At 32.9% G+C, this 72,089-nt stretch overlaps 3 protein-coding genes and 2 non-coding genes across 9 annotated transcripts in view; 3 read left to right on the top strand and 2 right to left on the bottom strand.

Moving 5' to 3' along the window:
- Positions 1-871: 871 nt before the first annotated feature.
- TRNAT-AGU (transfer RNA threonine (anticodon AGU)) lies at positions 872-945 on the top strand. Its single transcript has one exon. It is a non-coding gene; the product is annotated as a tRNA-Thr (tRNA).
- Positions 946-13,993: 13,048 nt separating this feature from the next.
- On the top strand, positions 13,994-14,945 carry LOC143226638 (kunitz-type serine protease inhibitor C3-like). Its single transcript, XM_076457854.1, has 3 exons — positions 13,994-14,150; positions 14,324-14,489; positions 14,742-14,945. The coding sequence occupies exons 1-3, from the start codon at positions 14,087-14,089 to the stop codon at positions 14,836-14,838; spliced, it is 327 nt and encodes a 108-aa protein (XP_076313969.1). The 5' UTR covers positions 13,994-14,086; the 3' UTR covers positions 14,839-14,945.
- A 12,288-nt stretch (positions 14,946-27,233) lies between these two features.
- On the bottom strand, positions 27,234-59,747 carry LOC143226938 (uncharacterized). Its single transcript, XM_076458494.1, has 5 exons — positions 59,720-59,747; positions 58,326-58,517; positions 40,037-40,210; positions 33,022-33,192; positions 27,234-27,490 (listed from the first exon to the last, which is right to left on the bottom strand). The coding sequence occupies exons 1-5, from the start codon at positions 59,745-59,747 to the stop codon at positions 27,234-27,236; spliced, it is 822 nt and encodes a 273-aa protein (XP_076314609.1).
- Positions 43,848-43,921, top strand: TRNAT-AGU (transfer RNA threonine (anticodon AGU)). Its single transcript has one exon. It is a non-coding gene; the product is annotated as a tRNA-Thr (tRNA).
- Positions 59,748-63,598: 3,851 nt separating the features above from the next.
- Positions 63,599-72,089, bottom strand: part of LOC143226644 (carboxypeptidase inhibitor SmCI-like) — a 78,415-nt gene continuing 69,924 nt past the window's right edge. For all 5 annotated transcript variants that reach the window (XM_076457867.1, XM_076457871.1, XM_076457868.1 and 2 more), the window contains 2 exons: positions 63,998-64,168; positions 63,599-63,803 (listed from right to left, as the gene is read on the bottom strand). In XM_076457867.1, the coding sequence (XP_076313982.1) occupies positions 63,796-63,803; positions 63,998-64,168 (179 nt within the window). In that variant the 3' untranslated portion in view covers positions 63,599-63,795. The remainder of the gene's footprint in view (positions 63,804-63,997; positions 64,169-72,089) is intronic.

Genomic DNA, 72,089 nt, shown 5'->3' with positions numbered 1-72,089 from the left:
AAACTATATATTTATTATTATTATTATTTGAAGTTTATATTATTTCTTTTTATTTATTTTTATATTTAAAATATAAGTTAACTGGGGAGAGATATTTAGGACTAGCTTCATCGTGTATGAGGTACCTGTCTAGTTTGCATAGTAATTCGTTTTTCATCCAATTCTTATTAAAGTACATTATTGTAATATGTAGAAGTCTATCTGGTATGGTTGGCAGGTGGTATAGTTCTTGGAACTCTGTATGCAGTTATGAGGAGTGTGTTTTGGATTGTTTCTAGTTTAGTTTTAATTATTTTATCACTTACAGTTATCCATGCTGGAGCTGCATAATCTATTACAGGTCTAATATATGTTTTATTGATTTTTAGTAACGTTATCTGTAGATGCTCCACTGTTTTTACCAGTTGGACTCCTAGCATAGTTAGTTCTTCGCCAGACTTTATTTTTAATTTCGTTCACATGATTGATCCAAGTTAGTTTAGAATAATAGGTTAAACCTAAAAATTTTGCCGATGGGCCAATTTGGAGTAGAATGCCATTCATATATAATTGTGGCTGTTGTTTTTTTGTGTTTTGTAAATTTCCTAAGCAATACGAGTTGTGTTTTTGTTTTGTTTATTTTTATTCTATATTTTTGACAGTATTAACTTATTCTATTTAGTTGTTGTTATATGTTAGTGGCTGGTATTGTGGGTGTTGCGGCACTTTTCCAGACTGCCACATCATCTGGGAACTGTGAAGAGAATCCATGATTTGGATCCCTCAGTGGCATATTGTTTACATACATGATGAAGAGTATAGCGCTAACCACCCCTTCCTGAGGGACACCAGCTTCGGGAGTAAAGTACTCAGAAAATGTTCATCACTTAATGGCGTCGTGGCTTAGTTGGTTAAAGCACCTGTCTAGTAAACAGGAGATCGCGAGTTCGATTCTCGCCGGTGCCTATAAAAAGTTTATCAAATTTACTTTATTGTTTCGAACATTGTTTGTTTTTGAATTTCGCGCGAAAGTACTCTACGACTATCTGGGCTCGCCGTCCGTTAATTTAACACCGTAACATTAGAGGGAAGGCAATTTGTCATCTCTACCCAGCGCAAACTCTTTAGGTGTTCTTTAAACAACGAATAGTGGGATTGGGCGTACATTATAACGCTCCTATGGCTGAAAGAGCGACCATATTTGATGCGACAGGGATTCGAACTCGCGACCCTCAGATTACGAGTCGAAAGTCTAAACCACCTGGCCGTGCAGAGTCTGTTCCAAAGAATTCGGCGCTATGTTCATAAAATGTACGTCTTATTAAAAAGAAACGGTTCTATTTCAATAAACAATGTGAACCACATTTTCAGTTGAACACAAGAAACAAACATTTTCAAAACTGAAAATATAAAAGAACATACTTATAAAAAGAAACAAGTTTGGCTGAAGACAAAACAAATGACGATATTTTCATGTAAAGAAAATTTACAACAATGTAAAACTTCTTGACTATTTATTTTTAAAAATGTATAAATTTTTGTGGTCGATTTTATTTCATTACCTCATTCTAGTCTTATAGCTAAATATTTTTAAAAAAGTATGTTTCTCATGGTTTATCAAAGTAACGCCACATTTTAACAACAAATTACCTGCCGTAATAAGTTGAGTGCCTACCCGATACCATCAGGCTTTATGGAATGTCACGCCGTCTGGTGAAGACCACACACAACATGTACGAAACTTGTAATAATTGTTCCAAAACCAGTTTTGCGCGAAATTCAAAAACAAACAAAACTACACCGATAGCTACCTAAAGAATTCTCAAATAATAGAGCGGAAAAAAATACGTGATGCCACGCGAGAAAATTCTCGAAGTTGTTCAAGCCTCCGAAATAAGACGAAAAAAGCACAAGTCTAGTTTTGTTGTTGGCCAAATATTTAACAGAGATACAAACTCCACCCTGCTCGCTCTATGTACTGTAACAACGAAGGAACTAAACACAGTAGATAAAGCAAAATAAAATAACGTTAGAAAAAGACGAAAAGCCCAAAGAAAAATAATAAAACTTACTAATTCGTCTGAAAATGCAAAAAACGAGAAAGAAGTAGAAGAAACATCTAATACTGTGGTTGAGGGAGCTTCTCTCACAACTAACAACAGAAACACTTTGGACAACTGTAAACATTCAGAACAATACTATTGTAAACTACACAGACAGTGAGACAGACACAAATGTACAAGAAGGTTTTACAACTGTTACATCAAAAGGAAAAACAAAATTCACCACAAAAACTTTATTTTTGAATTTCGCGCAAAGCTACACGAGGGCTATCTGCGCTAGCTGTCACTATTCAGCAGTGTAAGATGTAAAACTAGAGGGAAGGCAGCTAGTCAACCGACAACTCTTGGGCTACTCTTTTATCAACGTCCCCACGGCTGAAAGGGCGAACATGATTGATGCGACCAGGATTCGAACCTGCGGCCCTCAGATTACGAGTGGAACACCTTAACACACTTGTTCAAAACAAACCACACCATTCTGGTGTTTTCTGTGGTTTTAAGAATAATTTGAAATATATCAATAAGCTAATATCTTGTTAGACACTGGCACGTGATGCCCGTGCCCCGATTCTAGTTACCAGTGCCCCAAATCCTTAATAGCTCTCCAGAAAAATCATAATCGATATTTTATTAAATCGCCGAATATCTCTGTGTCTGGCAACTAGCGACACCTGTGGTCTTTGTTTTCTTTTCATGTTATTATACAAGTTTTGTTCTTCCAAGGTGGATAGATATTAGTTCGTATCAGTGTTACCATATAAAATAACTTATGCACAAATGTTAAAAAGAAACGAAAGACAAAACAGCAGGAACAAAGTAATGTTACACAAGAAAACAAAACTTTAATACAAACACAAAATTCACAAGAAAACAAAACTTCAATACAAAACACAAAATCACAAGAAAAGAACACCTCAATATAAACACAAAATCACAAGAAAGAACACTTCAATATAAACACAAAATCACAAGAAAACAAAACTTCAATTCAAACATAAAAATCACAAGAAAAACAACACCTCAATACAAACACAAAAAAAAATCACAAGAAAAGAAAAACTTCAATACAAACACAAAAAATCACAAGAAACAAACTTCAATACAAAACACAAAAAATCACAAGAAAACAAAACATCAATATAAACACAAAAAATCACAAGAAAACAAAACTTAAATACAAACACAAAAATCACAAGAAAACAAAACATCAATATAAACACAAAAATCACAAGAAAACAAAACTTCAATACAAATACAAAAATCACAAGAAAAACAACACCTCAATATAAACACAAAATCACAAGAAACAAAACTTCAATTCAAACATAAAAATCACAAGAAAACAACACCTCAATACAAACACAAAAATCACAAGAAAACAAAACTTCATATAAACACAAAAATCAGAAAAAAACAAAACTTCAATACAAACACAAAAATCACAAGAAAACAAAACATCGAAAAAAACACAAAAATCACAAGAAAACAAAACTTCAATACAAACACAAAAATCACAAGAAGAACAAACCCTCAATACAATCAAACACATAAATCACAAGAAAACAAACCCTCAATACAAACACAAAATCACAAGAAAACAACACCTCAGTACAAACACAAAAATCACAAGAGAAAACAAAACTTCAATACAAACACAAAATCACAAGGAAAACAACACCTCAATACAAACACATAAATCACAAGAAAACAAACCCTCAATACAAACACAAAAGATCACAAGAAAACAACACCTCAATACAAACACAAAAATCACAAGAAAAGAAAACTTCAATACAAACACAAAATCACAAGAAAACAAAACTTCAATACAAACACAAAAATCACAAGAAAACAAAACATCAGTATAAACACAAAATCACAAGAAAACAAAACTTAAATACAAACACAAAAATCACAAAAAAACAAAACACCAATATAAACACAAGATCACAGAAAACAAAACTTCAATACAAATACAAAATCACAAGAAAACAACACCTCAATATAAACACAAAATCACAAGAAAACAAAGCTTCTAGTTCAAACATAAAAAATCACAAGAAAACAACACCTCAATACAAACACAAAATCACAAGAAAACAAAACTTCATATACAAACACAAAATCAGAGAAAAACAAAACTTCAATACAAACACAAAATCACAAGAAAACAAAACATCAGAAAACACAAAAATCACAAGAAAACAAAACTTCAATACAAACACAAAAATCACAAGAAAACAAACCCTCAATACAAACACATAAATCACAAGAAAACAAACCTCAATACAAACACAAAAAATCACAAGAAAACAACACCTCAATACAAACCAAAAATCACAAGAAACACAAAACTTCAATACAAACACAAAAATCACAAGAAAACAACACCTCAATACAAAACACAAAATCACAAGAAAACAAACCCTCAATACAAACACATAAATCACAAGAAAACAAAACCTCAATATAAACACAAAATCACAAGAAAACAAAACTTCAATACAAATACAAAATCACAAGAAAACAACACCTCAATATAAACACAAAAGATCACAGAAAACAACACCTCAATATAAACACACAAAGATCACAGAAAACAACACCTCAATATAAACACAAAAATCACAAGAAAACAACACCTCAATATAAACACAAAAATCACAAGAGAAAACAACACCTCAATACAAACACAAAAATCACAAGAAACAAAACTTCAATACAAACACAAAAAAATCACAAGAAAACAAAACTTCAATATAAACACAAAAATCACAAGAAAGGAAAACTTCAATACAAATACAAAAATCACAAGAAAACAACACCTCAATATAAACACAAAAAATCACAAGAAAACAACACCTCAATATAAAACATAAAAATCACAAGAAAACAACACCTCAATACAAACACAAAATCACAAGAAAACAAACCCTCAATACAAACACAAAAAATCACAAGAAAACAACACCTCAATACAAACACAAAAAATCACAAGAAAACAAACCCTCAATATAAACACAAAATCACAAGAAAACAAAACTTCAATACAAATACAAAAAATCACAAGAAAACAACACCTCAATATAAACACAAAATCACAAGAAAACAACACCTCAATATAAACACAAAAATCACAAGAAAACAAACTTCAATACAAATACAAAATCAAAGAAACAAAACCTCAATACAAACACAAAAATCACAAGAAACAAACCCTCAATACAAACACAAAAATCACAAGAAAACAAAACTTCAATACAAACACAAAAATCACAAGAAAACAAAACTTCAATATAAACACAAAAATCACAAGAAAACAAAACTTCAATACAAATACAAAAATCACAAGAAAACAACACCTCAATATAAACACAAAAATCACAAGAAAACAACACCTCAATATAAACACAAAAATCACAAGAAAACAAAACTTCAATACAAACACAAAAATCACAAGAAAACAAAACTTCAATACAAACACAAAAATCACAAGAAAACAACACCTCAATATAAACACAAAAATCACAAGAAAACAAAACTTTAATACAAACACAAAAATCAAAAGAAAACAAAACTTCAATATAAACACAAAAATCACAAGAAAACAAAACTTCAATACAAATACAAAAATCACAAGAAAACAACACCTCAATATAAACACAAAAATCACAAGAAAACAACACCTCAATATAAACACAAAAATCACAAGAAAACAACACCTCAATACAAACACAAAAATCAAAAGAAAACAAACCCTCAATACAAACACAAAAATCACAAGAAAACAACACCTCAATATAAACACAAAAATCACAAGAAAACAAAACTTCAATACAAACCCAAAAATCACAAGAAAACAATACCACACTCCCAGAAACAAACGCTAACACACTTGACAAAACAAGCCTGTTGACTAACATAATCAAAAACATAATCTCAGAATTTATGACAGAATACACAAAACCAAACCAAACAATCAACTGTATTGATAGGATAGCCGACATCCTGTAAAAACAGATTATATCTCATATACCACACATAACAACAACACTTACAGGATACCTACTGACAACATAAAGTTCACAGTAGTGTATATCAACATCCAAGGTGTGCAATAGGTTCCATGAAATATGAGACCTTACACAAGAGACTAACCCTCATATTATAATATTAAGCAAATCTTTAATATATAACAACAATAGATTTAAAATACCATATTACACAACAATAAGGAAAGACAGAATAAACAGAAACGATGAAAACAGAGGTATAATGATGCTGTATAAAACAGATCTCTCAGTCACAGTATGAGCAGTAATAACGAACATGTTACTAAGGGTATTCTATAAATAAAAACAACAAAAGTGACAATATCAGGAATATACTGTTCACCACTTAAGTAACTAGACATAACATTACTCAATTTTCCCACAACCATAACTCTATAGTCATTGGAGATCTCAACAGAACAATATTAACTTTGGATGCAACTGTACAAACAATAATGGAAGAAGTGTCTTAAGTTGATATATGATAATAACAAAAGACAGAGAAACCAAAACACAAATTAACAACATAAAAGGAATCACATAAGAGCACAAATAAAGTTACGAAAAATCATAAATGTGATAAGTGTTGCTCAAAATTAAACAATAAAACTGACTCGAAAAATTCTGGACACACCTTAGACGACTGACCAACGACAATCCAGCCACAATGAAATATCCTACTCTTGAATACAATAATACATTAGTATACAAATATAAAGAAAAAACCGAAGCTTTCAAACACCAAATACGTAATACTTTTAAAATACATACTGATCCAAGTATAAATACTTATATTTATAACAAAGTCACAAACTATAGACTAAACAATAAAGAACAATTTGAACCAGTTTTCCCAAGAAACATAACAAACTAGGAAAGCACGATCCTAACGAAAGAAATATCTACACGTGAACTTCATGAAGCAATAAAAACAAATCTCCAGGTGAAGATGAAATACAAGCCTTCTTCCTAGAAAAAGGCACTCCGAAATAGTTTGACCACCTGAAAGCACTTTTCAACTTATCTCTATCCTCTGGATACATACCAGTTTTTTTTGGAAGCATGCGAATATATTAAAGTTTTATATGGTAGAAAAGCCAGTCAATAAAACTAATAGCTACTGACCAATCAGCCTGACCAGCTGTGTAGTTAGAATTCTTAAGATAATAATAAGTAATAGACTCTCCACATTCTTTGAGATAACATCAAAATTACCAAAAGAACAAAATGGATTCAGAAAATTTAAACAAACAACAAACTACTTAGTTAGATTAACTGTAGAGATATTAGTCAGCGTTAACAATAAACAATGTACTGTTGCCTTCTTTATTGACATTAAAAAAGTATTTGACACTGTATGGCACAACGGTCTACGGTTCCGAATGAATGAACTGTGACTACCGCGTGGAGTTATTTGCTAGCTGTCCAACTTTCTAGAAATCACAGTAAATGAAGAGAGAACCATTCTTGAATACTTTACTCCAGAAGCTGGTGTCCCTCATGAAGGGGTGGTTAGCCCTGTACTCTTCATCATGTATGGAGAAGCTGGTGTCCCTCATGGAATGGTGGATAGCCGTCTACTCTTTATCATGTATGGAGAAGCTGGTGTCCCTCAAGGAGAGGTGGTTAGCCTTGTACTCTTCATCATGTATGGAGAAGCTGGTGTCCCTCAAAGGGGTGGTTAGCCCTGTACTCTTCATCATGTATGGAGAAGCTGGTGTCCCTCATGGAGGGGTGGTTAGCCCTGTACTCTTCATCATGTATGGAGAAGCTGGTGTCCCTCAAGGAGGGGTGGTTAGCCTTGTACTCTTCATCATGTATGGAGAAGCTGGAGTCCCTCATGAAGGAGTGGTTAGCCGTCTACTCTTCATCATGTATGGAGAAGCTGGTGTCCGTCAAGAAGGGGTGGTTAGCCCTGTACTCTTCATCATGTATGGAGAAGCTGGTATCCCTCATGGAGGGGTGGTTAGCCGTCTACTCTTCATCATGTATGGAGAAGCTGGTGTCCCTCAAGGAGGGGTGGTTAGACCTGTACTCTTCATCATGTATGAAGAAGCTGGTGTCCCTCATGGAGGGGTGATTAGCCCTGTTTTCTTCATCATGTATGGAGAAGCCGGTGTCCCTCATGGAGCGGTGGTTAGCCCTGTACTCTTCATCATGTATGGAGAAGCTGGTGTCCCTCAAGGAGGGCGGATAACCCTGTACTCTTCATCATGTATGGAGAAGCTGATGTCCCTCAAGGAGGGGTGGTTAGCTTTGTACTCTTCATCAGGTATGGAGAAGCTGGTGTCCCTCATGGAGGTGTGGTTAGCCGTCTAAGTGAAATTAAAAGTAAAATCTGGCGAAGAACCAACTATGCTAGGAGTCTAACTGGTAAGAACAGTGGAGCATCAATAGACAATATATTAACAATTTACAAAACATACATTAGACCAATAATAAACTATACAGTTTCAGCTTGGATAACTGTAAGTACCAAAATAATCCAAACCAAGCTGCAGACAATACAAAACACATTCCTCACAACAGTATACAGAGTTCCCAGAACCACATTCTCTAAATTTATACACAAACATACCAACCAAACCAGACAGACACAGTACAATAACATACATGATGAAGATAGCCTTAATCACCTCTCTCCAATCAAGATATATTTTAAACTCAAAAATAAATAAGGGAGAAAAATATTCATATAATATGAGAAAGGAAAGAAAAAACCCACATACTTCCCACTAGTAGAGCAAGAGAATGTCTGTAAATGTAAACCAGTACATGGACAAAGGGTCGGAGAATGTCAGCTCACTCTGACCAACACTGCATGACCATATAAGTAAAGAAAGAGGTCAAAGAGCACTTGACACTCCAGGGTGCATATGGTACTTGTACAATGCTTTACGAAACCTGTTTTACTAGAATTTTATAAATAAATAAATTAGCTGTCAACAAATTTTAAAGCTAAATCTGAAAGTACATTTTGAAAAAAATTAAATTATTATTCACTAAAGTGTTTTTTGAAGTAAACTATAACTTACGAATTAAACAAATATAATAGTTTTTTTAATCATCATGGCTTCATTAATGTATGTTAAAACAATGTTTGGCCGTCACCTAGAAACCAAGTTAACGTCCATTAGTTCGAAACACTAATTTTTTATTCTGGGCATGAGAATTTAAAGAAATACTCTGAGCTTTTAAAAGTATAGACGTATAACTCATAGCTCCGTCATCTCTTGAGAGATTTGAGATCTTGTTCAACTTTAGACTCACGATACAAACTTATATTTTTAGTAAGAAACGAGAAAGATTATTATATAAAAAGTATTGGTTGTTTTCTTACTTTTTAGTAGCCACAGATTTGGTTGTATTTTTGTTGCGAGTTCTACAAGAGGTGTCTGCAACTGACATGAGAAAAATCCCTTGTTGTTATTTACGCTATTTTATTTTTTTCTTGTTAATTTATTCATAAGTGTGTGTTTTTCTTGTATTAAGGTTAATAAAACCGGTTTAGGACATTGGCACGAAAGTTAAAGATAATAGTTTTCCCGGAGCTTCATAATTCCAGAAAATCACGTGAAGGTTAGATTACTTGTCAATGTCACTTGGTGACAGAAGTTTTATACAAAAGTGTTCATGGTTAGTTATGACTTAGTCTATGTTAGTTAGTTTTCGAAAGTGAAAAGAAATATGGATATAGAGATAACAATAGTTGTTCACTGTGTAACTTGTCAGAAACAACAGGTAGGAGTTGTTTGTAACGATCATGAAAAATATATCACATGGTGATAATTATTTATTTCATTTTATTACTTCAAATTAATTGCTAGGGTTTTAATAGAACTTTAGAATTTTAGTGTCAAGCTATGTGGCACAAAATGTCTGATATAATAGAACTACTTGTGAAAATAATCGTCTAAAATCATCCTACCTGTGAACGTTAAGTGGTGTTTAAAACTCTTGCTGTAAATATAGTGTATTAAACAGTTATTATGCGAAGTGTTTAGTATCCTAAGATATACTATATTAAACGTGCTTACTTCAAGAGGGAATGATCATATTATACTTTCACAGGTCTGGATAAAGACTGCCAGTCTCCACCTGTTACAGAACCTTGTGAAGCTATTATACCAAGATATTATTACGATCCAAAAAGCCACCAGTGTAAGAAATTTATTTACGGGGGTTGTGTCGGGAACGGAAAGCAATATTAAACAATAGCAAACTGTGTGTCTGCTTTTTCAGGTTTGTAGAAAATGTTTATTGTCTTACTGTTATTCGGTAAACTTTGATATAGGATCTAATATTGAATTTAAGTTTCTGACAAGAATTTTTCAAACGAAGGAGAATATTAATAGCCTTAGGTTTTAAAGATAATGATAAATTAGAAGAATTTAAAACAGAAGTTGATTTAAAGTAATGGAAATTATTCTTTAACATTAAAATGTAGGTCGGTACAAATATAATGGAACAACATCCATAAAAGATTTCATGTCAACACTTTTAGAGGTTGTGATGGAAACAAATAGAAAATAATAACATTTAAACCCGTCATGGTCAAGTGACTATTTAATTTCTCTACAGATTATTGTAACAAATCTATGTGCTGCCACTTCGGTTCCTTTTCATATTTTACCAATGAGACTTTCATAACATCATATCTGTTATCTTCAAGAGTAATTGTGTTCTTGTTTTCAAACACAAGAGTAATTCTGTTAGATAACTTTGTGTTATTATGTTGTTTAAAGGCGATTTATATCTCTCTGAAAGTTGGTATATCTAACATTCTGTCATTAATGTCTGTCTTTATCACACTCTGTGTTTTTGTAAATGTTTTCGTTAGTACACGAATTTTTCATTTACCTGACTAGTAACATCAAATATTGGTTTTCTTTAGTGGTAATACCGTAAGTTTCGTGATTGTTAACGTGTATTTGTTCATTCTTTATCACGATAACGTTACAGGTCTTTGTCACTTCTCTTGAAATCTTATGTTGTAAGAACAGGTTTTATATATTCATCGTAGTCACTGCATAGACAGACCAGTGTTTAGCTTTCCACTTAACTACAAAAAGGAAAACAAAACACCATAGAAGTTCTGATCACGTGGTGGACTGACTTTGTGTCTCGTTTTCTACGGTTTCTTTACATGACGTAAGGTAACCTTGATTCGGACGTGTAACAGAGCAGGCTCAAGTCAACAAATACTGTTCAAGCATTTCTTTTTGTACTTGTAAGAGAAAAAGTGGCAATCAGTCTACAGTTAGCTAAACCTAACAAGCAGAGAAAGTTCTTGTCGTATTATGTGAATAATTTGATAAATTTCTTAAAGTTTAACATTCCGTTAATTGTATAGTATGAACAGTCGATTAATCGTACAGTATAAACAGCTAAGTTAATTTTACAATTTAAACCAGTCATAAAAATCTATCGTATAAACTAGTTGATTCAAAGTATATTATCGACAAGTAGATTTGTTTGTTTACAGAAAAACTCAATGAGCTCTCTTGGCTGTTTCCAGTTTAGGTGTTGATATCATGCTTTAAAGCTTCAAGTTCATGGAGTAGTCCTTTAGGTAAAATTATAGTACAGGTATTTACATGGTCACAATAGAAGACAGTTTGTGAAGGCAGTTAATTGTACAGTGCCAAAACACAGGTGAACATACGTTAGTTGGTCAAAGCTATTGATTGGTTAAGATTAGCTGTAGTCCTGTTGGTCAAAACTATAATACAGGTAAGATAACCCTAACTATAGCGGTATGGTCCTTGATCACGAGAAACCCACTTGAAATTAAAATGTATCTCAGAACGCCTGTTTGGGTGTTAACACTTTTGCTGATAAAAAAGAACAACGTTTCGGTCAACCTGAAGATGACCTTGGTAGGTCGCAACATTGTTTTCTCCTTACCAATAAAGTGTTAATACCCATACCAGCAGTTCTGAGATTCCTAGTGGTATGGTATTCTCAAATTTATCTTTGAGTAGCATGCAGGATTTGTAAGATGAAACAAATATTCAGTAGAAACTATCTCATGAAGCATTGAACAAATTATCTCTGCCTTTACTGACCTTGAGTTACAGTAAAGACACTCCTACATGTATAGTAAATAATCTTATATTTAATACAATAGTATTGTGTTGTTGTGGTGATGACAAAGTTAAAATGATAAGTTATCCCTATATTAGAAGTGAATAAAGGAGGTCACATACTCAACACAATTTACAACCAACTCTTGAACTACTCTAACTGAATAGTAAAATAGAACATTACTTTAAGAGATTGCAATAGGATCACTGTGACCACCAGGCCATTACAGGTCCTAACACGTAAGTGATACAAGTAGTATTGGTATCACTTTCATCCGTTTGTTATTACATACAAACTACCCATAAAAATGTTGTACCTGACAACAACCAACAGTTTTAAAACTTATTTTATGAAAGTATTTGTGAAGAAATTACTTTTAAGTGCACCCTCCGCAGTATGTGGGCAGACTCACACCGCGAAAACTAGGTTTCGATACCCGAGGTTGGAAGAACATAAATAATCTACTGTGTAGCTTTGTGCATAATTTCAACAAACAAACAAACTTTAGAGTATCCGACATAGTTATTTAAAGGATCTATACTGATACATTTGTTATACTTAAAGCTATAAACAGAACTATTGTTAACTATGCTATCAATACCTGCTGGATTTCAGACACTACTTTATAGTCACGTGCTATACATTGAAACTTTCCTTATTATCAGCGTTCAGACATTCGAAATTATCACATATTTTAAATTATCCCGAGTTTCTCAAGAGATATTTAAATATCTTTCTGTCTGTATAGATATTTCTTATCTCCTCAGTAATATCGGTCAGAAGCTACTGGTGAAACACCTTCGTCTGGTTAGAGGAAAATCATCTCATGTTTTTTAAAGTAGGCTTAAAGTTGTTGTCTTTTAATATAATGTACACTTTTCCAAGTCACATATGTATAATATTAAACTGAACATAACACACAGAAACATTAACAGTAAGTGTTTGTAATATGTGTGTTGACTGTATAGACAGAACGTTTTTAGTCTGATGTAACACAACATGGTAAAAGTATATAACCAGTTCAGTGTGATAAACACATTAATAAAAGTCTTGTGATGATTGGTACTTTCGTTTTTCAACATTTCTTTTAAAGATTTTTGAAAGACAATTACAAAGACCTGTTAAACATCTTTGTCACACGTGTTTTTGATTCGTTACTATAAAGCTGATAGAGACATCTAACTGCTTCTTCAACTTTCAACGAGACTCATTTTAGTTGAGTTTTATGAACAAATCAAACAATTAGTTCAGCAATTAATGATTGTTAAAACAAAACGTGAAAGCACAATCTAGTAAAACTAAGTTATCTGTGTTACGTTAAATATCATCTGTCCTAAACTTGTCAATTAAAGAAACGTTATAACATTTTAGTTGTCATGACAACATTAATGTAATTTTAAACACGTACTGGCCGTGACCTAGAAACCAAGTTAACGTCCAGTTATGAAATTATGTTCACTTGACATGGTGTAATACCTCTTTCTTGTAATTGTAACAATGCGATTAAGACACAGTTAAACAGTTATTTATATTTTCAAAATATCGATTAACTACATTTTCAGAAATCGAAACGTATATTGTTAGTAATTTCAATTGTCTAAATTATACTATTTTACTAACAACTTCCGTGACGTCAGTTATACTGTTACATGTATAGTGTAACACCGTACAACAAACTGTAGATAAGAAAAATATATAATTTTTCTTTTACCAAGTAAAACCGGTTCAGTACATTATTACAACAATAAAATGTACTAGGTTTTTCCGAAATTAAGCAAGTCTGGAAAGTCACGTGAAGACTGGATCACATGTCAATGTCTTTTTCTGGGATGTTTTGTATATAAGTGTTCATGGTTGTTAAGAATTATTCTGTATCCATCAATTCTGCAGTAACGAACAACAAAAATGTATCAGAAACTGATGTTGTTGCTTCTGGTGACGTCACTTTGTAGCTTCTCAGTAATAGCAGGTAAGGTTGGATTTCGTTACATGTTCAGTGAGGGTTGATTCAGCATAACATAGGAAAACCTGCTTGTTTTTGTGTTACGTTGTGTTTTCTGTAAATGGAGGTATCTTTTAATATATAATTACATTTAACATATTCACTTTTCAACTGTCAGTGACTGTTTTATATTTTCACAGGTTTCGACTGTTGGTCTAAACCTGACCCAGGTCCTTGCTATGCTTATTTCACCAGGTATTACTATGATCCAGCCAGCCACCGCTGTAAATCGTTTATTTACGGGGGGTTGTGCGGGAAATGGAAACCGTTACAAAACAAGATCACACTGTTTCGCTGTTTGTGCTGGTTTGTAAATAATGTTTATTTTGTTGTTGGTCTGTACAAACTTTGTGAATTATATATTGTAAGAAAGAACGTAAAGCTATATATGATATTTAGTAAAACGTAACTTGTTATAAATGTTTAAAAGAGACGAACAAAATGTAGATATATTTACAGTAAATATTATATATTTATAATATTTACATCAGATAAAACAATTCTAAATACAGTTAAAAGTTAGAATTTCAATAATTTATTTATCCTGATTTTCTTTAGGAACGTAACAGAGTTGAATATTTTGGGAAAAGCTGATGATAATGAACGAGAAGACGATACTTTATGTTGTCACACGTTATTGTCAGATGTGTCTTAATATGTGTGTGTTCAGTAGATTTCAAACACAGCGTGATGTCTTGTTTATGTATTATTCGAAATTTCTTATACTGGAAAATAAAAACTGATTTCAAGTCTGGAATAAAATATTATTAATTATTTCATTGGTCGTAATAATAAACACAGGAAACTTGTGTTGCAAACATTAACCTGACATAGTTATCCAATAAACCATAGTTTATAAATAGTACTTTAAAACTATGATTATAGTTACAGATTAAGTACTCAAAATAAAACTAATCTCAGAATGTTGTATTGTAATTATGGGCGTGGATAATTAACAGCAGGAAATGAAAATTGATAATATATTATAGATTGTGTTGCTTTGAACTTAACTTTAAACAAATCAACGAAGCAGCTCACGGTTTTTTAAGTTTATACATTCCAGAAAAAAATCTTCTTTTAACTTGAACTTTATATTCTGTGTTATTGACATGAATTATCAGCGAAACTTGGCCAGTTTTATAAATGCCAGTTGTGTTAATAGAGGCAACTCTCCTGTTAACCTTTCAATAATACCATTTTTGACACAAGTGACAAGAATCTGAACTTGTTCTTCCATTGTCGTGTTTGTGAGATAACGAATTTTATTATTGGACTGTAAACGCTGTCTGCAGAAGAAGCTAATGTTTTAGAGTAGTTTTAGACATGATACACAGTCTGAACGTGCAATGTTTGAAGATGTGTCTTCTGTTTGTGTCATTCAATTCCGAAAAAGTTCTAATGAGATGAAACTGAACATTCACAACTTCTTCCAGTCTCCTCTATAATTTATTTAACTGTCTTTTGATACTTGAATCAATAGAACTGCGAGACAAATAATGTTACAAATAAGACTTACTTTTCACATATTCTAGAATCTAAGCCAATAAATAATGTCTTTGTTTGCTTTTGAATTTTGCGTCAAACTACACGAGGAAAATCTGCGCTAGTCGTCCCTAATTTAGGAATGTAAGGCTACAAAGAAGGCAGCTTGTGATTACCCCTCATGAACAACTTATGGGCTACTCTTTTACCAACGAATAGTGGGATTCATCGTTACATTATAACGCCCCCACAGATGAAAGAACGAGCATGTTTGGTGTGACGGGGATTCGAACTCGCGACCCTCAGATTACGAGTCGAACACACTAACCTCTTATACCTATGAATGATTTTACCTGTAATTACAAGGTATTCTATGGTTATTGTACTGTCTTACGTGAGTTGTGTTGTATTCTTACAAGCGTGAGTAAAGCCGTGAAATTCTAGTAATTTTCTAAATTTAAGATTTTTAAAAAAGTGTTTTCTATCTGTTTATAAACGCTTTTCTTTTTTACTCAATGTAAATAACATGTTTAATAAATTATGTTTTGTTTCCATATAATAATAAAATAAAGAAACATTCCTGTAGGTCCAGGTTAAACAGTTTTAAGTTATCTAGTAATGGTGATTACGATACTGAAACTGAAAGAAAACATTAAATAACATATTGAAAGAACTGATGAAAAAGATGTAATTATTTTATTGTTAATTATAGGTAATTAAAATAAGGTCTCTATGACAACTAAAGTATTATGTCTTTAACTAATTAAACGGCCCGGTATGGCGAAGTGGTAAGACAATCGACTCGTAAATTGAAGGTCGCGGGTTCGAATCCCCGTCACACCAAACATGCTCGATCTTTCAGTAGTGGGGGGGTTATACTGTGGCGGTCAATCTCACTATTCGTTTGAAAAATATTAGCCCAAGAGTTGGCGGTTAGTGGTGATGACAAGCTGCCTTCCCTCTTACACTGCAAAATTAGGGACGGCTAGCGCAGATAGTCCGCGTGTAGGTTTGCGAAGAATTCAAAAACCAATTAACCGATACATTCTAAATTTTCTGAAAGACGACATTTATTCACATTGACTATCAGATTTAGGTTTAGGTGATTAACTTGTGAATCCGTTGTTTCATTTAAACCTATTTAAACCTAGATGTTAAACCTAGTTTATAACAGAATATATTTCAACAGCAGAAAGTGATAGATCAGTTATCATCGACCGACAATGTAAAGTCTGACAGACATATCTAAACAAACAAAAGTTCCCAAGTCTTTCTAGGATCTTAGAGAAAATAATAAAATTGACTTTTTCCGTATTAAAATGGTTATAAAAAAGTTCTACAGGATAACGTTTCACAAACAACATGGAACCGAGTTTTAATATAACTGTCGAATTTCACCACGAGAAAGCTTAAATATATACGTATAGTCTACATAAATAAAAATGCTTCTACGAATATTACATTTTAATTTGGAGAAATAGGAAATTACTTAAATATAAATAATAAAACTATTTGAAACAAATTAGTTATTTGAAAAACACAGAAAATAGAATAACCTATAGCACTGATTTTATTTGCATGTAAGTGATATGATTTTATTGTAGAGTTTCTGAGAAAAAATAACACTATGTTTGTAGGTAAGTATTTTTATTTATTACAAATGTTTAATATCTACGGAATACACTTTGGGTTTTATTGTAAATATATGTTAATTAAAGCATCTGTCTTGTTAGATAATTAATACTTTACTGTTGTTAGTAAATTCTGGTTATACACAGAGGTAATGAAATATATACTTCAGTTCATTATAGATGATCCAATCATTCTATTGTAACTTACTGGATATAACGTTCACGAATGTTCCACAATATGAAACCAGATTCGCTTCTTTTTTGTTTTGGGTTTGGTCATTTCCTCGGCTCCATTTTCTTCTCTGTACCCGAGACACAGAAGAATCATTGGTTCGTTTCCTCAGTCGTCGGAGTCTTCTTCGAACCACAGAGACCTGCCCAGTTGACCCAGGGCAGAATCCATGAAGGTCAACATACCTTCAGATAAAGAAAAAAGACACAGTTGAAAACTGTAGGTTTCTTCTCCAACTCGCCTATACATAAGTAAAATGGCCACTTTGATACAGTGAAACTGTTGAGATTTACCTTCTAACCTGTGTGTCTCTCATTTCAGGAAATATTTCTGAAACCTGCTGATTCGGTCACTTTTCGTAATTTTCCTTAGAATCGAAATTAGAGGTTGCGTGAGGGACGATGGGTGGTATTGCTGGTCGATCATCATGTGCCCACCCTGTATTTGTCACTCCACACATCTTTGGAGGCCCTAGCTATGTGTGTTTCTTCGTATTGTAACATCAGCATTTGTTTTATCCAATTGTCTCCCAGAGAGACCTATGATCAATCAGATCTTGCTGTTCTCCTATTGTAATCCTAGGGTACCTTAATGAACATAATCTCCTTAGGGAAGGTACTGATATTGAATGGAGGTGTCGATCCCTGGAGTGTACGTTTTTGGAACACATCCCTTCTCTCTTCAACACTGGTTATTATTCTTATTTTAATACATCTAATCATAACTACTATTCATCTCTCGGTCTGCTCCATTTCACTGTTCTCCCACTTTATATGGATGGTTGACGGTAGCCCACGAAGCAGTAATAATTTCCCTATTTTCTTAAGAGAAAATGGTGGTGAATGCTACTTGACCCGTGTGACCCGGTGGAAGCTGGACCAAGCCAACTGGCCCTCTTTCACTGCTCTCACGGAACTTGTTTGTAAGTCTTTGATGAACGACTATGTGGCAGCAGTGTCTTACTTTATTATCCAGGCAGCTGCTCATTGTATTACTGAAACCTCAATAGGTTTTACAAGTTAGCCTCTTTCGTGGTTGAATCAGCACATGGCACGGAAACCTCAAAAACGAATCTGACAAACACTTTGTAGCTATCGCACACTTTCGAAACGCATCGCTTTTCAGCAGGCCAGTTCACATGCGCGGGAGGTAAGACATCAAATTCAGAAGGAATCTGGGATTAAATTCACAACCAGTTTGTCTTCTACGACCATTTCCAAGTCGTGCGGTACAAGGTTCGGAAGTCCAGTGGACAGTGTAATTTGTTTCCCCCTTTCCATTTTGCTCACCTAAGTGCAGGAAGTTCCTGGTGCCCGGAAAATCACCGATACTCTCGGTGAAAACTTTTACCTGATATCTAGCTCTTCTGCTTCATCCTCCATCTTCTTAGCCATCAAGACTCCGGAGAACGATCACCTCTTTTCTTTCCAGCTGATCGTCTCTATGACTAAACTCGCTCTTTTACACTGGTGGAGTTGAAGCTGGTTCTTTTACATTGTTCAGATCTGATGATTTACACTACGAGATGCTGTATCATCTATTGCTTGCCTATCCTCCTATTCTTTCGGTTGTTTTTAACTGGATCTGGCAGGAGAATGTTGGATTGCGTGGCAATTTATCTATTTTTATTAAAATTGTTTTTATGGGAAGGCGATTTCAACTTCCTGTGGGTTCGACAATTTCCTGTTCTTTTCTAAAGTAACTTCGAGTCCCTCAAAGCTGTGTCTTGAGTGTCATACTTTTCAGTGTAAAGATTAATGACATAACTGAACAACTCTCTCTAACAGTTGGAAACGGGCTCTGTGTTTCCACTTCATGTAAACACACCTTTAGTATTGTCAGAAATTAACTGATATATATCTTGTAGTACAGTCAGACTTCATGTAAACACACCTTTAATATTGTCAGAAATTAATGGATATATATCTTTTAGTACAGTGAGAACTTCATGTAAACACACCTTTAATATTGTCAGAAATTAATGGATATATATCTTGTAGTACAGTGAGAACTTTATGTAAACACACCTTGAAGAATAGTCAGAACTTAAAAGATACACACCTTGTAGTGTATTCAAAGCGTTATGTAAACACACCTTTTATATTGTCAGAAATTAATTGATATATGTCTTGTAGTACAGTGAGAACTTCATGTAAACACACCTTTAATATTGTCAGAAATTAATGGATATATATCTTGTAGTACAGTGAGAACTTCATGTAAACACACCTTTAATATTGTCAGAAATTAATGGATGTAAATTTTATAGAATAATAATATTTGAGCTAATGTATCTCAGTCACTCTTAGAAGCGATGAAAACTTTTAATCACTGCTTTTATGTGTTCGAACTTGGAATTATTCCGACTTCTGATATTTTCTTACGAAATATTACTGTAATGTGTATCACTGGATAACAACTGTTCGGTACGTGTGACAAACACCATGTTTTGTACATTTGATAAACATTTGTTAAACAGTTTTTTTCCATATCCCCAACTGTATTGTTCAGATAATTTGTTCTTGAAAGACCATGAAGTTTTTCTTGCTCAAAAATATTTACCTTCTTCTTTTCCCAGTGGAAATAAAAGTTGTTGTTTTTAATATATATATATATTTTATACTTCTAATAATTGTAACGCTGAACAAGTGAACTGCACGAAATTTGGCAATACTACATGCTGGATATTTCAGTTCTGCAGGTAGCAGCACTGCAGCAGAAACCCAGAGATAACACAACTTTTGTAACAACATCACTGGGGTATAAAGGTGTGGTCTCAAGATGACTCACATGGGTATGGAAACGTTAATTAAAAAAAAACAAATAGTGTTTGAATACCCATTCCAGTCTTCTTGAAAATACATTTTTACTTCAACTTAACAAAGGAACATTCTATGTATTTATATCTAATGAGCTCTAAATCAATGTGTATAACCTGTATGTTATTGTATAGCGATATATAACCTGTAGTTTGATAGATAACGATACATAACTCTTAGATTATAACATAATGATATATAATCTGTTGTTCATTGAATAACAATATGTAAATTGTAGATTATTGTATAATGATATGTAGCCTGTAGTTAGTAAATATAACCCGTAGTTTATTAAATAACGAGATATAACCCGTAATTTATTAGACAACGATATATAACCTGTAAGTTATTAAACAACGATACATAACCCGTAAGTTATTAGAAAACGATAATAACCCGTAAGTTATTAAACAACGATACATAATCCGTAACTTATTACACAACCATATGTAACCTGTAAGTTATGAGACAACGATATATAACCTGTAAGTTATTAGACAATGATATATAACCTGTAAGTTATTAGACAATGATATATATTACCACTGAAAATAGAAGCTTGTTTCTTTGTTTGTTTTTGAATTTCGCACAAAGCTACTCGAGGGCTATCTGTGCTAGCCGTCCCTAAATTAGCAGTTTAAGACTAGAGGGAAGGTAGCTAGTTATCACCACCCACCACTAACTGTTATATTCACGTTCAATATACTACAGTAGATGTTCCTAGAAGAGCAAAATGTTTCTACAGAACACAACAAAGGAAACATTGTTTGCAAATGTGAAACAAGGAGCCATGAACCCTGCTTTTGTTTCTTATCGATTTTCATTCCCACCACGACCCCTATTAATGAAACTCGTATCCTGGCGGCTATTTCTAGCCTAGTCCTCCATAAGAAGCATATGGTTCGGGTGTTGACCTGCAAGAATTTCCTGTGAAAATATGAAGCAATCACTAACAGTTTAAAAGTGAAATAAACCTTAGAGACCCCTACAATCGTAATGAAAGTTTCTGCATATCTTGTAGTTATAGCTGAAAATTATAAACCTATCATTAGCTAATGCTTACACTGAGAATATAACAGTGGTTTATCAGAGTAATTCTGATATGAAAATATACAGTTTAGATATGTTCACATCAACACTCGAAACACTCACGTAGAAACTCAGCAAATAATCTTCAAACATGTATCGTAACGTAACGGACAATTGACTATTTAATATTCACCGAAATCAACACCCACAGAAAAACTAAAACACACCAATCACATCTGTGGATATTGAGAAGATACAAAGTGACGTCACAAGATCATATTTCTTGTTCATTACGCCAGAAACTGACTAGAAACAGTACGTCGTAAAAAACCGTGGGCACGTGTGTATAAAACGCTTCAGCAAGTGACATTAATTAGTGATCCAATCTTACCCTGATTTGTATTTGTTGATAGGTGTCCTTCAAGGTCACAACGACGACGCATAATTTTGCGCTAGCCCTCCCTAATTTAGCAATGTTAGACTAGACCAGGCTGGTTTTACTATAAATCGAGCTGACCGTCGCTAGGCCGAGTAGCGGCAGGTAGCGGTGCCATACTGACCATCCACTAGTTTTCTGCTTAAGTAAAATATAACATAAATAACACAGCTAGTAGAAAACGGTACACTTGAAAATATATTATATTAACAACTCACCATTTCGTAACTTCGGGAAAACTAGTACCTGAGTCTTTAAAAATAATGTACAGAACCGGTTTTATTTTAGTGATAAAACACAAAACGTATTAATAAATTAACGGAAAAATAAAATAACCTGACTCACAACATGTGATTTTCTCATGTTCCATACTGGCAACCGTCAACGAACACGTAACAAAAATACCACCATACTTGTGATTACAGAAAAGTGACGTCACTATGAAAACAACCAATTTTTTTATTTATAAATCTCTCTCGTTCGTTACTCAAAAATCTAAGTTTATATCGTGAGTCTAAAACCATAATTAGTTCTCATTTCGTTCAAAAGACGGAGCTATGAGAAAAAAAATGTCTTTAATTCATAAGCTTACACTTCAAATTCTCAGAGCCAATCTATGATCCCTCATGTCGATGTTGAACTTTTAGTGTTTTGAACTACTGGACGTTAACTTAGATTCTAGGTTAGAGAAAATTTTGTTTACCATCGCGTTATTGACACCGTAAAGATTAAAATGTCATAACATTTGTTTATTTTTATAAGTTTTACATTTTCTACAAAGAAACACTTTTATGAGATATAATTTAAACTGTTTTGTCAAAATGTAATTTCAGGTTTTTCGTTAACACTAATTTATTTATTTTATTTAATTATAAAATTCAGGTAAAACCGGTTTCGTAAAACATTGTAAAAGTAACTTTCTTCTGTAGTTAGTTAAGTATGTTAAGTCAGGTGAACGTTTGTTTTATTGGGAGAATGAATGAACGTCCAATTAACAGCTGGTATTTGATTGTTCTTTACTGATAAATTTCACGTAAGTTGTATATTGAGGCCTGAGAATTAACTTTATTAACAACTGTAGCTCTGTAACGTAAGTTTATTTCACTTTATTAATAACTTCAGTTGAACTATACTCACATGTAAATTATGTTAATGAACTACAATTCTTTTTTAAATTCAAATCAAACCAGTTCAGTCCATCATCATATAAATGAAAGTTCTAGATTTTTAGAGGTCACTGAAGGCTGGAATGTCACATGAAGGTTGAATGACTGGACAATGTCACTTGTAGAGAAGTTTAATACACATGTTCCCGTAGTAACTTGATACCTATTTTGTCTCCGTCAGTTCTAGAGTAACAGACGATAAAGATATATCAAAAATGTTGTTCTGTTATAATGTTACTATTTTTATATAAATCCATTGACGAAGTTTTCTATAGAGTTTTCGAGTCCCTATATCAAGATATTTGAGGTGGAAATGATTCATATCACAAAACTACCAAGGCAAATAACATCTTTAGAATACCCTAACTATAGATATTAACTAAATCTAGGCTTTAACTTTTAAACTATAAATAAGAAATATGGAAAAATATGTTAGGTTTTATGTGTGGACTGGATTCTTTGCTGTAAGTGTCTGTGACTTGTTGGTGATAAATTTCAACCATAAATAATCAGCATACACTCCACTTGTTGTAAAATATATTATTAAAACGTGTCAAACATATATACATATGTTCGTTACACTGTTGGTAATCACGGTTGAATCCAGATATTTAAATAATTGTATTATTTTTCCGTGATAATTCACACAGGCTCGTTTATTTACTTTACAACGGGATAGAGACCATGTCTCACCAGGTTTTGGTCAAAGAGATCTTGAAAGTTTCTTGTTTCAAATTGAGAACTTAGATACGTTAGGAAACTTTAATATTAAACTGAGAAGGTAATTTGGTAATTATAACAATTATTTTTCAAGATGAAAAATCATATATTGTTCCAAAGATTGTTTGTATGTTTGTTTTTTGAATTTCGCGCGAAAGTACTCGAGGACTATCTTCGCTAGCCGTCCGTTAATTTAGCAGCGTCACAATAGAGGGAAGGCAGTTTGTTATCACTACTCACCGCAAAGTTTTTAGGTATTCTTTCAACAACGAATAGTGGAATTGACCGTCACATAATAACGCTCCTATGGCTGAAAGAGCGAGCATATTTGATGCGACGGCTATTCGAACTCGCGACCCTCAGATTACGAGTCGAAAGTCTTAACCACCTGGCCGTGCAGAGTCTGTTCCAAACAATTCGGCACTATGTTCATAAAATGTACGTCTTATTAAAAAGAAACGGTTCTATTTCAATAAAACAATGTGAACCACATTTTTCAGTTGAACACAAGAAACAAACATTTTTCACAAACTGAAGTCCCCAGTGGCACAGTGGTATGTCTTCAAACTTACACACTAAAAACCGGGTTTCGATACCCGTGGTGGGCAGAGCACAGATAGCTCTTGTGTAGCTTTGTGCTTAATTCAAAACAAACAAACAAACAATTCTGACTCATGGTTATAATTTTGCCCGGCATGGCCAAGCGTGTTCGCCCTTTCAGCCGTGGGGGCGTTATAATGCTATGGTCAATCACACTATTCGTTGGTAAAAGAGTAGCCCAAGAGTTGGCGGTGGGTGGTGATGACTAGCTGCCTTCCCTTTTGTCTTACACTGCTAAATTAGGAACGGCTAACACAGATAGTCCTCGAGTAGGTTTGCGCGAAATTCAAAAATAAAACAAAGAGTGATTAATTATATTGTTGGGGGAAGAGGTCTCGTGCACCTGACCCTCCTGGGTATTTAAAATTAACATACCCAAATACCCACACAGAAGAAACGAAATTACTTTGAAAAGTTTTCTGTTTGTTAAGCCTTTCTTGTCATTTCGATAATAACATAGATTACAGTTCATAGATTTTCATTGTATTACTTACTATCTGTTTAACAATAATATTTAATTAATAATAATTACTGAAAAATGTATTATTAATTCTTTCTTTTTTTCCTTTTATCTTCAATATAAATTCTCGAAAGTTAATATTTAATCTCAATAGATGGCAGGACCAAGTACATTAAATTATTTGGATTGGTTAATTCATATATCAAGGTACACAGTGGAATATCTTCAGTGTTTCCATCACCGATATCGAATCTAGAGTTTTAACTTGAAATTCTTTCAAACCTACTTCTGACCCAAGGTTGTTTGTTAACGCTGACTCTATTCTACACTGAAAATCATTCATCTTGTGCTTGTCTTCTCTGATGAACATTTACCCCACCAGTGGGTTATTTACTTTCAGAATAATTTCTTATGGAACGTAATTCTGATTAATTTGGTATTTCATTGGCTTTCTGTTAATTCTCCATATCTTTGATTAATATCTATTTTACTCGGAGATTAGTTTTATTTTAAACACTAAATGTCTGATTATAATTACAGTTTTCAAGCACTACTTATAAACTATGGTTTATTGGATAATTATATCAGGTTAATGTTTGAAATGTAGGCTTCCTGTGTGTATTATAACGAATGACGAGTCGATTAATAAGAATTCATGTCAGACTTGAAATTCGTTTTATTTGCCTGTATTAGGAATACAAAAGAATACATAATACATCATTCTCTGTTACTAATCAATCGAACACAAACATGTTTAGATATATTTGACGATAACATAAAGTATCGTCTTCTTGTCCACGATCTTCAGTTTTTCCCCAAATATTCATCTCTGTCACATTTCTGAAAAAAGAAAATTTATATATTACTGAGGTCTCAGTTTTAGTTATAGTTACCATTTTAGTTACAGATAGATAAATCTGGTCTCATTATTACTTGTGTGAGTTACTTCTTAGAGCCACGTAATTACTCATGGTCAAGTATACCAACCTGGTGGTACCTCACTTGGCATGTTCGACTTTTCACCCTTGAAACAGTTAACGTGACGGTCAACCCAACTATTTGGTTGCAGATGTACCAGGGCTGTGTTCACAATGACTCATTTCTATCCCTTCTAAACAGGTCACAGCTGGCACAGATTTGAACGAAACTATAAAAACAAACAACACTTGTCTGACAAACGTGGTCAAACTAAATTTTGTTTTTTTCAATATTTCTATGGAAAGACTTTCTTAAGTGGTTAAAATTTTTTTCATGTTAAAATACAATAAGTATATGAATACTTTATTTATTTATAACAATACTTTAAGAATATTCTTAATACCAATGTTCTTAACATCAGTTTAAGAATATTAAATTTTTCCCGGTAATTTAAGGACTAATCGAAAACTATAGATTTTTATTACTTTTACATTCTAGTTTATTATACGAAGAGTACTATCTGCGAGTCGAATGCCTTAACCCATCACTGTGCGAATATAGTGAATGTACTGAACATGTGTGACAAGTAACTCACATAACAGCAACATTTGAAAATCTAAAACTATAGAGACGTAAGGCCTAACATGATCCTGAAATATGAAATTATATATTGGTTAGGGTCGTTTCAATAATGGATGTTAGTATCTGTAAGCTCCAGAAATTGATAAAATACACTTTAAAATGTTCAAATGTAATAAATATATGTTAAAAAGAAATCCATGTCGTATTCTCCAGGCACTAGATACTAATCGGTTTATGATTTATAAATGAATTCGATAAAAACTACAGTATCACAAAAACAATGTGTGGATTCCAACAAAACCTATGCTTTCTTTAATTGTTGATATACGTAAGTGGTTATAACAGTAACTCAGTACGTGGTTCTAACAATACTGTATTATAAATACCATTTTACTACTTGGTAATAAATGCAATGTAATATATAGAGTAACGATAATGCGGTATTTTGTGTTAACAACATATGCTACTTAGTGTTAATAATAATACATTACTTGATATTAACAGTAAGGCACTACTTGACGTCGATAATAACACTTTATAACACAAATAACACTATGTAACACAAATTTTGTTCCTGGATAGTGTGTGTTATTTCTCAATTGCTTATGTTGTAAAAATACAGAAAATGGCCATTATTCCCTTCAAACTTTGCCTTTGTGACCTGGATAACGAAGTTTAGAAATTAACCTATTTTCTATGTAAAACTGGATAAATTTGCACATTTTCATTTACATAAAATCTGAATGAAACAACATATGAATCGAGGTGTACTTGTACTAAAGTTATACAAAAATGAACAAAATGTTTATAAATGAGTAGTTTTCCAGATTTGTAAAACATTTTCAAATATAATATCAGTATTCGACTTTGTTAAACCAAGATCTCTGATCAAGTCATTGAGGCCTCTTTGGTTGGGGTAGTGTGGGTTTCTCTCACCAGCTGCATCTCTGAAATTGTAATGTGGATCTTCAACGTCTACCTCCTCTTCTGATTTGCTGCTTTCCTCTGAGGATGGCTGTTTTCTCTCTGACAGAGTGGATACAGGGAGCTCAGAGCAGTGTGGCACTGGGGTGATGGAAGGTCCGGATACATGATAACAGACGCATTCTTGCCAGCCCGACATTTGAAAGGGTCCCCCATGCAGAAGTAGCAATTGCGTGAGTGGTCAGTGAGTTCACATGAAATTCTTGAAATAGCGAACTTTATGGCTTTCTTTTCCCCTCTGTACCATCCTGCAATAGAGCGAAACAAAATTGTTATTATGAAGAATAAATGTATTTCATCTAGAACTAATGTATAAGAGGTTCATGGAAGTTATTTTATATGTGATATTTTTCTCTACTATTGGAAATTAAAAATAAATTAAAATATGTTTAAATTTTAAAAGGTCTAAAATTTGTATTAGCTTAGTTATCACCATTAGATTCCATCTAGAAACACAGAACCGCAATCGCTTGCGGATTCTTCAACAACTATTTGAGTGAGTAGGTTGTTAGCCCAATGCACCGAGCCGTCCCTAATTTAGCACTGTAAGACTAGAGGGAAGGCAGATAGTCATCACAACCCATTGCCAACTCTTGGGCTACTCTTTTACCAACGAATCGTGGGTTTGACCGTCACTTTATAACGCCCCCACGGCTAGGAGGGCGAGCATGTTTGGCGCAACGCGGGCGCGAACCCGCGACCCTTGGATTAGAGTCGCACGCCTAACGCTGGGCCATGCCAGGCGTAAAATTTGTATAATATAAAATATTACTATTCAAGTAATCAAAACTTGTCCGTCTTACCTTCTACATGTTTTTTTGTTTTTGTTTTGCAGTGCCCGCGGGTAAAATGAAGTCTCCAGGGGTTGTATTGATCCCCGATAAGCATGCTGAAATATGCCTTGTAGGCTTCACACATTTTAGCAGATGCTGTCACAGAGTACTTTTTACGCTCTTGTCTTGATATATTGGCCACATACATAGCTGAATATGTCTGGAGAATGTTGGAAGCTTCTTGATGCTATCTCTGACCAAATCAGATAGGTCTATGTGTTCACTTAGGCAGCTAGAACTAAACTAAAGTGGTGAACCCTGTATGTATATTACTATAGAAAGTTCTAAAAAATTCTAAAAAGTTCGAAAAAATTCTCTATCAGCTCCTCAGCACTGAATCTACTTGAAATGTTCTGGAAAATGGGTAAATTTGAAAATTTCATTACCAAGGTTACAAAGGCAAACTTTGAACAGAAAAATAGTTTTTTTTTCTATTTATTTTAGGCATAAGCAATTGGGAAATAACACTTTCTGCCCAGGAACAACAAAAAGTAAAAATTTTGTTTAATAGTGTAATGTATCTCGTCATGTAACAGGAAGAAGTGTAAAATAGTGATTTTACCTGCAAAAGGATTTCAGAACTTCAACAAAACTTAAGTTTGTCATTCATGGAAAAGATATTTTTAACATGTGTGACAAACATGCGCACTTGGTATACAATAAGCACTAGAGGATATATGTAGCTATTTCTTGTGTAATTTTTAATCAAATTTTGAAAAAAACAACAAAAGGCCAACAAATAACTTGTGTTTTTTTAGTTATAGGTATTTCATACCTTTGTGAATTAAATTTTATATTTACAATCACCATCTTTTTATCATCGTAAGCTGCGATTATAAACTAGTTTGTTTTTTACATGTTCTGTTCAATGCGATAAAGTATATTTGAAATACGTGAGATTCTAAATGTTATTGAAGAAACTAAGTTAAGCCTACTTTTTAAGATCCGAGATGATTCTCATTTCATCAGGTGAAAATATTTAACCACTAGTTACTTATCAAAAATATAAAGTCTGTTAGAAATAATTAAATAAATATAAATTCTTAGATATCTTAACTGGTAAATGATATGGTGTTTCGAACGATATGTTCACAAACTTCAAGCTTACAGTACGAGCTCCGATACCTGCAAGAGTGTATCGTCTAATAATGACGGTAGTTTCATGTATTCGGTCGTTGTTATAACTTAAGGGAAATTTCGTTTATCTCAGTGTTTTACTGTATCCTAGTGGTCTGTGCGAGAAACCTCTAGGCTGTTGTTTTCCTTTCCTTTTAGTGACAGAAATAACTGTAGTGATAACAAGTTCATGGCTGTAAACCTGTTTACCAACAAAACTCTGTGTTTTATCAATGATCATAAAACTACTTGAAAACTGGATAGCAAAGTTCCAGCTCTTCTAAACAGCATTTACTTATTTAATATAAGAACATGGCTAACTGTAACTTAAGGATATTATTTGTTTGTTTAGAATAAAACACGAAGCTTGTTTTGGAATTTCGCACAAAGCTACTCGAGGGCTATCTGTGCTAGCCGTCCCTAATTTAGCAGTTAAGACAAGAGGGAAGGCAGCTAGTCATCACACCCAAAGCCAACTCTTGGGCTACTCTTTTACCAACGAATAGTGGGTTGACCGTCACAATATAACGCCCCCATGGCTGAAAGAGCGAGCATGTTTGGCGCGACAGAGATACGAATCCGCGACCCTCAGATTACGAGTCGCACACCTTCACACGCCTGGCCATGCCAGGCCAAGAAAACTTGGTAGGTCTGCGATAAATTCAACGACTTACAATGTCAAAAATGTTCGTGACCCGATTTCACCTTTGGACAGGGCTCCTATACCCACTATATAACACTGCGATAAAAACAAAACAACAACAAATACGAAATACTTTGTGTTGAAATATTGTTATTTTGTTCGGTGAGTCCTTTTACATTATTTGGTAACAATAAGGTGAAATACAGACCAAGAAAAGATAAAAAAGAAATTTCTATTTTAACAATTCTACACATATAATGTATTCTGATATAATATGTTTGTTTGTTTTTTGAATTTTGCGCATAGCTACACAAGGGCTATCTGCGCTAGTCGTCCCTAATTTAGCAGTGTAAGACTAGAGGGAAGGCCCTCAGTCATCACCATCCATCGTTATCTCTCGGGCTACTCTATAACTAACAAATAGTTGGATTCACCGTCACATTATAATGCCTCCACCGCTAAAAGGGCGACCATATTTGGTGGGACGTGGATTCGAACCTGGCTGTCTGTGATCTGTCCACTACGGTTTTCGAAACCCGCAGATATACCGATAAGCCACTGTGTGATTCTCTTAACATGTCTAATAAAGTTAACTTGATTATATTCGTTTATACATTGTTTTATAATTATTCACCATTATTTTATTTTTTTTATCATGTAGTTTCGCCTACAAGGCCTAATGCAAATAAAATCTCGAACAGCCATCTAAACCAAACTTGATAGGACGAGTACAAGAATAACAAAGTCAACTTCATCTTATTCTACGAAAACATATTTCATATTACAATCATAACGCAATGTAGTTGAAACGAATTATAAGATGATAAAACAAGCTTTTTTGAGATATGTAAATACTGGAAGAACAAACAAAATCAGGACTATATTTCTGGCTAAGCCTTTGTAACTTCGTTTCAATCTGTACAAGAATCTCGTTGGAATTTTAAACCGTATTGAGTTAAACTTTTGAAAAAAACAACAACAGCATAAGAGAAAAAAAGCCGACTTTCACCACATGTTTGATCAGAAATCTGGGACTTCTCGAAGCTCAAATATTAGAAATTAGAAAGACCAGCATTCTAGGACGAAAAAAAATGCCTCCGCCATGCAGTCACAACATGGTTAATTTTGATACCTTAACAATAGTGAAAAACATAAAAAATCGAAAACTGTCTATATCACTGATTTCGACCTGTAACAAATTATCTTGGTACCAAATCTCATGTAAGTCGGTTAACATACACACAAATACCTTCTTGATTATGCTTTCTTAGCTCAAAAGCTAAACCTAAAACAAGAATTGTCTCTTTCACTGTTTGGAATCTGTACAAAAGTATCATTGCACATAATTCCATGAATATTGGTCCTAATATGACCGAGTAACTGACCAACCCCTTCATATTATGATTTCGAGTTCTGATCCTCTTAAAAGTACTCAAAATGAACAAATCTAAGTTTTTTATACGTCAGGTGTTGGGAGAATGAAAATGTTTTATCTTGATTGGTTTAAATATGACTGTACTCGAGTCCATGATAAATATTTTCGATTGTTTGACTTCTGACTTCATAAAATTGTTTAAAATGGTTAAATCAAAACTATGTCAGAGAGTATTGACCATGTTGTAAGTTATGATTTACGTTAATAAAAAACAGAAGAATTAAAAATAAATATATAAACAGTTCGTCTCTTTTCTCTACAGATACATAGTTACTTAAAACCATAACAAACGACATTGAGATGAAGTGATGCTAAATGTGATATTATTACATTTGTAATTTAAACTACAATTGTCTAAAGATTTGTGATAATTATATTATCTGGAGATGTTTCTCTCTGTTCACTTAATATGTCCGTTTTCAGTTCAAAGTCAGATGAGTAAAATTTCGCACCTATCTTTAGTGTCTAACAAATCACTGCTGAAGAGGCCTTTCGTAAAATACCATAAGTCGTCAACTGGTTATTGAAAAGTCTCCTCAACATACGGAGTTTATACCGTAATTTCTAAACCATTGTACTGTGTATACCTGCATAATGTTTCAGCTAGGGGCCAGGCGTAGTTAGGTGAATTAAACATTTATTTGATCTTCGTACATATCTCCTTTCTAATATTCATGATTATGAGACCCCCTTTTACCCGGATTCTAATATAAAAAAAATATATAATAATAAAAACTGCCTCTTTTCTAACCCTCGAAGCTAACCAGTGTCGGGTTCAGTTAGTATTTTTGAGGATGACCACGTGGGATTAAAAGGTGATAATGACACTAAGTTTTGTTTTTCTCCTTGAATGTTTTTTTTTTACTAGCTTCCTTCCCTCTGGTACTACACTGATAAATTAAGAACGTCTAGCGCAGATAACCGTCGTATAGCTTTACGCGAAATTCAAGACAAACCAAAAAATCAAATAGTACATTTATTGCCCTCTAGTGGGTTTTCCGATAACTACTGAAGATTATTTAGCTTCAGTACGGTACACAAGAGGAATTATCTTTTTGTAGGTCTGTGAGAATGATATACAAACATGCTTTGGTTTATTATTAGACATCTAGTAGGTATACAGCTACTGTAAAATTTATCTGAGTTATTAATAATTTGTCAACTACATTTATTTAATTTTATACTTAAATTGGTGTTAATTTAATGGGAGAATTGATGGTGTTGTCATAACTAAAGAATTCTGAAGTGTTGTGAGTAACCGTTGGTTATTGAATAGTGATGCTGTGTTAGGAAGATTTTTCAAATGCACGTTTCTTGTTGAGATTATAATAAAAAAGATAAATTGATAAGGTTCCATTCTACTATACAAATAATTATTTTATTTTCATGTATTACAATAACAATTTAAAATAACCCATAAGACATCATGTTCTGTTATTAATATTAATGTGCTCAAGACAAACATGTTTAATTGTATCTGAGAATGAAATGTAATAAAAAATCAAATCAGTCACGTCAACGAACGTCAGCTTTTCCCAAAATATTCAAGTAGTTCACGTTCCTGAAAAAAAAAAAAACATATATATAAGAGATACCTACTTTATTAAAAACATTTCTAAAGTTTGGTTCTCGAGTAACTATTATAGATATATAAATAATACGTGCGGTGTATATTTAACGTTATTAAAGAAGATACATTTTGATATTTCTTGTAAGTACTGTTTGTAAATATAATACATATCTTCACACTACCTAAACAAGCAGCCAAACAGTCAGCTTCACTTCTATATCGGTTTTCATTCCCGTCACAGCCTCCAAAAATAAATTTCTTACACTTGTGGCTGTCTGGGTCGTAATAATAACTGGGAATATTAGCTGTACAAGGTCCTGAAACAGGTGGCGACTTGCAGTCTTTAGCTCGGCCTGTGGAGGTATGACAAAATCACTGTCAGTCGTAAATTTATGTTAAGTGTAATAGTTAAAGCTAACTTTTTCATACACTGTAGTTATATTTGAAAATTATAAACCTATCAACATATTATGCCTGTAGTAAAAGTATTATAAAATAGTTGTCTTTCAAGGCAATTCTAAGATATGAAACATTTCTGTGCTATACACCCGGACATGAAGATTTTAAAATTGTGAGTTGAAACTTAAGAACTAATTTATGAGAAGTTGTTGTTGTTTTGAATTAAGCACAAAGGTACACAATAAGCTATATGTGCTTTTCCCACCTCGGGTATCGAAACTCCGATTTTAGCGTTGTAAGTCTCCAGACATACCGCTGAGACACTGGGGGGCAATTTATGAGAAAAGTTGTAAAATACGAAACGCACGAGACGTTTCTAACATTTCTTTGAATAAACATCAACAGAATACAAAACAAAAACAAACATTCACGTGATTACTATAAACTATGTGCCGATATAATACAACACAATAATGTCTCCATGACGACTAAAACACTATTTCTTCAATTAATAAGTTCTTCATTTTATCAAAACATATTTACTGGGTCAAAGATATCTGTTAAACTAGAATCTACAATCAGGCTTAGTTAAGTCATTATGGGTTTGTTATTTTATTTATAAAATTCAAATAAACCACGTATAGCAGAACACTATAGAAGTTTTTTCACATTAAGATTTACTTCGTCTGGATCAGGTTTATGACACCAAACAAGAAAAATCTCTAATATCAACAAAGATGTCATTATAAAAAGTTTTACTATACCAACATAGTCATAAAACTAATAAGTTAATCTAAGTTTATAGCCATATTTTATAGTTTCACTTATGTAAATCGTTTGTTATTACTCCGAAACACGGACAGTTCTGTACGACTGTATAACACATCTCAACACCTGAGTTCACTTATAAGTATTTTAATTACATGTTTTAACAAATACAAACAATATTATTAAGGACAGTGTTTATCTACATGGACGACAGGGAAATCATTGTCTCAATTAGTAACGAACATTCATATTTAATTACATGCAAGTCTGTTGTTAGTTTAATATAATTATATTCTCAACAATATGTATTTTTAACACTATTATTATCAAAATAAGGATGTTGTAACCCGATCTCCACAAAGATGTATTTATTTTTATATCATTATGTTCATGTTATGTGTTAGGTCAGATATATGTAATGGATTCAGTAGCAATATGTTATCCATTCCTGTAATATAATATTTTTTATTTATTCCGTTTTTTCATTGTTGGTATTGTTTGTATTATTATCATCATTTATAGGTGATTTTAAAACTGTTTAAAGTTTTATCTAAATCTCAGATACGGACAATACTTATATATTTCTACTATATAGTTCATGTTAATTGCATCAGCTTCTAAGATTGGAAACTCGGCATGGTTAGGTGGGTTAAGGCGTTGGATTGGTAATCCTAAATTGGTTCGAATCATTGTAATACGAAAAATGCTTAACCCTTTCTTCCATGGAAGCGTTATAACGTAACGGCGAATCTCAGTTTTCGTTGGTAAAAGAATATTCCAAGTGCATTAAGACATAGTTCTCTAAGTGTTGCATTGTTTTCTTTTTATAAATTAGTTTTCAAATGTTATATTTTACACACACACTATTACACTGAAGTGTATTAAATTCACACTACAATATACATTTTTAATGTTTTATTACATTCTTCCAATGTTTTCTCATCATTTTCTTTTGCATACATTTGTTGGCTGCATTAAAACCTTCTTATTGTTTCGTTACATTTCTAACACTTCTAATTACAGCATTATAACTATTATTAATTAATAACAATCGTATAGAACATAACCAATTTTCGTTTCTTTTAAGAAATTCTGTAATTCAATATCCATTTGATTTTACCAAGTGTTAGCGATAAAATAAACTCACTGTTATCCCTTGTGTATTTGACATTTTTGACCAACTGTCACCAGTATCATAACAGCTATAATCAGTTAATTCAAAATTATTTTTAGGTGAACGTATAGAACCAACATGATTCCTTATATAGATTATCATGTGAAAATAAATAACTCAATAATAAAATAATTTTAGACTTTTGAACGTTTCATCATGAACAGACATTCATTGTCACTTTTCCCTTCAATTACAAATAAAGATCCTTTAGAGCTTTGCTGAACATTATCCTAGTTGTCAGGATAACTTAATATTCAAATTAAACATTATTATCGAAAACGTGACTTAAAAAGCTAAGCTATTATTTGATATAATTTTCTGTACTTGTCATACGTCATAAAGTTTCTGTATTAGTATTATCTACATCAGTTGTTAATAATTCCAAGTAATGCTTAAAATATTTTTTCAAATTTAAACAAAATACTACAGTCTTCAGTATGATTAATTATTATTATTAACCCACGTTGTTAATGTATCAAAAAATAATAAACATCTGGTTTTCTTTTTGTTTATTTTCATTATCTTCAAATTAATGAACAATGTGTCAAACTACATTGTATGTAGTTGATGACAGATGTGATAGAAGTTCCATTCTAAACACTGCGTTTAACAACTCTTACACAACTCCAGTTTATTTTAATATCACTTTTAGGTTATGGAGTAAAAAATATTAAGGTCTTGATCTGGAGAGAAGTTAAAACATAAATAAGTTACCTATTTATAACGTCACCCGCTGATACAGAACTAAGTGTTGGAATTTACAACACTAAAATAAGGGGTTCGATTACCCTCGGTGTACTCAACAGATAGCTCGATGTGACTTTGCTATAAGAAAACACACACACCGTATCGATGTTTGTTCATCTTCTATTTTAACCATTCTTGGATCCATCAACTTGTATAACGACCCGAAGTTTGAAAAATATGAACTAATTACAAACGTTTCTGATGTCAATCGATAACTAATGAGTAATGTGGTAAATAACAAGTGTGGTAATGAGTAATGTGGTAAATAACAAGTGTGGTAATGAGTAATGTGGTAAATAACAAATGTGGTAATGAGTAATGTGTTAAATAACAAGTGTGGTAATGAGTAATGTGGTAAATAACAAGTGTGGTAATGAGTAATGTGGTAAATAACAAGTGTGGTGATGAGTAATGTGTTGAATAACAAGTGTGGTAATTAGTAATGCGGTAAATAACAAGTGTGGTAATGAGTAATGTGGTAAATAACAAGTGTGGTAAGGAGTAATGCGGTCAATAACAAGTTTGGTAATGAGTAATGTGTTAAATAACAAGTGTGGTAATGAGTAATGTGGTAAATAACAAGTGTGGTAATGAGTAATGTGGTAAACAACAAGTGTGGTAATGAGTAATGTGGTAAATAACAAGTGTGGTGATGAGTAATGTGTTGAATAACAAGTGTGGTAATGAGTAATGTGGTAAATAACAAGTGTGGTAATGAGTAATGTGGTAAATAACAAGTGTGGTAATGAGTAATGTGTTAAATAACAAGTGTGGTCATGAGTAATGTGGTAAATAACAAGTGTGGTAATGAGTAATGTGTTAAATAACAAGTGTGGTAATGAGTAATGTGGTAAATAACAAGTGTGGTAATGAGTAATGTGGTAAATAACAAATGTGGTATAAATTTATGTTTCGTTTTCTCCTTTTCAGAAACGAGCAAACGATTTTACCTTTCGTTTCAGGAGCCAAGTGTATTTGGACGTTCGACTCGTAATCCGAAGGTCGTGGGTTCGAATCACGGTCACACCAAACATGCTCGCCCTTTCAGCCGTGGGGTCGTTATAACGTTACAGTCAATCCCACTGTCTGTTGGTAAAAAGTAGCCCAAGAGTTGGCGATGGGTGGTGATGACTAGCTGCCTTCCCTCTCGTCTTACACTGCTAAATTAAGGACGGCTAGCGCAGATAGCCCTCGTGTAGCATTGTGCGAAATTCCAAAACAAACAACCAAACAAAACAAATGAAAACAATTTTTCGTTTCAGTTATACAATCATGAAAAACAAGACTTTTATTCACTGGATTTAAATCTTTGACATCATATAATTCATTAGAGGACAGTTTTTTTTTTACTAATCCTCTCCATATTTATGACTCACAGACTGTAAGACATCTTCACCTACATCCAAGATGGTACAGTTTTAAGTTCTCTCATAATTGTACTTATTAACCTCACCTATATCTGTTTCACATAGATGATTTAACAATTTTCACTTTCTCTAACTTTTTTAACTGAAACTATCATATATTTTCAGTGATTTTCTTCTGCTGCACTTTAACTACAAACAATTTTTGAATGCAATTCATTAATGAATAGAACAGATATATAATATACAGTTTTTGTATTCGCATTAAAAATACGGAGAAACATGATTTAAAGGATTTTATTTAGATTTCGTACACTGTTGCATCCTTACAGTTTGCACTTAGACGAAAAGTGTTGTCTAAATTAAACGTAAAAGGTATTGAGCAAAAACAGCTTGGTTTTGAGCAATCATTTTTGCGCATCCCTACATTAAAACTCACATGATCTGTCGGTCTAAAATATTTACCACAGGTAAAGGTGAGTTGTTTTTAGTTTTGTAATTCGGATTAACGGTGGTTGATATTGAGAAACTAAACTATATGGGTAAACACGTGCAGATACATTTGTATTTGTTAGATCAAGCAACTTAGATTAGCAGTTTCGAGAGGACTTTTTTAAAAGAAACATACAGGTAGAAAAGTATTGTTCATTTCTCACCTTTAAGCTCAAATTAGTTAAATTTTAAAGAAATTTTCCTGATTATTAATAGCATTTAACGTTACGTGCTATTTACTTCAGTGATTAGTGTAAATAATAGTGTTTGTAACATCCGTCCCTCTTGCATACGGGAAATGACAAAAAAACTGTATATCTAAATTCCTTGGCGTAACTACAAATGAAGTTATAATAGGCGTTTTAGAGATAAAAACTACCATCATATAGTTTAAAGAACCAGGATTGGTTAATGATAAAAACCTATTTCGTATTATAGAATTGCGATCTCTTGGCTAATGTTAATAATTTTCGAGTGTAACTTTCTTATTGAAATTGTTTAGTATATTGATTGATGTATTGTTTTACCCCACTATCATGCCATTAAATCAGTAAAAACCGCAGCCTAGCAAACTAATGAATAAATATTTACTATAAACGTCTTACCAACTAAGTGTAGCTAGCATATTTGTAGCTAATATTGAGTTTATTTCTTTAAGTATGATAATTAATCCATTCTCTTTTCACATCCAAGGTGTTTTATTTATTAAATTAACAGTTTAATTCAACACTTAGAGTGTAAATAATTTTCAATAATGTCTGGTGTTGTGCAATCTTTAATATTTACCGTTTATTTAATAACAAGTATCATAACTAAGCTGAAGTATTTAATTATAAATACATACTCAGTGAAAAAGTCAAACAATATATCAATATACTACAACAATTACTGATACGAAACAAAGAAATAACAATGAATCGGAAGCGTTTAATGAAGTAAGATACACAGAAACAGTGACTGAGTTTTATCAACCAATAATTTAAATTAGCAACTTACTTTATTTGTTTTCGTATTTTGCGCAAAGCAACTCGAGGGCTATGTGCGCTAACTATCCATAATTTAATAGGGTAAGACTAGAGGGAAGACAGCTAGTGATCACCGCCTACTGCCAACTCTTGGGCTACTCTTTTACCAACGAATAGTGGGATTGCCATTTAATTTCTAACGCCCCTACGGCTGAAAGGACGAGCATCTTTGGTGTAACGGTGACTTCCACCCGTGACCCTAAGATTACGTGTCGAACGCCTTAACCCACATTATCATACCTGGCCATATTAGATACTTGATAAACCAACGAAAACAATATAAATGTTTGAATGAAATGTAATATTAGATGTTTACAATTCTAGAGCAGCAAGAACTTTTATCACCAGTTTAATAAATAAACAAGATTTAATTGAATAAATAATTGAAACAACAGGAATATTATATACATAGAAAAGTTTATTATAGGAAGAGTTTATATAGAATAATGTTAGGTTTACCACTAGTTGATATAATAATAATGTTAGGTTTACAACTAGTTGATATAATAATAATGTTAGGTTTACCACTAGTTGATATAATAATAATGTTAGGTTTGCCACCAGTTGATATAATAATAATGTTAGGTTTACCACTAGTTGATATAATAATAATGTTAGGTTTACCACTAGTTGATATAATAATAATGTTAGGTTTACCACCAGTTGATATAATAATAACGTCAGGTTTACAACTAGTTGATATAATAATAATGTTAGGTTTACCACTAGTTGATATAATAATAACGTCAGGTTTACAACTAGTTGATATAATAATAATGTTAGATTTACCACTAGTTGATATAATAATAATGTTAGGTTTACCGCCAGTTGATATGATAATAATGTTAGGTTTACCACCAGTTGATATGATAATAATGTTAGGTTTACCACTAGTTGATATAATAATAATGTTAGGTTTACCACTAGTTGATATAATAATAATGTTAGGTTTACCACTAGTTGATATAATAATAATGTTAGGTTTACAACCAGTTGTATAATAATAATGTTAGGTTTACCACTAGTTGATATAATAATAATGTTAGGTTTACCACCAGTTGATATAATAATAATGTTAGGTTTACAACTAGTTGATATGATGATATTAGGTTTACCACCAGTTAATATAAAGTTATTCCAGCCGTAAGTATAGCTTACATCTTTACTGTATTCCAGTTAAATCAAAGTTTAATGAACAACAATAAGACATTAAACATTATTAACAAACCTGAACAAGCAGACAAACAGTCTGCTATTGTTTCATATCGGTTTCCGTTCCCGCCACAACCACCGAAATTAAATTTCTTACACTGGTGGCTTTCGGGATCGTAGTAATATCTTGGTATAATAGCTTCACAAGGTCCTGTAACAGGTGGCGACTGGCAGTCTTTATCCAGACATGTGAAAGTATAAAGAGATCATTCCCTCTTGAAGTTTGTTTGGTTTTTTTTTTACTTTCACGCAAAGCTACACAAGGGCTATCTGCACTAGTCGTCCCAAATGTAACAGTGAAATACTAGAGGGAAGGCAGCTAGTCATCTCCACCCACCACCGCCAACTCTTGAGCTACACTTTTACTAATGAATAATGGGATGGGGCGATATATCATAACATCCACATGGCTAAAAGGGCGAGCATGTTTGGTGCGACTGGGATTCGAACCCGCGACCCTCAGATTACGAGTCGAACGTCTTAATACACCTTGCCACGCCTGACCACCCTCACCTACTAGGTAAGGCCCGGCATGGCCAAGCGTGTTAAGGCGTGCGACTCGTAATTTGAGGGTCGCAGGTTTGAATCCCCCTCACACCAAACATGCTCGCCCTCCCTGCCGTGGGGGCGTTATAATGTGACGGTAAATCCCACTATTCGTTGTTAAAAGAGTATCCCAAGAGTTGGCGGTGGGTGGTGATGACTAGCTTTCTTCCTTCTAGTCTTTCACTGCTAAATTAGTGACAGCTAGTAGAGATAGCCCTCAAGTAGCTTCGTGCGAAATTCAAAAACAAACAAAAACAAACCTACTAGGTACATTTAATTTAGAATACCTTAGGATACATAATAACTGTTTAATACACTATATTGAAAAGTGAAAGTTTTAAACCTAACATCAGTTTAAGTCCACAGTTAGAATATTTTTAAACTATTATTTTCCAGGTAATTCTACCATATGAAACATTGTGTGCTACATATCCTGACATCGAAATTCTAAAGCTGTACTTAAAAACAAATCAATTTATTTTATGAAATAAAAATGAAATAGCATAATTATAAACATGATATTCCTCATGATCGTTACAAACAACAAACAACTCCTACCTGTTGTTACTGACAAGTTACACAGTGATATCTCTAGTAGAACAACTAATGTTATCTCTTTACACATATTTGTGTTCGTTAGTCGAAAACTGATAAACAAAGACTAAGTCACAACTAATCATGGACGCTTCTATATAAAACTTCTCACCAAGTGACATTGGCAAATAATCTAGCGTTCACGTGACTTTCCGGAGTTGTGAAACTGTGAGCTGTACCACTGTACGTCTGTACTTCAAATTCTCAGAGTCAATCCGTGAACAGTCATGTCGAGGTTGAACTTTCAGTGTTTTGAACTACTGGAAGTTAACTTAGATTGTTTACAATCGTGTTATTAACACCGTGGAGATTAAAATATCATAACATTTGTTTATTTTTATAAGTTTTACATTTTCTACAAAGAAACACTTCAATGAGATATAATTTAAACTGTTTTGTCAAAATGTACTTTCAGGTTTTTCGTTAACACTAATTTATTTATTTTATTTAATTATAAAATTCAGGTAAAACCGGTTTCGTAAAACATTGTAAAAGTAACTTCTGTAGTTAGTTAAGTATGTTAAGTCAGGTGAACGTTTGTTTTATTGGGAGAATGAATGAACGTCCAATTAACAGCTGGTATTTGATTTTCCTTTACTGATAAATTTCACGTAAGTTGTATATTAAGGCCTGAGAATTAACTTTATTAACAACTGTAGCTCTGTAACGTAAGTTTATTTTACTTTATTAATAACTTCAGTTGAACTATACTTACATGTAAATTATGTTAAGGAACTACAATTCTTTTTTAAATTCAAATCAAACCAGTTCAGTCCATCATCATATAAATGAAAGTTCTAGATTTTTAGAGGTCACTGAAGGCTGGAATGTCACATGAAGGTTGAATGACTGGACAATGTCACTTGTAGAGAAGTTTAATATACATGTTCCCGTAGTAACTTGATACCTATTTTGTCTCCGTCAGTTCTAGAGTAACGGACGATAAAGATATATCAAAAATGTTGTTCTGTTATAATGTTATTATTTTTATATAAATCCATTGACGAAGTTTTTCATAGTGTTTTTGAGTCTTTATATCAAGATGTTTGAGGTGGAAATGATTCATATCACAAAACTCCCAAGGAAAATAACATCTTTAGAATACCCTAACTATAGATATTAACTAAATGTAAGCATTAACTTTTAAACTATAAATAAGAAATATGGAAAAAATATGTCAGGTTTAATGTGTGGACTGGATTATTTGCTGTAAATGTTTGTGACTTGTTGGTGATAAATTTCAACCATAAATAATCAGCATACACACCACTTTTTGTAAAATATATTATTAAAACGTGTCAAACATGTATATATAAATGTTCGTTGCACTGTTGGTAATAACGGTTGAATCCAGATATTTAAATAATTGTCTTATTTTTTCCGTGATAATTCACACAGGCTCGTTTATTCACTTTACAACGGGATAGAGACCATGTCTCTCCAGGTTTTGGTCAAAGAGATCTTGAAAGTTTCTTGTTTCAAATTGAGAACTTAGATACGTCAGGAAACTTTAATATTAAACTGAGAAGGTAATTTGGTAATTATAACAATTAGTTTTCAAGATGAAAAATTACACATTGTTCTAAAGAAGAATGTGTTTGAGTAAGAAAAGTTCATACCCTGGAGGGTCAGGTTCTCTGTGACCTCTTTCTCCTCCCCGTACCTATGTTCTTGACGGATTGGTATTTATAATTGTGGAACTGAATATTATTTGATTCTTTTTAGGACATTGTCCATGTATTGTGGCTCGTATGTAGTGGTTATTTTAGTCTATCAGCAGAATGTCAAGTTTGTTGGTGGCATTTTTTAATACATATATAAATAAACTATATATTTATTATTATTTGAAATTTATATTTTTTTCTTTTTATTTATTTTTATATTTAAAATATAAGTTAACTGGGGAGAGATATTTAGGACTAGCTTCATCTTGTATGAGGTACCTGTCTATTTCGCATAGTAATTCGTTTTTCATCCAATTCTTATAAAAGTACATTATTGTAATATGTAGGAGTCTATCTGGTATTGTTGGCAGGTGATGTAGTTCTTGGAACTCCGTATGCAGTTATGAGGAGAGTGTTTTGGATTGTTTGTAGTTTAGGTTCAATTATTTTATCACTTACAGTTATCCATGCTGGAGCTGCATAATCTAATACAGGTCTAATATATGTTTTATTGATTTTTAGTAACGTTATCTGTAGATGCCCCACTGTTTTTACCAGTTGGACTCCTAGCATAGTTAGCTCTTCGCCAGACTTTATTTTTAATTTCGTTCACATGATTGATCCAAGTTAGTTTAGAATAACAGGTTAAACCTAAAAATTTTGCCGATGGGGCCATTTGGAGTAGAGTGCCATTCATATATAATTGTGGCTGTTGTTTTTTGTGTTTTGTAAATTTCCTAAACACTACGAGTTGTGTTTTTGCTGTGTTTATTTTTATTTTATATTTTGACAGTATTCACTTATTCTATCTTGTTGCGATTGTATGTTAGTGGCTGCTATCGTGGGTGTTGCGGCACTTTTCCAGACTGCCACATCATCTGCGAACTGTGAAGAGAATCCATGATTTGGATCCCTCAGTGCCATATTGTTTACATATATGATGAAAAGTATAGGGCTAACCACCCCTCCCTGAGGGACACCAGCTTCAGGAGTAAAGTACTCAGAAAATGTTCATCACTTAATGGCGTCGTGGCTTAGTTGGTTAAAGCACCTGTCTAGTAAACAGGAGATCGCGAGTTCGATTCTCGCCGGTGCCTATGAAAAGTTTATGAAATTTGTTTTACTGTTTGAAAGATTGTTTGTTTTTGAATTTCGCGCGAAAGTACTCGAGGACTATTTGGGCTAGCCGTCCGTTAATTTAGCAGCGTGACATAAGAGGGAAGGCAATTTGTCATCACTACCCAGCGCAAACTCTTTAGGTGTTCTTTAAACAACGAATAGTGGGATTGGCCGTGACATTATAACGCTCCTATGGATGAAAGAGCGAGCATATTTGATGCGACAGGGATTCGAACTCGCGACCTTCAGATTACGAGTCGAAAGTCTAAACCACCTGGCCGTGCAGAGTCTGTTTCAAAGAATTCGGCACTATGTTCATAAAATGTACGTCTTATTAAATAGAAATGGTTCTATTTCAATAAAACAATGTGAACCACATTTTTCAGTTGAACAAAGAAACAAACAAACAAACAAAAACTGAAAATATAAAAAACATACTTATACAAAAAGAAACAAGTTTGGCTGAAGACAAAAACAAATGACGATATTTTTCATGTAAAGAAAACTTACAACAATGTAAAAACTTCTTGAATATTTATTTTAAAAATGTATAAATTTTTGTGGTCGATTTTATTTCATTACCTCATTCATGTCTTATAGATAAAATTTTTACAAAGTATGTTTATTATGGTTTATCAAAGTAATGCCACATTTTAATACCTGCCGTAATAAGTTGAGTGCCTACCCTATACCATCAGGCTTTATGGAATGTCACGCTGTCTGGTGAAGACCACACACAACATGTACGAAACTTGTAATAATTGTTCCAAAACCAGTTTTGCGCGAAATTCAAAAACAAACAAAACTACACCGATAGCTACCTAAAGAATTCTCAAATAATACAGCGGGAAAAAAGCTCCCGGAATAAGACGAAAAAAGCACAAGTCTAGTTTTGTTGTCGGCCAAATATTTAACAGAGATACAAACTCCACCCTGTTCGCTCTATGTACTGTAACAACGAAAGAACTAAACACAGTAAATAAAGCAAAATAAAATAATGTTAGAAAAAGACGAAAAGCCCATAGAAAAATAATAAAACTTACTAATTCGTCTGAAAATTCAAAAAACGAGAAAGAAGTAGCAGAAACATCTAATACTGTGGTAGAGGGAGCTTCTCTTACAACTAACAAAATAAATGTCATAACAGAAACACTTTGGATGTTGATAGAACAACTGTAAACATTCAGAACAATACTATTGTAAACTACACAAACAGTGAGACAGACACAAATGTACAAGAAGGTTTTGCAACTGTTACATCCAAAAGGAAAAACAAAATTCACCACAAAAACTTTATTTTTGAATTTCGCGCAAAGCTACACGATGGCTATCTGAGCTAGCTGTCCCTAATTTAGCAGTGTAAGATGTAAGACTAGAGGGAAGGCAGCATGAATATGATTGATGCGACCAGGATTCGAACCCGCGGCCCTCAGATTAAGAGTGGAACACCTTAACACACTTGTTCAAAACAAACCACACCATTCTGGTGTTTTCTGTCGTTTTAATAATAATTTGAAATATATCATATAAGCTAATATCTTGTTAGACACTGGCACGTGATGCCCGTGCCCCGATTCTAGTTACCACTGCCCCAAATCCTTAATGGCTCTCCAGAAAAATCATAATCGATATTTTATTAAATCGCCGAATATCTCTGTGTCTGTCAACTAGCGACACCTGTGGTCTTTGTTTTCATTTCCCGTAATTATACAAGTTTTGTTCTTCCAAGGTGGAAAGATATTAGTTCGTATCAGTGTTACCATATAAAATAACTTATGCACAAAGGTTAAAAGGAAACGAAAGACATAAACAGCAGGAACAAAGTAATGTTACACAAGAAAACAACACCTCAATACAAACACAAAAATCACAAGAAAACAAAACTCCAATACAAACACAAAAATCACAAGAAAACAACACCTCAATATAAACACAAAAATAAACAGAAACGATGAAAACAGAGGTATAATGATGCTGTATAAAACAGATCTATCAGTCACAGTATGAGCAGTAATAACGAACATGTTACTATGGATATTCTATAAATAAAAACAACAAAAGTAACAATATCAGGAATATACTGTTCACCACTTAAGTAACTAGACATAACATTACTCAATTTTCCCACGACCATAACTCTATAGTCATTGGAGATCTCAACAGTAACGATGTTAACCTTGGATGCAACTGTACAAACAATAATGGAAGAAGTCTCTTAAGTTGATATATGATAATAACAAAAGACAGAGAAACCAAAACACAAATTAACAACATAAAAGAATCACATAAGAGCACAAAAAAGTTACGAAAAAATCATAAATGTGATAAGTGTTGCTCAAAATTAAAGAATAAAACTGACTCGAAAAAATTCTGGACACATCTTAGACGACTGACCAACGACAATCCAGCCACAAAGAAATATCCTACTCTTGAATACAATAATACAATAGTATACAAATATAAAGAAAAAACCGAAGCTTTAAAACACCAAATACGTAACACTTTTAAAATACATACTGATTCAAGAATAAATATTTATATTTATAACAAAGTCACAAACTATAGACTAAACAATAAAGAACAATTTGAACCAGTTTTCCCAATAAACATAACAAACTAGGAAGACACGATCCTAACGAAAGACATATCTACACGTGAACTTCATGAAGCAATGAAAACAAAAAAACAAATCTCCAGGTGAAGATGAAATACAAGCCTTCTTCCTAGAAAAAGGCACCCGAAATAGTTTGACCACCTGAAAGCACTTTTCAACTTATCTCTATCCTCTGGATACATAGCAGTTTTTTTGGAAGCATGAGAATATATTAAAGTTTTATAAGGTAGAAAAGCCAGTCAATAAAACTAATAGCTACTGACCAATCAGCCTGACCAGCTGTGTAGTCAGAATTGTTAAAATAATAATAAATAATAGACTCTCCACATTCTTTGAGATAACATCAAAATTACCAGAAGAACAAAATGGATTAAGAAAATTTAAACAAACAACAAACTACTTAGTTAGACTAACTGTAGAGATATTAGACAGCTTTAACAATAAACAATGCACTGTCGCCTTCTTTGTTGACATTAAAAGTATTTGACACTGTATGGCACAGCGGTCTACGGTTCCGAATGAATGAACTGTGACTACCGCGTGGAGTTATTTGCTAGCTGTCCAACTTTCTAGAAATCACAGTAAATGTAGAGAGAACCATTCTTGAATACTTCACTCCAGAAGCTGGTGTCCCTCATGGAGGGGTGGTTAGCCCTGTACTCTTCATCATGTATGGAGAAGCTGGTGTCCCTCATGGAGGGGTGGATAGTCCTGTACTCTTCATCATGTATGGAGAAGCTGGTGTCCCTCAAGGAGGGGTGGTTAGCCCTGTACTCTTCATCATGTATGGAGAAGCTGGTGTCCCTCATGGAGGGGTGGATAGTCCTGTACTCTTCATCATGTATGGAGAAGCTGGTGTCCCTCAAGGAGGGGTGGTTAGCTTTGTACTCTTCATCATGTATGGAGAAGCTGGTGTCCCTCATGGAGGGGTGGATAGCCCTGTACTATTCATCATGTATGGAGAAGCTGGTATTCCTCATGGAGGGGTGGATTGCCGTCTACTCTTCATCATGTATGGAGAAGCTGGTGTCCATCATGGAGGGGTGGATAGCCCTGTATTCTTCGTCATGTATGGAAACAATTTGCCATTGAAGGATCCTAATCATGGATTCTTCCCATAATTCACTAATGATGCGGCAGTCTGGAAAAAGTGCCACAACACCAACATTAGTAGCCACAAACATACAACCACAACTAAATAGAATAAGTGAAAACTGTCAAAAATACAGATTAAAAATAAATACAGCAAAAACACAAGTTGTCATCTTTACAAAGCTGACAAAACACAAAAAACTACAGTCTGAAATATATATGAATGGAACATTACTTCAGACTACCAAATCAGCAAAATTTCTAGGTTTAATCTACGACTCAAAATTAACATGGATTAACCATGTAAGTGAAATTAAAAGTAAAGTCTGGCGAAGAACCAACTATGCTAGGAGTCTAACTGGTAAGAACAGTGGAGCATCAATAGACAATATATTAACAATTTATAAAACATACATTAGACCAGTAATAAACTATACAGCTTCAGCTTGGATAACTGTAAGTAACACAATTATTAAAACCAAGCTGCAAACAACACAAAACACATTCCTTACAACAGTATACAGAGTTCCCAGAACCACATCATCTAAATTCATACACAAACATACCAACCATACCAGACAGACACAGTACAATAACATACATGATGAAGATAGCCTTAATCACCTCTCTCCAATCAAGATATATTTTAAATACAAAAATAAAAAAGGGAGAAAAATATACAAATATATAAGAAAGGAAAAAAAAAACCCACATACTTCACCCTAGTAGAGCAAGAGAATGTCTGTAAATGTATACCAGTACATGGACAAAGGGTCGGAGAATGTCAGCTCACTCTGAACAACACCAACCAACACTGCATGACCATATAAGTAAAGAAAGAGGTCAAAGAGCACTTGACACTCCAGGGTGCATATGGTACTTGTACAATGCTTTACGAAACCTGTTTTACTAGAATTTTATAAATAAATAAATTGTCAACAAATTTTAAAGCTAAATCTGAAAGTACATTTTGAAAAAAATTAAATTATTATACACTAAAGTGTTTTTTTGAAGTAAACTATAACTTACGAATTAAACAAATATAATAGTTTTTTTTTAATCGTCATGGCTTCATTAATGTATGTTAAAACAATGTTTGGCCGTCACCAAGAAACCAAGTTAACGTCCATTAGTTCGAAGCACTAATTTATTAGTCTTGGCATGAGAATTTAAAGAAATACTCTGAGCTTTTAAAAGTATAAACGTATAACTCATAGCTCCGTCATCTCCTGAGAGATTTCAGATCTTGTTCAACTTTAGACTCACGATACAAACTTATATTTTTTGGTAAGAAACGAGAAAGATTATTATATAAAAAGTATTGGTTGTTTTCTTACTTTTTAGTAGTCACATATTTGGTTGTATTTTTGTTGCGAGTTCTATAAGAGGTGTCTGCAACTAACATGAGAAAAATCTCTTGTTGTTATTTACGCTATTTTATTTTTTTCTTGTTAATTTATTAATAAATGTGTGTTTTTCTTGTATTAAGGTTAATAAAACCGGTTCAGGACATTGGCACGAAAGTTAAAGATAATAGTTTTCTCGGAGCTTCATAATTCCAGAAAATCAACGGAAGTTTAGATTACTTGTCAATGTCACTTGGTGACAGAAGTTTTATACAAAAGTGTTCATGGTTAGTTATGACTTAGTCTATGTTAGTCAGTTTTCGAAAAGTGGATATAGAGATAACAATAGTTGTTCACTGTGTAACTTGTCAGAAACAACAGGTAGGAGTTGTTTGTAACGATCATGAAAAATATATCACATGGTGATAATTATTTATTTCATTTTTATTACTTCAAATTAATTGCTAGGTTTTTTAATAAAACTTTAGAATTTTGGTGTCAAGCTATTTGGCACAAAATGTCTGATATGATAGAACTACTTGTGAAAATAATTGTCTAAAAACATCCTAATTGTGAACGTTAACTGGTGTTTAAAACTCTAGCTGTAAATATAGTGTATTAAACAGTTATTATGCGAAGTGTCTAGTATCCTAAGATATACTATATTAAACGTGCTTACTTCAAGAGGGAATGATCATATTATACTTTCACAGGTCTGGATAAAGACTGCCACTCTCCACCTATTACAGGACCTTGTGAAGCTATTATACCAAGATATTATTACGATCCATAAAGCCACCAGTGTGAGAAATTTATTTACGGGGCTGGTGGCGGGAACGGAAAGCAATATTAAACAACAGCAAACTGTTTGTCTGCTTTTTCAGGTTTGTAAAAAATGTTTATTGTCTTACTGTTATTCGGTAAGCTTTGATATAGGATCTAATATTGAATTTAAATTTCTGACAAGAATTTTTTCAAACGAAGGAGAATATTAATGGCCTTAGGTTTTAAAGATAATGATAAATTAGAAGAATTTAAAACAGAAGTTGATTTAAAGTAATGGAAATTATTCTTTAACATTAAAATATAGGTCGGTACAAATATAATGGAACAACATCCATAAAAGATTTCATGTCAACACTTTTAGATGTTGTGATGGAAACAAATAGAAAATAATAACATTTAAACCCGTCATGGTCATGTGGTTGAGATGCTAGAGTCACATTCTGAGGTTTATTGATACGAATCCCTGTCAAAACATGCATCCTTTCAGCTGTGGGAGCGTTATAAAATCATACTCAATTCCACTATTTTTTGGTAAGAGTAGCCCAAGAGTTGCCCGGAGTGGCGATGACTATCTGCTTTCCCTTTAGGCTTCCATTCATACATTAGTGACTGGTAGCGCAGATAGCCCTCGTGTAGCTTCACGCGAAATTCAAAGCAAACAGCAATATAAAAATATTGTATTTATACTGCACACGATATACATAATTTAATAATTATTCCCCTATAAAGTTTTAAAAACAACATAATTATCTAATAACCTGCAGGTTATACTCGTTACAATGTAACCCACGGGTTACACACAACACTTTAGAGTTTTTTAGCTATGACTATACAAGCAATTCAATCGTCAATTTAAAACGACCCTAAAATGAAAGTAAATGTGGTTGACGATTTATATATAATTGAAATTTTATAATACATGTACATCTACTAAATGTAAAATAATAAAGTAAACTTTAGCGATGTTTTAAAAACTTTCCCACAGCACGATGATACCTCTCCTACTTGGGTACCTTACTGAATATAAATAATCATCAGTAGTTATCGGGAAACGCCTCTTGAATGTGACACAAATGCGACAGTTAATGAAAGACAAAATACTTAAAACGCTGTTTATGTATACGCAGAAAAATACTTTTAAAGTTACAGTTTTAACTCTGAATATTCCCGAACCGACTTAACGACTTCTGGTTTTCAGGAAAGGCTTCATGAGCACCAGTTTGTAGAACAAAAATAGATGTTACATTTTCAAAATCTCTTATATAGTATCCAAAATGGACAAATTAAGAAAAAATAGAGAAACATCTACAGCTTGTATAAATGTCACAAATATTAGGCCTACTGGTGTTGAAACTGTAAAACTACAAGTTTGTTTTGTTAACTTTCAACTATGTATAATTTGCAGGTTTCGTGAACTATTTGTGTGTATGTCAAACGACTTACATGGAATGTAACAGAAACATAGATTATTACAAACATCGATAGAGACAGTTTAAACTTTCTTTGTATTTCACGATTGTTAAGGTATCAAAGTTAACCATGTTGAGACTGTATTCACCCTCGAATGTTTACCTTTATTATTACTAGTATTTTAACATCAGGAAGTCCAAAGTTTTTCATCTCACATCTTGTTGTTTTTTTTAAACAATATAAATCAATCCGGTGTAAAATTCTAGAGAGATTCGCGTTGAGATGGAAAGGAAGTGATTTGAGATGGAAGGGAAGTGATAAAGGCTGAGCCTAAAAAAATGTTTGTAAACAGCTTCCACCAGAATTACAGCACTGGCTTTTCCTGTTACTGTTGTTCCTCTTTCCAGGAATTGCGGAAGTCTTGGTTTATCATTTATTTTCCGTTTTAACCACGTTTCGTGATGACTGGAAAATAAAATATTTTTCCCAGAACAATACTCAGCAGACATAAATAATATTATTCTCACTTTACCAAGTTCAGTGTCGTCGAGAAAACTTATATTCTTGACTTCACTTGGAAAAGGCCTTTTAGGCTTAAGTATTTCAAAGAAAAAATGAATCCATCGTAAATAATACTAAAACGGTATATAAACAAGTTTTAAACCTTATTACCAATGGGAGGGTGGCTGAATAGAAGAACAGGAATTTCTCTAAACAATAATGTTATTTGATCATTAAGTTGAACGAGATAAGTGTTCATTCAGTAAGAGGAGAATTGTTGTGTTTAGATGATGGGTAATAACAAGTGTAACACAAGAACACTTTGTTTTGTATAATTGTTTCAAGGCAAAATCACGTGATACATTGTTTGTTTTGTTATTGGGTGATAGTATTTTGTATATAACTTCTTACAGTCGTGATCTCTTTCAATGGTTAATAAAACTGTCATAATGTACGAGTGTTTTTTCCAATGTATATGTCTCATATTAAAACTTCCATTAGTTATAGCTTCACTGTCAAGTGAATATTTCATTTCTCTACAGATTATTGTAACAAATCTATGTGCTGCCACTTCGGTTCCTTTTCATATTTTACCAATGAGACTTTCATAACATCATATCTGTTATCTTCAAGAGTAATGGTGTTCTTGTTTTCAAACACAAGAGTAATTCTGTTAGATAACTTTGTGTTATTATGTTGTTTAAAGGCGATTTATATCTCTCTGAAAGTTGGTATATCTAACATTCTGTCATTAATGTCTGTCTTTATCACACTCTGTGTTTGTGTAAATGTTTTCGTTAGTACACGAATTTTTCATTTACCTGACTAGTAACATCAAATATTGGCTTTCTTTAGTGGTAATACCGTAAGTTTCGTGATTGTTAAAGTGTATTTGTTCATTCTTTATCAGGATAACGTTACAGGTCTTTGTCACTTCTCTTGAAATCTTATGTTGTGAGAACAGGTTTTATATATTCATCGTAGTCACTGCATAGACAGACCAGTGTTTAGCTTTCCACTTAACTACAAAAAGGAAAAGAAAACAACAAAAACATAAAAGTTCTGATCACGTGGTGGACTGACTTTGTGTCTCGTTTTCTACGGTTTCTTTACATTACGTAAGGTAACCTTGATTCGGACGTGTAACACAGCAGGCTTAAGTCAACAAATACTGTTCAAGCATTTCTTTTTGTACTTGTAAGATAAAAAGTGGCAATCAGTCTACAGTTAGCTAAACCTAACAAACAGAGACAGTTCTTGTCGTATTATGTGAATAATTTGATAAATATCTTAAAATTTAACATTCCGTTAATTGTATAGTATCAACAGTCGATTAATCGTACAGTATAAACAGCTAAGTTAATTTTACAATTTAAACCAGTCATAAAAATCTATCGTATAAACTATTTGATTCAAAGTATGTTATCGACAAGTAGATTTGTTTGTTTACAGAAAAACTACTCAATGAGCTCTCTTGGCTGTTTCCAGTTTAGGTGTTGATATCCTGCTTTAAAGCTTCTAGTTCATGGAATAGTCCTTTAGGTAAAATTATAGTACAGTTTGACATGGTCACAATAGAAGACAGTTTGTGAAGGCAGTAAATTGTACAGTGCCAAAACACTGGTGAACATACGTTAGTTGGTCAAAGCTATTGATTGGTTAAGATTAGCTGTAGTCCTGTTGGTCAAAACTATAATACAGATAAGATAACCCTAACTATAGCGGTATGGTCCTTGATCACGAGAAATCCACTTGAAATAAAAATGTATCTCAGAACGCCTGTTTGGGTGTTAACACTTTTGCTGATAAAAAGAGAACAACGTTTTGGTCAACCTTAAGATGACCTTGGTAGGTCGCAACATTGTTTTCTCCTTACCAATAAAAGTGTTAATACCCATACCAGCAGTTCTGAGATTCCTAGTGGTATGGTATTCTCAAATTTATCTTTGAGTAGCATGCAGGATTTGTAAGATGAAACAAATATTCAGTAGAAACTATCTCATGAAGCAATGAACGAATTATCTCTGCCTTTTACTGACCTTGAGTTCCAGTAAAGACACTGCTACATGTATAGTAAATAATCTTATATTTAATACAATAGTATTGTGTTGTTGTGGTGATGACAAAGTTAAAATGATAAGTTATCCCCATATTAGAAGTGAATAAAGGAGGTCACATACTCAACACAACTTACAACCAACTCTTGAACTACTCTAACTGAATAGTAAAATAGAATATTACTTTAAGAGATTGCAATAGGATCACTGTGACCACCAGGCCATTACATGTCCTAACACGTAAGTGATACAAGTAGTATTGGTATCACTTTCATCCGTTTGTTATTACATACAAACTACCCATAAAAATGTTGTACCTGACAACAACCAACAGTTTTAAAACTTATTTTATGAAAGTATTTGTGAAGAAATTACTTTTAAGTGCACCCTCCGCAGTATGTGGGCAGACTCACACCGCGAAAACTAGGTTTCGATACCCGTGGTTGGAAGAACATAAATAATCTACTGTGTAGCTTTGTGCATAATTTCAACAAACAAACAAACTTTAGAGTATCCGATATAGTCATTTAAAGAATCTATACTGATACATGTTTTATACTTAAAGCTATAAACAGAACTATTGTTAACTATGCTATCAATATATGCTCGATTTCAGACATTACTTTATAGTCACGTGGTATACATTGAAACTTTCCTTATTATCAGCGTTCAGACCTTCGAAATTATCACATATTTTAAATTCTCCCGAGTTTCTCAAGAGATATTTAAATATCTTTCTGTCTGTATAGATATTTCTTATCTCCTCAGTAATATCGGTCAGAAGCTACTGGTGAAACACCTTCGTCTGGTTAGAGGAAAATCATCTCATGTTTTTTAAAGTAGGGTTAAAGTTGTTGTCTTTTAATTTAATGTACACTTTTCCAAGTCACGTATGTATTATATTAAACTGAACATAACACACAGAAACATTGACAGTAATTTTTGTGTAATATGTGTGTTGACTGTATAGACAGAACGTTTTTAGTCTGATGTAACACAACATGGTAAAAGTATATAACCAGTTCAGTGTGATAAACACATTAATAAAAGTCTTGTGATGATTGGTACTTTCGTTTTTCAACATTTCTTTTAAAGATTTTTGAAAGACAATTACGAAGACCTGTTAAACATCTTTGTCACACGTGTTTCTGATTCGTTACTATAAAGCTGATAGAGACATCTAACTGCTTCTTCAACTTTCAATGAGACTCATTTTACTTGAGTTTTATAAATAAATCAAACAATTAGTTTAGCAATTAATGATTGTTAAAACACAACGTGAAAGCACAATTTAGTAAAACTAAGTTATTTGTGTCACATTAAATATCATCTGTCCTAAACTTCTCAATTAAAGAAACATACCGTGTTTCTCCGAAAATAAGTCAGGGCTTATATTAATTTTAACTCCAAACTATGACACTAGGGCTTATTTACGGGGGATGTCTTATTTTGATATATTAAAAAAATGAAGTCACAAAGTAAAACTATTAAACTAACCATATAAAATAAACTATTATTAAACTAACCATTTAAAATAAACTATTATTAAACTATTAAACTAACTGATTAATACTTAAACAAACTAATTAGCTAACTATTAAACTAATTAATAAATTAATTTTTTTTTTATTTCTTTCCTCTTCCTGCCACTCTTAACTAGGGCTTATTTTAAGGGTAGGGCTTATATTAAAACTATCCCGAAAAATCACACTAGGTCTTATTATCGGAGAAACACGGTAATAATATCTTTGTTGTCGTGACAACGTTAATGTCATTTTAAACATGTACTGGGTGTAACTTAGAAACCAAGTTAACGTCCAGTTATGAAATTATGTTTACTTGTCATGGTGTAATACCTCTTTCTTGTAATTGTAACAATACGATTAAAACACAGTTAAACAGTTGTATATTGTAGCATTTTATTTTGAAAATATCGATTAATTACACTGTTAAAAATCAAAACATGTATTGTTAGTAATTTCAATTATTTTAATTATACTGTTTTATTAACAACTTTAATTCTGTGGCGTCCATTATACTGTTACATGTATATTGTATCAGGGTGCAGTAAACTGTAGATAAATAAATAATAATTCTTACTTCTCAAATAAAACTACTTCGGTATATTCGTACAAAAATAACGGTTCTAGTTCCTCTGAAGTTACGAAAATCCAGAAAGACATGTGAAGGCTGGATCACTTGTCAATGTCACTTGCTGGAAAGTTTTATATGAAAGTGTCGATGGTTAGTTACAAATTATTTTGTCTTCATCAGATTTACAGTAATGTATATACGTGTGTTTGATTATAGTAAAGCTACATCGGGCTATCTGGTGAGCCCACAAAGTGGAATCGAACCCCTGATTTTATCGTTGTAAATCTGTAGACTTACAGATGTACTATTAGTGGGCCTAGAGAAACGAACAACAAAGAAGTATCAGAAACTGATGATTTTACTTCTGGTGACGTCACTTTGTACAGTAGCAACAGGATTTTGTTGCATTTTTAGTGAGAGTTGATTCAGAATAACTTAAAAATGCCGTGTCACACCAAACATGCTCGCTCTTTCAGCCGTGGGACGTTATAATGTTTTGATCAGCCCCACTATTCGTTGGTAAAAGAGTAACTCAAGTGTTGGCGGTGGGTGGTGATGACTAGCTGCCTTTCCTCTAGTCTTACACTGCTAAATTAGGGACGGCTAGCACAGATAGCCCTCGTGTAGCTTTGCGCGAAATTCAAAACAAACCAAACCACACGAATCCACGGCCATGAAGTATTGTACCATACATGTATCAGGTCATCCGATAATGTCCGAAAATTTAATACAGAAGGTGCATCATCATTCCTGTCTTTGTAGAAAACTTTAATGACTAACATGTAGTAGGACATGTATAAAAATGTTCAAATAAATAAAAGAAACTAAATCAACTCCACTTTTTCAAATCATTAATCAAATAAACCCTTATGAAGATGGATGTGTCTGAGGAGCACATGTAATGATTTATGAATTTAAAAAGGACAACAATACAGTAGAAACTACACAAAATATTCAAGGTATTTATGGTGCAGAGTCTCAATTAAAGAAAATGTTGAAGGGGGTTCGAAAGTTCAGTTCAGATGACTACAGCTTAATTGATGCGCCACGTTCAGGTCGGGTTGAGTATAATGATGACTTGATGAAGATTGTGCTGTAACAGGTGAAGAACTAGCATAGAAGCTTCATTCAACAGTTCACTGTCATCTGCAACAGCTTGGAAAGGTGTAAATACTTGGAAAATTGGTCCCCCATGATTTGACAGAAGCCAATCTTAAAGCAAGAGTGGACATTTGTACTTCTCTGCACTCTCGTGAACGTAACTCACCTTTTTTGGACAGTTAGTGACTGGAGATGAAAAATGCATATTTTACAGAAATGTTAAGCGCCACAGAAAATGGCTCAACGCAGGTAAGCTGGATAGAGTACAGCCCAAAATGGAACTCCATCCTAGGAAAGTCTTGTTAAGTGTTTGGTGGGATATTGTTGGTGTGATCCACTTTGAGTTGCTACCACTCAATGTTAAGATTACATCAGACTTCTATTCTCAACAATTCAAGCACTTAAATGTTGCACTGAAAGAAATGAGGCCTACTTTGACCAATCGTAAATGTGTTTTGTTATACCAGGATAATGTATGGTCCCATACAGCAAGAATCACATCTGTAAAGATTGAAGAGCTAGACTGGGAAAAACTTCCGCATCTTTTTTATTCTCCAGACCTTCCCCCATCTGATTATCATGTATTCCAAAGTTTGCAGAACTATCTTGATGGAAAAGAGCTTGGAACACATGAAGATGTTAAAACTACCCTCTCTACATTCCTTTTTCTCCAAACCCCGAGAATTTTATAGAAGTGACATTCAGAAGCTTGTTAATCGTTGGCAGGAAGTAATTAATAATAACTGAACATGCATTTCTGATTAAATAACATTAAAAGTGTTTGAAATCCTCTCTTTTTCTGAACCTAAAATCGGGCATTACTTAAAGGATGACTTGATACCCACATACCTGATAAGCTCAGTTAAATCAAGAATTTCGGGAAGAGGAGAAAACGTGGAAGGTATTTCGGTTTAACATTTAACTGGCTCTTAGTCGGAGTTCTGGGTGAAAATCAACTGCATGTGCTCAGTTTACTTTCTCTTTAACCCACTCGTGATAGGATATTAGGTTAAGCAATACGAAAAAGAAACCAAAAAAACAAGGCCCTGCATGGCCAAGCGTGTTAAGGTGTGCGACTCGTAATCTAAGGGTCGCGGGTTCGCATCCCCGTCGCATCAAACATGCTCGCCCTTTTAGCCGTGGGGGCGTTATAAAATGACGGTCAATCCCACTATTCGTTGGTAAAAGAGTAGCCCAAGAGTTGATGGTGGGTGGTGATGACTCGCTGCCTTCCCTCTAGTCTTACACTGCTAATTTAGGGACGGCTATCACAGATAGCCTTCGAGTAGCTTTATGCGACATTAAAAAAACAAAAACAAACAAAACAAACCAAAAAACACGTTGGCGTCTACACATACACATAAATACACACGAACATTACTGACACATGCATTCATGAAAGAATACGGTTTTGATCGACAAGCAAGAAAAGACCGCCGACTATCACAAAATATGGAGGGATGTCGGTAGATTCTATGACAAGAATTTGAAGTTTGGGAAATGGGACAATCCCGAGAAAACCCAATCCTAATCCCTGGTCTTAACCTGTCTTTGAGGATCCCGAAATATGTACCTAAAATGAAAATAAAGAATGTTGATTATTGGTACACTAAAAATACAGTAAGGTGACAGGTGGGTGCGCATTGGTACACTAAAAATACAATAAGGTGACAGTTGGGTGCGCCATGTCTTGCGTGTTTCTGCTGGTGTTGAAAAATGTTTAGTTAGCATGTTTCCTGTGCTGACTGTTGGATAAAATCTTTCGGATAAATTCGGAATTCTTTCACACATGAAACTGTTATCTAAATATAGAAATACGTGTGATACGAAAAGGAAGGATAAACACTTTGTCTCTTTAGCTAGTTTCCATATTAGCAACACTTTGAAATATTAATGGGAGTCTCAGAATCTGAGAAATGCTTCTTATTGCAAATAAGGTACTCAAATGAGTCTATAACTCAACTTTAGTAGTTATTTGTAAGCATTATTTCTTGGCCCATCCCTAGGTACTGAGGGATAGCACCGCACTTTGTGACAAACAAAAATTGAGCACTGTTAAAGAACTGGTAACTACCGTAGTTTCATGATATATATATTCATTGGAAACCAAACATTAACAATGAAGTGAAGCAATAGTATAAATCCTGAACATAATCATAAATTACGAATAAACATTTGCTCAAACGAATTATCTCGAGTTAATCGAAATGAAATGAATTTTGTTTCATGTTACCCAATCATAAGTACTTCTGAATAATGTCGCTAGATGGCAGGAGATAGTATATAAAATTTTCTCAAGTGCCTTTACGTTTAAAATATGTTACGTCGTCTCCACACGTATTTCTATTATCACGACATTCTGTATTACTAAAATCGAGAACACATAATTGTAATCCTATAGTATACGTAAATAAAAATGCTTTTAAAGAGAATATTTTTAACTTGGAGAAATACGAAAATACTTAAATATAAATAATAAATACTAATAAAACTATTTGAAACAAATTTGTCGTATAAAACGCGAGAAAACAGTATAACGTATGGCACTGATTTTATGTGCGTATCAGACATTGGTTTACTGTACTATTATTGAGTATAATTGTACAGCAGGTTTGTACGTAACTATCTTTGTCGGTTACAAATTTTATTATTTACGAAATACTCTTTGGTTTTATTTTGAATTTTTATCAATAGAAGCATCTGTCTTCTTAGATAAATAAAACTTTACTGTTGTCAGTAAATTCTGGTTATACACAGAGATAATGAAATATATACCTCTGTTCATTGTAGATGATCCAATCATTTTATTGTAACTTACTGAATATAACGTTCACGAATGACCTATAATATGAAACTTTACAAGATGATGAACGCTGAATGAAAAAGTCAGTACTGTAAAAAATTACTGAGTGATTACAGTTTCACAGTTGAGCAAGTCATATCAGTACAGAATGGAACGTGAAATTACAGATGGATATTTTGTATATCACGTGGTTGAAACTGACATACTTGTAATACGTCACAGTGGTTTATTTATACGCCATTTTTAACCAGTTTTTTTCTCTGAGGGCTCGTTAATAACATATTAAAGACACAGATTTTATTTGTGATAACTCATGCAGAAGTCCCACATCCGTTGAAAAACAGTGCGACCGGGATTCGAACCCACGACCTTCGGATTACGAGTCGAACGCCTAATACACTTGGCTTATGAAACGAAAGATAAAATCGTTTGCTCGTTTCTGAAAAGGAGAAAACGAAACATAAATTTATACCACACTTGTTATTTACCACATTATTCATTACCACACTTGTTATTTACCACATTACTCATTACCACACTTTGCAGGAAGTGTCTAAAATACCAAGAGAGATGTCAGTTGTTGATATGATTGTGAGTCACTATGGATGCCGAACAACAAGTCAATTGAAAACCTAATAATATTGTAGGGTTAACAACGACATTAATCTAATTTAAACTTGGACAAGCGTAGATGAAGTAAACCTTAAAAGAATTGCTTGTACAATGTTCTACAATACTAGTTTTATTTGCATTTTATAAATAAATAAAACTGCAAGTACATTTTAGTACAACAAAATTATTTGTATCTGTGTTGATATCTTTATTGGAATTAAATTTAGAAAAATAATAATATTTTTGTTGTTATGACGACATATTTGTCATTTTAAACAAGCATTGGCCGCTACCTGGAAACCAACTAAATATCCAGTTGTGAGATATTATATGTATTTTATAATTCAGTAGCACGTGTTATTTTTATAACAAGATAACGAGGTGACCATTCACAAGACGCAACAATAGCTTATTTCCGGTTCTGTTAAGACCTAAAGTAATGTGTGGTTCGGACGAGGGACAACACATGAAGTTAAAACATAATAATATTTTAGGGTTAACAACGACATTAATGTAATTTAAACTTGGACAAGCCTAGATGAAGTAAACCTCAAAAGAATTGCTTCTACAATGTTCTACAATATCAGTTTTGCTTGAATTTTATAAATAAAAAACAACATGAGATTTGTTTATAACTTATAACACTTAAACCTGGAATTGCAGTACAACAAAGTTATCTGTATCTGTGTTGATAATTTATTTAGAAAAATAATATAAAAACGTAATAATATTTTAGTTGCCATGACGACGTTGTTGTCATTTTGAACAAGCCTTGGCCGTTACCTAGAAACCAAGTTAACATGCATTTGTTAAATATTATATACATTTCATGGTTCAATACCACTTTGTACTTGTTGTATTGTTGTGATTATGGAACTGTTTATTAATAATGCATTGTAATACTTATGTTCAGGGGCGTAGATTTTTTACACCCGATAGGGGGGATGACTTTTGTAACCACTTATGGCTACTGTTCAATTTACAAATTGGTAATCTCTGATTACGTGAACCTGAAAGCTGTAAACATGCAGTCACAGAGTAATTTTGTTGCCACGATACTTCAAGGTTTCCATGTAGGTTTGTATAAGTGAGGTGTTGTGAATAGTTTTCAAAATGTTAATAGAATAAAGACAAATGTGTCACACATTAACTGCCACATGAATTTATTCCTGCACACTGCACAGTATAAAAGATGGCCATTATACTTGACAAGATTACTAATAGCTTTCATTGCATGAATTACGTTTTCAAATATTAATAAAATTAGTAATTACCATTGATAAGTTTATATATACTGAAAAACTGTTATTGTTGTTTGATAAAAATAATTAAAATGTCTTTGCGAACTGTTGAAAATTACACATCAATACAATGTAACACATAATTATTCATACTTTTCATTGAAGTAAGATTCATTTAGTCCTCTAGTCTACATGTTCCCAAACGTAGACCTCCTTTGTGATGATCTGTTTATGAATTATTTCATGAGCTCTTCTATATGTATCTTGTCCACCTCATCTTTGTGAATGTGACAAACTGCCACATGGTTGAGGCAGCACTGAGACATAGTTGACCTTAACTACGTCTTCAACCATCTTAATGCAGAAAAGCTGCTGCGTTCACAGTCGCACCTGGATACTGGACATACAAGTAAAATTTTCATGACAAGAAACACTTCACTAAACCTCTGCTGGTTTGTTTCGTGCATGTTACAGTAATCATCCTTCGCACCTTTCAGAGATACTGCTTTTGTTGTTCCTTTGAACATGGGCAACTGAAACTCGAGCCGTTGTGCAGAGATTTCTAGATAGAACTTTATAACCGAGTTGTCCATCTTGCCAGATATGATCATGTTCTCAAGTGCCAGATATTGTCTCAAGTCATTGTTGTCAGCATTGAATCTAGTGATCAGATGTTCTATGACTGTGTCCACAAATTCAAAATATTGGCTCCTGTAGTAATCTCTAGCTGTTGCACAATGGTGTGCTGAGCCATCACCTGTTATTCTTCTGGGGGGTCTGTGAATGCGTGGTAGTTCAATAGGCACCAGATCTAGGGAAGTTACCTTTTTCTCAGCTTCATCAAATATCTTGTTGTAATTTTCCTCTGTTCGCAATACCCGCAATTGTTCAACTGTCATTGCAGATGCTTCAATCATGCCAGATACTGTCACTGATTTTGCTTGGTTTGTTTGTTTGTTTTGGAATTTCGCACAAAGCTATTCGAGGGCTATTTATGCTAGCCGTCCCTAATTTAGCAGTGTAAGACTAGAGGGAAGGCAGCTAGTCATCACCACCCACCGCCAACTTTTGGGCTACTCTTTTACCAACGAATAGTGGGATTGACCATCACATTGTAACGCCCCCACGGCTGAAAGGGCGAGCATGTTTGGTGCGACCGAGATTCGAACCCGCGACCCTCGGATTACGAGTCGAACGCCTTAACCCACCTGGCCATGCCGGGCGGCTTCCTATATAAGAGATTATTGTAACCACAGTTACAAGTTTAAGACCAAAATATCTCGAGAAGTTATGTTTTTAGTAGTTTAGATTGTGATATATCCCGCTGTTGGTCCAGATAACTGATATTTTATAAACGTATTTGAATAAATTAATTATAAAGAGGTTTTGGAAGTTCTGATTGGAATTCGAAACTTTAATGTAAATTAACAATAGTTAATTTAGTGGTAGATCTGAGCCTATGTCTTATATTTGTACAAGAGTTGGCGGTAGGTGGTGATGACTAGCTGCCTTCCCTGTGATCTTAAGCTGCTAAATTAGGAACGGCTAGCGCAGATAGTCCTAATGCAGCTTTACGCGAAATTCAAAACAAACGAAACCATAAATTAGTACATTTAACGTCCTCTAGTGTCATGTCCGATAACTACTGAAGATTATTCAGCTTCAGTACGGTACAAACGTAGAAGAGGAATTATCTTCTGTAGGTCTGTGAGAATGTTATACAAACATGCTTTGGTTTATTATTAGACATCTAGTAGGTATACAGCTATTGTAAAATTTATCTGACTTATTAATAATTTACCAACTACATTTATTTAATTTTATACTTAGATTGGTGTTAATTTAATGGGAGAATTGATGGTGTTGTCATGACTAAAGAATTCTGAAGTGTTGTGAGTAACCGTTGGTTATTGGATAGTGATGCTGTGTTAGGAAGATTTTTCAAATGCACGTTTCTTGTTGAGATTATAATAAAAATGATAAATTAATAAGGTTCCATTCTACTATACAAATAATTATTTTATTTTCATGTATTATAATAACAATTTACAATAACCCATAAGACATCAAGTTCTGTTATTAATATTAATGTGCTCAAGACAAAAATGTTTAATTGTATCTGAGAATGAAATGTAATAAAAAATCAAATCCGTCTCGTCAACGAACGTCAGCTTTTCCCAAAATATTCAAGTAGTTCACGTTCCTGAAAAAAAATAAACACACATATATATAAGAGATACCTACTTTATTAAAAGCATTTCTAAAGTTTGGTTCTCGAGTAACTATTATAGATATATAAATAATACGTGCGGTGTATATTTAACGTTATTAAAGTAGATACATTTTGATATTTCTTGTAAGTACTGTTTGTAAATATAATACATATCTTCACACTACCTAAACAAGCAGCCAAACAGTCAGCTTCACTTCTATATCGGTTTTCATTCCCGTCACAGCCTCCAAAAATAAATTTCTTACACTTGTGGCTGTCTGGGTCGTAATAATAACTGGGAATATTAGCTGTACAAGGTCCTGAAACAGGTGGCGACTTGCAGTCTTTAGCTCGGCCTGTGGAAATATGACAAAATCATTGTCAGTCGTAAACTTATGTTAAGTGTAATAGTTAAAGCTAACTCTTTCATACACTGTAGTTATATTTGAAAATTATTAACCTATCAACATATTATGCTTGTAGTAAAAGTATTATAAAACAGTTGTCTTTCAAGGCAGTTCTAAGATATGAAACATTTCTGTGCCATATACCTCGACATGAAGATTCTAAAATTGTTAGTTGAAACTTAACAAATAATTTATGAGAAGTTGTTGTTGTTTTGAATTAAGCACAAAGGTACACAATAAGCTATATGTGCTTTGCCCACCACGGGTATCGAAACTCGGATTTTAGCGTTGTAAGTCTCCAGACATACCGCTGAGACACTGGGTGGCAATTTATGAAAAAAGTTGTAAAATACGAAACGCAAGAGACATTTCTAACATTTTTTTAAATAAACATCAACAGAATACAAAACACAAACAAACATTCACGTGATTACTATAAACTATGTACCGATATAATACGACACAATAATGTCTTCACGACGACTAAAACACTATTTCTTCAATTAATAAGTTCTGCATTTTATCAAAACATATTTACTGAGACAAAGATATCTGTTAAACTAGAATCTACAATCAGGCTTAGTTAAGTCATTAACTTATGGGTTTGTTATTTTATTTATAAAATCCAAATAAACCACGTATAGCAGAATACTATAGAAGTTGTTTCACATTAACACTCCTACGAAAAGTGGGGCCTAATAGGCCCCAGAGCAACTTGAAAGGTTATTAATATTAGGCTAATAATTTTGTATTTAAATGAAATTTCCATTTCAATTAATGAAATTAATGAAATTTTTAATTAATGAATTAATTAATTGAACCTAAATTAATGAATTAATTTTAACCTAAATTGAAATAATTTCATTTAAATACAAAATTATTAGCCTAGGTTAATAATTAATTAATTCATTCGTAGGAGTGTTAAGATTTACTTCGTCTGGATCAGGTTTATGATACCAAACAAGAAAATCTCTAATACCAACAAAGATGTCATTATAAAACGTGTTACTATACCAACATAGTCATAAAACTAATAAGTTAATCTAAGTTTATAGCCATATTTTATAGTTTCACTTATGTAAATCGTTTGTTATTACTCCGAAACACGGACAGTTCTGTACGACTGCATAACACCTCTCAACACCTGAGTTCACTTATAAGTATTTTAATTACATGTTTTAACAAATACAAACAATATTATTAAGGACAGTGTTTATCTACATGGACGACAGGAAATCATTGTCTCAATTAGTAACGAACATTCATGTTTAATTAGATGCAAGTCTGTTGTTAGTTTAATGTAATTATATTCTCAACAATATGTATTTTTTAACACTATTATTATCAAAATAAGGATGTTGTAACCCGATCTCCACAAAGATGTATTTATTTTTATATCATTATGTTCATGTTATGTGTTAGGTCAGATATATGTAGTGGATTCAGTAGCAATATGTTATCCGTTCCTGTAATACAAAATGCTATATTTTTTATTTATTCAGTTTTTACATTGTTAGTATTGTTTATATTATTATCAGCATTCATAGGTGACTTTAAAACTGTTTAAAGTTTTATCTAAATCTCAGATACCGACAATACTTATATATTTCTACTATATAGTTCATGTTGATTGCATCAGCTTCTAAGATTGAAGGCCTGGCATGGTCAGGTGGGTTAAGGCGTTGGATTGGTAATCCTAAATTGGTTCGAATCCCTGTAATACGAAAAATGCTAACCCTTTCTACCATGGAAGCGTTATAACGTAACGGCGAATCTCAGTATTCGTTGGTAAAAGAATATCTCAAGTGTATTAAGACATAGCTCTCTAAATGTTGCATTGTTTTCTTTTTATAAATTAGTTTTCAAATGTTATATTTTACACACACACTATTACACTGAAGTGTATTAAAACATTCACACTACAATATACATTTTTAATGTTTTATTACATTTTTCCAATGTTTTCTCAACATTTTCTTTTGTATACATTTGTTGGCTGCATTAAAACCTTCTTATTGTTTAGTTACATTTCTAACACTTCTAATTACAGCATTATAACTATCATTAATTAATAACAATCGTATAGAACATAAGCAATTTTCGTTTCTTTTAAGAAATTCTGTAATTCAATATCGATTTGATTTTACCAAGTGTTAGCGATAAAATAAACTCAATGTTATCCCTTGTGTATTTGACATTTTTGACCAACTGTCACCAGTATCATAACAGCTATAATCAGTTAATTCAAAATTATTTTTAGGTGAACGTATAGAACCAATATGATTCCTTATATAGATTATCATGTGAAAAGAAATAACTCAATAATTAAATAATTCTCAGAGTTTTGAACGTTTCATCATGAACAAACATTCATTGTCACTTTTCCCTTCAATTACAAATAAAGACCCTGTAGAGCTTCGCTGAACATTATCCTAGTTGGCAGGATAACTTAATATTCAAATTAAACATTATTATAGAAAACGTGATTTAAAAAGCTAAGCTATAATTCGATGTAATTTTCTGTACTTGTGATACGTCATAAAGTTTCTGTATTAGTATTATCTACATCAGTTGTTAATAATTCCAAGTAATGTTTAAAATATTTTTCCAAATTTAAACAAAATACTACAGTCTTCAAAATGATTAATTATTATTATTAACCCACGTTGTTAACGTATCAAAGAATAATAAACATCTGGTTTTCTTTTTGTTTATTTTAATTATCTTCAAATAAATGAACAATGTGTCAAACTACATTGTATGTAGTTGATGACAGATGTGATACATGATCCATTCTAAACACTGCTTTTAACAACTCTTACACAACTCCAGTTTATTTTAATATCACTTTTAGGTGATGGAGTAAAAAATATTAAGGTCTTGATCTGGAGAGAAATTAAAACATAAATAAGTTACCTACTTATAACGTCACCCCCTGATACAGAGCTAAGTCTTGGAATTTACAACACTAAAATGAGGGGTTCGATTCCCCTCAGTGTACTCAACAGATAGCTCGATGTGACTTTGCTACAAGAAAACACACACACCGTATCGATGTTTGTTCATCTTCTATTTTAACCATTCTTGGATCCATCAACTTGTATAACGACCCGAAGTTTGAAAAATATGAACTAATTACAAACGTTTCCGATGTCAATCGAAAAATAATGAGTGATGTGGTAAATAACAAGTGTGGTATTGAGTAATGTGGTAAATAACAAATGTGGTAATGAGTAATGTGGTAAATAACAAGTGTGGTAATGAGTAATGTGGTAACTAACAAGTGTGGTAATGAGTAAAGTGGTAAATAACAAGTGTGGTAATGAGTAATGTGGTAAATAACAAGTGTGGTAATGAGTAATGTGGTAAATAACAAGTGTGGTAATGAGTAATGTGTTAAATAACAAGTGTGGTAATGAGTAATGTGTTAAATAGCAAATGTGGTAATGAGTAATGTTTTAACTAACAAATGTGGAAATGAGTAATGTGTTAAATAACAAGTGTGGTAATGAGTAATTTGGTAAATAACAAGTGTGGAAATGAGTAATGTGTTAAATAACAAGTGTGGTAATGAGTAATGTGTTAAATAAGAAGTGTGGTAATGAGTAATATGTTAAATAACAAGTGTGGTAATGAGTCATGTGTTAAATAACAAGTGTGGTAATGAGTAATGTGTTAAATAACAAGTGTGGTAATGAGTAATTTGGTAAATAACAAGTGTGGTAATGAGTAATTTGGTAAATAACAAGTGTGGAAATGAGTAATGTGTTAAATAACAAGTGTGGTAATGAGTAATATGTTAAATAACAAGTGTGGTAATGAGTGATGTGTTAAATAACAAGTGTGGTAATGAGTGATGTGTTAAATAACAAGTGTGGTAATGAGTAATGTGTTAAATAACAAGTGTGGTAATGAGTCATGTGTTAAATAACAAGTGTGGTAATGAGTAATTTGGTAAATAACAAGTGTGGAAATGAGTAATGTGTTAAATAAGAAGTGTGGTAATGAGTAATATGTTAAATAACAAGTGTGGTAATGAGTCATGTGTTAAATAACAAGTGTGGTAATGAGTAATGTGGTAAATAACAAGTGTGGTAATGAGTAATGTGGTAAATAACAGGTGTGGTAATGAGTAATGTGGTAAATAACAAGTGTGGTAATGAGTAATGTGTTAAATAACAAATGTGGTAATGAGTAATGTGTTAAATAGCAAATGTGGTAATGAGTAATGTTTTAACTAACAAATGTGGTAATGAGTAATTTGGAAAATAACAAGCGTGGAAATGAGTAATGTGTTAAATAACAAGTGTGGTAATGAGTCATGTGTTAAATAACAAGTGTGGTAATCAGTAATGTGGTAAATAACAAGTGTGGTAATGAGCAATGTGGTAAATAACAAGTGTGGTAATGAGTAATGTGTTAAATAGCAAATGTGGTAATGAGTAATGTTTTAACTAACAAATGTGGTAATGAGTAATTTGGAAAATAACAAACGTGGAAATGAGAAATGTGTTAAATAACAAGTGTGGTAATGAGTCATGTGTTAAATAACAAGTGTGGTAATCAGTAATGTGGTAAATAACAAGTGTGGTAATGAGCAATGTGGTAAATAACAAGTGTGGTAATGAGTAATGTGGTAAATAACAAGTATGGTAATGAGTAATGTGGTAAATTACAAATGTGGTATAAATTTATGTTTCGTTTTCTCCTTTTCAGAAACGAGCAAACGATTTTATCTCTCGTTTCAGGAGCCAAGTGTATTTAGGCGTTTGACTCGTAATCCGAAGATCGTGGGTTCAAATCCCGGTCGCACCAAACATGCTCGCTATCTCAGCCGTGGTGGCGTTATAATGTTACAGTCAATCCCACTGTCTGTTGGTAAAAAGTAGCCCAAGAGTCGGCGATGGGTGGTGATGACTAGCTGCCTTCCCTCTCGTCTTACACTACTAAATTAAGGACGGCTAGCGCAGATAACCCTCGTGTAGCTTTGTGCGAAATTTAAAACAACCATTCGTTTCCGTTATACAATCATAAAAAACAAGACTTTTACTAACTGGATTTAAATCATTGACATCTTATAATCCATTAGAGAACAATTTTTTTTTTACTAGTCCTCTCCATCTTTATGACTGACAGACTGTAAGACATCTTCACCTACTTCCAAGGTCGTACAGTTTTAAGTTTTCTCATAATTGTACTTATTAACCTCACCTATATCTGTTTCATATAGATGTCTTAACAATTTTCACTTTCTCTAACTGTGTTAACTGAAACTATCATATATTTTCAGTGACTTTGTTCTGCTGCACATTAGCTACAAACAAATTTTGAATGCAATTCATTAATGAATAGAACAGATATATAATATACAGTTTTTGTATTCGCATTAAAAATACGGAGAAACATGATTTAAAGGATTTTATTTAGATTTCGTAAACTGTTGCATCCTTACAGTTTGCACTTAGATGAAAAGTGTGGTCTAAGTTACACGTGAAAAGTTCTTGAGCAAAAACAGCTTAGCTTTGAGCAATCATTTCTGCGCATCCCTACGTTAAAACTCACGTGATCTGTCGGTCTAAAATATTTACCACAGGTAAAGGTGAGTTGTTTTTAGTTTTGTAACTCGGATTAACGGTGGTTGATATTGAGAAACTAAACTATATGGGTAAAGCACGTGCATATACATTTGTATTGGTTAGATCAAGCAACTTAGATTAGCAGTTTCGAGATGACTTTTTTAAAAGAAAAATACAGGTAGAAAAGTATTGTTCATTTCTCACCTTTAAGCTCAAATTTGTTAAATATTTAAGGAATTTTCCTGATTAATAATAGCATTTAACGTTACGTGCTATTTACTTCAGTGATTAGTGTAAATAATAGTGTTTGTAACGTCCGTCCCTCTTGCATACGGGAAATGACAAAAAACTGTGTATCTAAATTCCTTGGCGTAAGTACAAATGAAGTTATAATAGGCGTTTTAGAGATAAAAACTACCACCATATAGTTTAAAGAACCAGGATTGGTTAATGATAAAAACCTATTCCGTATAATAGAGTCGCGATCTCTTGGCTAATGTTAATAATTTTCGAGTGTAACTTTCTTATTGAGGTTGTTTAGTATATTGATTGATATTTTGTTTTACCCACTATCATGCCATAAATTCAGTAAAAACCGCAGCCTAACAAACTAATGAATAAATATTTACTATAAACGCCTTACCAACTAAGTGTAGCTACCACATTTGTAGCTAATATTGAGTCTATTTCTTTCAGTCTCATAATTAATCTATTCTCTTTTCACACACAAGGTGTTTTATTTATTAAATTAACAGTTTAATTCAACACCTAGAGGGTAAATTATTTTCAATAATGTCTGGTGTTGTGCAATCTTTAATATTTACCGTTTATTTAACAACAAGTTTCATAACTAAGCAGAAGTATTTAATTATAAATACATACTCAGTGAAAAAGCTAAACAATTACTGATACGAAACAAAGAAATAACAATGAATCGGAAGCGTTTCATGAAGAAAGATACACAGAAACAGTTACTGAGTTTTATGAACCAATAATTTAAATTAGCAACTTACTTTATTTGTTTTCGAATCTTGCGCAAAGCAATTCGAGGGCTATGTGCGCTAACCATCCATAATTTAATAGGGAAGACTAGAGGGAAGGCAGCTAGTGATCACCGCCCACTGCCAACTCTTGGGCTACTCTTTTACCAAGGAATAGTGGGATTGCCATTCAATTTCTAACGCTCCCACGGCTGAAAGAACGAGCATCTTTGGTGTAACGGGGACTTCCACCCGTGACCCTAAGATTACGAGTCGAACGCCTTAACCCACCTATTGATGCCTGGCCATATTAGCTACTTGATAAACCAACGAAAACAATATAAATGTTTGAATGAAATGTAATATTAGATGTTTACAATTGTAGAGCAGCAAGAACTTTTATCACCAGTTTAATAAATAAACCAGATTTAATTGTATAAATAATTGAAACAATAGGAATATTAAATAAATAGAAAAGTTTATTATAGGAAGTGTTTATATAGAATAATGTTAGGTTTACCACTAGTTTATATTATAATAATAGTAGGTTTACCGCTAGTTGATATAATAATAATGTTAGGTTTACCACTAGTTGATATAATAATAATGTTAGGTTTACAACTAGTTGATATAATAATAATGTTAGGTTTACAACTAGTTTATATAATAATAATGTTACGTTTGCCACCAGTTGATTTTATAACAATGTTAGGTTTATCACCAGTTGATATAATAATAATGTTAGGTTTACCACCAGTTGATATAATAATAATGTTACGTTTACAACTAGTTTATATAATAATAATGTTAGGTTTACAACTAGTTTATATAATAATAATGTTACGTTTACCACTAGTTAATTTTATAACAATGTTAGGTTTACCACCAGTTGATATAATAACAATGTTAGGTTTACCACCAGTTGATATAATAATAATGTTACGTTTACCACCAGTTGATAAAATAATAATGTTAGGTTTACCACCAGGTGATATAATAATAATGTTAGGTTTACAACTAGTTTATATAATAATAATGTTAGGTTTACAACTAGTTGATATAATAATAATGTTAGGTTTACAACTAGTTTATATAATAATAATGTTACGTTTACCACTAGTTGATTTTATAACAATGTTAGGTTTACCACCAGTTGATATAATAACAATGTTAGGTTTACCACCAGTTGATATAATAATAATGTTACGTTTACCACCAGTTGATAAAATAATAATGTTAGGTTTACCACCAGGTGATATAATAATAATGTTAGGTTTACAACTAGTTGATATAATAATAATGTTAGGTTTACAA

This window comes from Tachypleus tridentatus, chromosome 9 (genome assembly GCF_004210375.1).
Source record: "Tachypleus tridentatus isolate NWPU-2018 chromosome 9, ASM421037v1, whole genome shotgun sequence".
Lineage (NCBI taxonomy): Eukaryota > Metazoa > Arthropoda > Merostomata > Xiphosura > Limulidae > Tachypleus > Tachypleus tridentatus.
This window is presented reverse-complemented; position numbering and strand designations above follow the sequence as displayed.

Coding starts and splice junctions, on each gene's coding strand:
- LOC143226938 (XM_076458494.1), bottom strand. CDS start 59,747: ATGATTGGATCATCTACAATGAACAGAG. Junction 40,211..58,325: donor TTTCATGAATGCATGTGTCA/GTAATGTTCGTG, acceptor TTTATACTTTCA/CATGTCTGGATAAAGACTGC. Junction 27,491..33,021: donor CTGTTTGGCTGCTTGTTTAG/GTAGTGTGAAGA, acceptor GCTCTATTGCAG/GATGGTACAGAGGGGAAAAG.
- LOC143226638 (XM_076457854.1), top strand. CDS start 14,087: ATGTATCAGAAACTGATGTTGTTGCTTCTGGTGACGTCACTTTGTAGC. Junction 14,151..14,323: donor TAGCTTCTCAGTAATAGCAG/GTAAGGTTGGAT, acceptor ATATTTTCACAG/GTTTCGACTGTTGGTCTAAA. Junction 14,490..14,741: donor CTGTTTCGCTGTTTGTGCTG/GTTTGTAAATAA, acceptor GATTTTCTTTAG/GAACGTAACAGAGTTGAATA.